The sequence below is a fragment of the Grus americana genome, chromosome 1 (genome assembly GCF_028858705.1).
Source record: "Grus americana isolate bGruAme1 chromosome 1, bGruAme1.mat, whole genome shotgun sequence".
NCBI lineage: Eukaryota > Metazoa > Chordata > Aves > Gruiformes > Gruidae > Grus > Grus americana.
The window spans coordinates 188,208,631-188,269,578 of NC_072852.1; the positions used below are offsets into that span (position 1 = coordinate 188,208,631).

Consider the following 60,948-nt stretch of genomic DNA (forward strand, 5'->3'; position numbering starts at 1 on the left):
AACTGATTTTACAGCCATGAGTTCAGTACACCTCCAATGTCAACAGTTCTTTAATCTTGTGAAAAACACAATCCAACCTCTTAAGCAGTGTACTTGACAAGCACAATTTACAAGAAAACTTCAGTACCCACTTTATTATGGAATTTTCTGTAGTGAAGAAATGTTTTGTTTAGTAATTGTAGAGAACACGTGTAGCAGCCCTTCTAAATACGTGCCTGTATTACAAGTAATAGAAGTTTTATGAAATTCCTTTTTTTTTTTTAATATGGAAGAGGTATAACAAAGTGATAAAAGACACTTTAAAAAAAACACCAAGAAAATACCTCCCAACACACAAAAATGTTGGCTTAGCTTGGTAAGTGCCACAGAGTAGCAGGAATGGCTTCAAATACAAACCTGTATCACCAGCTAGTCAGTCTTTCAAATACAATGTTGTTTTACAATATCCATGAACACAAACATTCTCTCCCTTTCCTCAGTCGACCTACTGAGGCAATTTGCCTTTGGTGAGCTGCTTAGGTAATCAGATATAGAATTATCCGAGTAAGAAGAGTGTTGAAACACTTGAATTTAAGTTTTAATATTTGGATATGTTTGCCGTAATTCATTCCTGCCTTTATTCTGAGGAAACGGTTATAAGTTCATAATGAAAGGGAAATTTGTGTACACATAAAGCATCCAAAATCCATGATGGCAGAATTAAAAAAAAATAAATAACCCTAACTTGAGCTCATTAGCAACTTCTTTACAACTGCATTTACGTACAGTCATGGATACTCACCTTTTCTTGCCTTTTCAATTGATTTCAGCTTTTCCTTTGCTTGATAAACAGCTGTTGCCTAGTTGTAAAAAACAACAAACAAACTAAACCAAACCTTCAATACATCTTTAATTTGTAAACTTCTACATAAAGTTGGCTCAGTGAATAAACCCTTGACTTTAATTGCATTTTAAGAAACTATTCAGTGAACATTTTCAAAATATACAGAGGTAAAGTAGGTTTGGAAGAAAATTAGCATTATAAAACAAAACTGAATACCATAACTAAACAGTATTCAATGACTGGAAAAAAACAAAAACAAACCACTAAGCTTTTATGAAGTTTTAAATATTTAAATCTTCTCAAACTAACACAACATCACTTTCTCCAGAACAACCTTTTCCACAAGTAGATGCTCAAAAGTATTATAAACTTACCAGTATGTGTTCTGCTTCTTTAAGCTGTTTCTGCAGCTGCTGAATATCATTATCCCGCTTCTCTACTACCTTTTCTAAAAGCTGCATTTCATGATGAATTTTCCCCTGATCAACTGCCAACTTCATTAGCTCTTGAAACTCTCCATCCCTCTGAATCAGCAGTTCCAGGATCTATTGAACAAGAGTTTTGTAGAACTTTTAATTTAGCAAGAGTAACAACACACCCTCAATCCTGCTGCAAAGAGCAGCAACTGACATCCATAGGAGTATTTCTGTTTGCATGAAAAATGAAACAAAATTTCTTCCTCTGTTTGCACAAACAGCCTATGAAACATTCAACAAACCAACAAACAAACAGCAACATGAGGACCAAGAATGCCTTTGTAGTGGGGCCAAAACCTCATGATCACCACTAGCCTGAGTATAGGCAAGGACAAAGGGAAAAAGAAAGAAAAAAAGAGGAAAAAAAAAAAGGAAAAAATTAGAAGCAAAGCATTGTGCTTACCCAGAGAAATACAGTTTAGAAAGTCAGCTTACCTGACTCTCCTCTCCAGGTTGTGGAAGCTTCTGGTTTCTTGAAATTGCCAAAATTTCAATTAGTTCCCTGAAAGAAAAACTCTTTGTTTGTGCAATTTTCTAGGGTGTTATTTGTAAATCACATCAAGTCATCCCAAAATTGTCAGAGTACTGATATCATTACAAAAGTATTCATGGACTTGAGTATTTTATAGTTTTATAGTACAGTGTTGGCAGGGATTTCTCAGCTAAGAGTAATTCTGTGAATAGTCTTGTGATTGGATCGTGTTTTCTCTTTGTTCTTTGAGCATTTGTAGTCATGAAATGTGCTAAGATCCTGCCAAACTACATAAGACATAAGCAGAAGCTGAGAGAGGAAACAGCACAATGAAACACATTCATATCCTATTTCTACTGCCTTTGTTTGTTGCAAGAGGGCATGAAAGTTGTCTTCTCTATTTTATTTCTCTACTTCTCCTTCCTTTTTTTCCTCAACAGAGGAAATTTCACACTTGGATTTAGAACAACTAAGCCTACACTTTCAAACACCTAAAAAGTTTGTTGTGAAACTACTGTTTACAACAAGTATTTCCACAATGGTATGTTAGTTGTATATCAAACACACACAAATACAAAAAACCTAATAATATTCTGGTGCTAGGTTAGAAGTGCTTCTCAAACAAACCTCTTGATCACGCTTCCAGGTACCCACCTACTTTGCCACCATTCTGAAAAGCCATCAAGAACCTCAGGGGGGACTTGCTAAACAAGACCACAATGCAAAAAGGCATTTTCTATAAATTCAGTAAACTTATTTGACTTCTAAGGCTATGGATTCAACGCTATGCATGAGTAGCTGTCTATTTGGAGATACTGCCCTTAGAACAGAACTGATTCTTTGCTTGGACCAGTGAAAGCAGCTCAAATGGGACGTATGACCAATGCAGGAGCGGGGCCAGAATCTTAAAATGAAAACAGGTACTTTTCAAAATGTCTGAAAAAGCCCCTCACCAGTAAAGCTCTAAATAGCATCTCGGTCTATGTCTCTTGGTTACTCCTGAGCACTGCAATAATTTAAACCAAATAGAGAATAAAGATACTTGTCATTATTGCTAAAGCTTTATTATACCTGACCAATACTGAGCAGCAGCAAATAAAATCTGTTGTAAGTAGGTCAACTACCACTGTCAAGGTTGATGTCATGGAGGGTTGCGTTAGCCAGACGATGCACAGATGCAGATTCAAAACTATACAAGGGCTACAGATCAGACATGCTGCTTAATTTTTGCCCCTACCACCAAACCAGCATCATGACTATGAAAGGCCTAGCTCCACGGTGCTGCAACACTTGCTGATCAACAGGAAGGTTCACTAAACACTGTTGAGGGTTGCTCTGCATTAATTACAGTAGAATACTAGTGCCAGGATTTAAAAAAAAAAAAGTTTAGATAAAGAGCAAGTTTTTTTTCCCAAAAAACACATGTTCTCCAGCAACCTATATGTCACAATAAAATCTATAACTGAAAATAAAACCTAACCATAAACAACAAGAGCAACTGACCAATGTATTTTCCTTGTCCTATCAGTGATAATCATACAGTGAGCCAGCCACATAGATAGTATGGGTCTGAAAAAGTTTTCCTAAGCTTCTGTTTTCCTCGAGAGGAGGAAAATAATTAGGAACCAGTTTAACTGCACTGCCAGTTGTGCCTCCACAACATGGGGGACAACTTGGACGAGGGTCATCAGTCCAGCCTCAAAAATATGGCCTGAGTATTTGCATCGCTCCACAGATGAGCTCTGCAGCCTACTCTGAGTAAGTTTAGCACTAATAAAGGCAATGACCAGAACGGCTTAAGTCACACCATACCATCTACAAATTGCTGACTTAAGCATGATTTTTAGTGATTAATAAAAAGCTTACAATCTGGGGGGTGGGTGGGGTGCATCTCACAGGAAATGCAGGTGCAAACCCAGAAAGAAAAGCAAGCGGAAAGAATAAGGAAGCTCTCCTTCTGCTCTGAAAATGGGAAATAAAGCACCGCCAGTGCTTTCCTACCCGGGTGCGAGCTGTGGAGCAGAGCGCAGGACCGGACCGAGGCACCCGGCGCAGCACCAACCCCTCTCCGGCACAGCCGGCCCGGGCACGGCAAGAGAGCCGGAAAACGCCTGTAACCCGGGCCGGGCGCTGCTCCCGCCTCGCAGCCCAGTGAGGGGTCAGCGTGGCCCAACCCCGGGGACACCCGCTCCTCTCGCCGCCCCCGCCGGAGGCTCCGCGCACGTACAGCGCCGAGCCCTCCACCCCCGGCGCCCCGCCGCCGCCTGGGGCTGTCCCATTCGGTCACCGGGAAGGGGGGAACAGAGCGCGGTACCTGGCCAAGAGCTCGAGATCCTCCAGCGCCGCCAGGAGCCGGTCCCGGGTGCTGCTCCGCTCCCCACCTCCCCCGATCGCCGCCGCCATCACGATTTCGGGCGCGGACCCGAACGAGAACCACCTCCCGGAGGCGGTGTCAGGTCCACGCGCCCGGCCGGCAGCGCCCCCGGCGGCGGAAGCGCGACTTGCAGGCGCCCCGCGGCGAGCGCATGCGCAGGGCGGCCTGGCAGGAGGGAAGACCGTTGCTGCCCCTCCCCCGTGCGGTGCGCGCGGGGGGCGGGAAAGGGCTGAGGGGTAACGGCTCCCGTGAGGCGCGGCGGGAGGGGGCAGGCAGGGCCAGGGGAGTAGGGGCTGGGCGGCAGAGCTCCTCGCGGAGAGCCGTGGGTGTGAGGGGAAAGGAGGTCACATCTGCCTCGGCGAGGCCAGAAGCATGTTTGTAAACGCCCTCTCCTGGAGCTGGGTCGTTACACAAGGATATGCGCTTGTGGTTTTTCTGAACGCATTTCCAGTCCCCGGATTTCCACAGAAGAGCCTCTAAATGAGATTCAGATGTACGCTAAGGATACAGAAAACAAACTGCAAAGAAAGGGCTTGTGGCTGAATTACGTCTTAACTTTTGAAACAGTGTATGAGGGTCCTGATGTCAAAAAATCCCTTAGGTGATTTTTATCAGATGGAGGAAGAAATGTTGTTTTATTAATGGCAGAAGAAAGTGGCTGATACTGATGTAACAAAAACCCGAGCTTTAAATCAGAGCCAAGAGCTCCGTTTACCATGGCTGGCTGTCCTGTAAATGACAGGGCCTGGTAGTGACCTGCCTGACCTGCCGGTGCTGCTTGTGCAGAACTATCTACCCGTGGAAGCTAAAGGCAGCTCTGCATCCATTACAGAGATCTGTCTGCACACGATGATCGGGGCAGGTAACAAATGCAAATCCAGCCCCCGATCCTGCCAGCAGTTAAGCTATAATTAAAAAAGACTGTTGGGTTTTTTTAAATGTTGCTGTATATGGGCTGGTGCTGTAAACAGGCCTCTGGGTGGGGTCACAGCGAAGCCAGTGGAATTTTTTATATTCATGAAACTTTCAGCAATATGAATGTGAGAGAAGCCAGAGTGGAGGGCAGATGAGGGAGCACGGAGTGAAAGCTAATCTGGGGCCAGGGTTTATAACTGGGGCAAGCGCTTCCACAGGAGATCAGGGCATCCCCAGACCCCGCGTCCTTCTGTCAGTGGGCAGCTGCAAAACCTGCCAGCAAACAGCAATTCTCTTCTCTCCTGATTAGAGAAAGCACTAGATGAATGATAACATCCCTGATTCTTCTGGTATTTACTCGTTTTACCTTCCACAATAAGTATGTCCCTGAGAAATTTACACTTATTTAAAAAAAAATAAAAGGCGTGAAATTCATTGATCAATGATTCTTTAAGTTGTGGTTTAAGTAACCAATTCAGCATTATGAGATTTGTGATAAAGCAATGAGATTTGGCAACCCTAATAAGAAGATAACTCTGCCAATGGGAGTTATTTAAAATTCATTTACAATATACAACAATCCTCAACATTCTCATTGTAGATAGTTTGGGAATTCTCTTTGAACTACATAGCAGATAAAATCTCATCAAATAGTTCTGCCCTTTAAATAACTTCTACTTGCTCCTCCCCCCCCCCCCAGTATTTCCCTGATTTTATTCAGGGAAAAATGTAATCAGTGATGCTGTCTAGTTGTGCATCCAGTTCACTGATTTGTTAGAGTGTCTGTATGGGTACATAAACAGAAAGAAATAGCATCTTCGAAAACAAAGCAATCCTTCTGCTAAATCATTTTCTCCTCGCATTCATTTTGACATCTGAATTATTTAGACCTGAAGTACTTGTGATGTATTTCAAGGCCATAATACTAGTTTCACTAGAGCTAAAAGCTTGTGGCATTAATAGGACACCCAAACCTGACAGGCCAAGGAGTGAATTTCGGTTCCAGGAGGTTCCCGTAGGCTGATCTTTTCCTTTCCTTGCGTCCAGGAGCCTGTTCCCCACCTTCCTTTTGACAGCAGTACTTCTCCCACCCAAGCAGGCCAACACCACCAGTCTTTCACTGGAGCAGCCGCCTTTCTCTCCCTGCTTCTCAAACTGCTGCCCCTCTTCCAAGCAACATGGACATCCAGCTGCTTTCTACTGCCCAATTCTTCCTCTCTGCTTGCCTTGGGGATGCAGCAGTGGCTGGGAAGTGCAGGTCCGCAGGCAGACTCACGCTCCTGCCTCTATGTGGGAGGACAGGGTGAGACCAGAGGCATCAAGGAATGCCTGCCTGTGCCAGGACACAGAAAGTCATTCAGACTATGTCAGAGGGGTCGTCTCCTGCAGGACAAAGGGAAAGGCTGGGTGAAATGGGCTCATGCCCCAAACTTGCCCCATGGGCCCACTGCTTTAAGACTAAGTGGATAATTTGCTGAATAGACTTCTGAAACACTTGTCCATACAAAACAACAGAGCCTCTGTTTCCCCAGTATTGGTTCCTCAGTTCTTCAGTGCTTTTGGCTTTCTTTCCCCTGAGTAAACTTTTGTCATAGTTGCGTTGGTTTTGAGCCAGATCTGCTTCTTTAAAGCTCATGCCCCTCCTGAATAACTAAGCGTTGTTCCCGATTTTTTCAGTAGTCTGAGAACATTTTAGTTTGCGTGGCCATGAGTGTATCTTTCCATCCACAGTGAGACTATTAGACATTTCAGAGCTCGTTCATTTCAGATTGTCTTTTCAGTGGCATACTGAATGTACTATTAAGAACCTATTAACACAAGTAAAAATAGCTTATTTTATCCTGTTCAGTTGAGTCTTCTCTCTTCCAGAATGGGCCTTTAAGTGATGATCCCTAGAGCAAATGGATTCCTGATCCATGTGCAGCTGAGCTGATCTAACAGAATCACAGAATCACAGAATAGTTTGGGTTGGAGGGGACCTCAAAGATCATCTAGTTCCATGCCCCCTGCCATGGGCAGGGACACCCTCCACTAGACCAGGTTGCCCAAAGCCTCATCCAACCTGGCCTTGAACACTTCCAGGGATGGGGCCTCCACAACCTCTCTGGGTAACCTGTGCCAGTGCCTCACCACCCTCACACTGAAAAATTTCTTCCTAATATCTCATCTAAATCTACCCTCTCTCAGTTTAAAGCCATTACCCCTTGTCCTATCACTCCATGCCCTTGGTCAACAGTCCCTCTCCAGCTTTCCTGTAGGCCCCTTCAGGTACTGGAAGGCTGCTATAAGGTCTTCCTGGAGCCTTCTCTTCTCCAGGCTGAACAACCCCAACTCTCTCAGCCTGTCCTCATAGGAGAGGTGCTCCAGCCCTCTGATCATCTTCGTGGCCCTCCTCTGGACTTGCTCCAACAGCTCCATCTCTCTCTTGTACTGAGGTCCCCAGAGCTGGACGCAGTACTGCAGGTGGGGTCTCACAAGAGCAGAGTAGAGGGGCAGGATCACCTTCCCTGACCTGCTGGTCACACTGCTTTTGATGCAGCCCAGGACATGGTTGGCTTTCTGGGCTGCAAGTGCTCATTGCTGGCTCATGTTGAGCTTAATAGTTCACCAGTGCTGAAAAGCTGAGATGTTTCTGACTTCTGTTCTCCCAACTGCAGATTATCACCCTCCCATGGGTCCTCCGTGGTGTTTGCGATATGCTTCCATGAGCCACTTCAACTCAATAACAAAACTGAGGAATATTTAATTTGGAAAGAGGTGTTCATTTTCTTCTGGGTTAGTGAGTGAAACCTAACCTCAACGTATGGAACCATGCCTTCAGAGTGCAGTTTTGTTGCAACTAATTTAGCATGACCATGGGCTAATGATGAAAAGTGCAGTCTTCTGCATCTCTTTCCAGCCATGTATTCCATCTCACTCCCCCTTCCGTGAGATCCAGTGACTGTGAGACTGCAGAATGAACCAGGTGAGCAAATGAGTTCCATGGAAAACCATCATTTTTCTGGTGGATTTGTTTTCTGTCAGATGAGCTCATTGAAGCAATTAACTTCAGGGCTAGCCATTGCTAGGTCACTAGACACAAGGGATTATGTGGCCAGGGGAGGGAAAGAGGGATGCTACTCTTGTTCCTAGTTAAGTGAAATTTAGGCCTAGGATTCCTCTGATGCAAAGCCTTTTCTTCCAAGATACTATTGTGATTTCTTAACTCCTGGTGTTAATACCTTACTATTCATGAACTAGAGGATCACTTTGGAACTTGGAAGTTGAGTTGTAGAGAACCTCACGTGAAGAGCCCAAAGCAGATACTTGTTTCATTTTCCATCTGTATGTTTTCCAGGCTACAGTGCTCTTCAGCTGTCTTCTTATTTATATGTTCCAGACACTAAACATCAAGTGTTCAGTTGGTCAGTGTTCAGCATACCACACCTTAAAATAATAATGGAATATACTGACTTCATAAGATATGTAACTCCTGAAGGCTCTCAGGTGTCTGACCATGTGTAATAAAGCATTGCAAACAGTACAAATAAAAAGGCAGGAGGATAAGCAAGGAGAGCAAGTAGGGAAGAGGACAGAACAAATACTCATTTCCACTTCCCCTAGATAATGCAAAAATAAAATCCTTTCTGTCAAATATCAACTAAAATGGAAATCAAACATCTTGAGCACTGCTTGGAAGGATGCCACAGCTGTACTTTGGCCCGTGGAGATGAGAATAATCATCCCTTATTTGTCAAGCTGTCTTTACACCATTAATATTTTTAAATGCCTCTGATAAATTCTCCATTTCTTATTGCTATTTAAAAAGAAATCTTTATTTCCTTGCTCGCTTATGTTGGATAGCAATTTTAGACTGATCAGAAAGAAAAAAAAGGTCGTTTTGCTTAGCCAGTGTAATTCTAGAATAGGTTAAAGATGAGGTAAAAATAGATAACTCTATGAGCCAAAGCTTATTTTTTTGTGGAAGGAGTGTGAAACACTGGTACATATGGCCAAAACCAGAGTTGGGTATGCCATTCCAGACTGTTCCAGTACAAAATTATCTCTGCTTTGAGCTATATTAAACCTGAGTTACACTGATTTCTGCTGGTGTAAATTTGAGCACAGAGCCCTCAAGACAGGAAGTCACCCAGGCAGAAAGCAGTTGCGGCTTTCAGTCGGCTGGAGGGCTTGTTGGGACCAGTGCTGCCTATGAAGTAGGAGGTGTTGAGTGGGAGAGAGAATCAAAACTGGCCCTGGATAGTGAGAGGAGGGGAAAAAAAAAGAAAAAAAAAAAAAGGGAAAAAAAAAAAGAATGTCCTTTGAAAAGGGAAAGCTTGTTTGACAGCTTGGCCACTAGAGATATTCACAATCCTGCCAAGTGTTCCCAGGAATAAAGGAAAATTTGGGGGCAATTAAATATGAGATCTTTTCCTGCACCAAGCTAAAAGTTAACGCTGACTACTTCATGAAATAAAACATCCAATTAGGGATAATGAGACTCCTGGGGTAGCCCCCCAACACATATTAATTTTGAGTCTTCATTAAGTTAAACTTGTTTATTTGGAAAAAAATGTTATTTTCCTTGCGGCTCCTACTGGAACCTGTTTACCAAACACTACTGGGACACCCACACAAGCCTCTATAGAAGCCAGGCTGAAATTTAGAGTTGTTTACTTCCCCTCACAAAAAAATCCAAGGGCAGCGATGACAGCAGCAGTCCCTGCTCTCCCACATGCTGAATTCCAGCTAGGCTGATAGGAGTTGTAATTTACTTAGGAAGAATCTCTTCCCACACATCCCTCATCCTTTCATTGTGCCCCACTGCCTGCTAAAGATAAAGCTGTCTTCTCTTCCCATTTAGACTAGGTCACCTGTCTTTTAACTGGCTGAGTTCATCTTTTGATCACCAAGTTGCTACTAAAATTTTCACCTGCTTCACAGTAATGCAACTTCCAGACAGGTTTTCAAATACCTGCACCAGCTTCTGTCCATGAGATTCAGCAAGAACACCAGCCAGAAATAGAGGTCACTGGCTTAAATTAGCTGTGAGGACTGAGTTCTAGGGTGAAGATAAAAAGGAATATTTATTTAGAAACCTACAAGAGCAAAAATGCAAAAAAGTGGTCTCTCTTCCAGCAGTTGGAGATGGATAGAGGTAAAACTTCTTATGAAGGATAAGTCTTGGGAGAAGTGAGGCAAGCTTTTATTGGCAGCTGAGAAAACAGTATGATAAACTATTCCAAAAGCAATTACACAATGACTTGTACTCAGCAGCCAAGTAGGGTCCCATGGGAGATTCTGAAATCTAACAAACTACTAACAATGCTGGTTCCATGTGAAATGAGGGGAGAGTTCATAGCTATTAAGCCTGAGAAAGACTGTTATGATCAGTAGCAGTCTGTCCTATGTGAAGCAGGCTGTACAGTTATGTGCATGGATCTCTACTTCAGGACTGTGCCATTTATTTGGACATCAACATACCATGCAGAAAGGAACCCTGCTCTTCATTTAAGTGCTGGCAGATTTATTATGTCTGTAGATGAGTTGTTCAAGGGTTAGTGGTCAGGTCAGGTGAGGAGTTATTTCCGTAGTTTTGATCATTCACAAACATAGATACTGAAAGCACATTGAACAGTCATTCTTCATTAATGACTTATGTGGATGCCATCAGGTAGCCAAGAGAGGCCTTCAGAGTATCACCTCATCTGTTTCCAAAACAGATGAAGACATTCAGCAGCATTGTCAATGCAGAATCTGAGACCACATCTCAAATTCACACCAAACCTCCCTCCAGTAGACAAATCCAAACTGCAGTTCATGCTTACAGGTATCATGTCTCCTTTTTAGCTCAAACTGCAGTGTAGTACTGACATGAGGTCATTAAAAGCCATATAGTCTTATCATGCCACCTTGTGCTAGATAGGTGGCAGTCAATGAAAATCTGCCAAGAGTTCATACATAATTAAAATAAATGTATCACTGATATCCAGGGCATTTTGAAATCATCCTGGGTGTTTTGCCTGTTTAATCTAAGCTTCTTGTGCCAGGAATTGTCTCTTGTGCCTTGTAAGGACACAGAATCTTGCTCAGATCCAAGCTGGTTGTGAGAATTTCATACATTATATATATGGCAACGCTGGCATTGGAAAATGCTTCGTTAAGAGCCATTTTGTAGGCATGAACTTGGGCACATAAAGCATATATGCAAAATGCACTGTGGAATACAGAATATGAAAAGCAACCAGCACAATCTGTCATGTTTTTACAGACCCTGAAAAGTGTCATGACAGGAGAGTAATTTACATGTTCTTGTTTCTCTTAACCTCACCAAATTCCTTTCATAATCCCTCACCTACCCTGCCCTCGCCCTAGTAAGAGACACGGTCGTTACAGTAGAAGGGAAGGTGGCCAGGCCGGGATTGCATGTAATTCTTGTCCCCAGGTGCTTCATAAATCACACTTAGATTATCTGGTAATAAAGTTGGCAGTGAAGAGGATGGCGTAGCAGTGAGTGCAGGCATTTGCAGGTAGTGTGGCAAGGAGTTCACCCCAGGGAACCCTCTTACTCAGTTGTCTGCTTCTTCCCCCACAGTATCCCTTGTGCTTCTAATTCTTCCTTCTGTCTGATTTTGTTCTGGTTACTCAGGGCCTGAGTCATATACCTCGAAATAACAGTCATCCTCGTTTTCAAATTCAAGCCTCAAAGACACAGGAATGATTATGGTACTTCAAGAAATTAAGGTTCAATTTTGCCAGGGGTTGACCTTGTGAAGTGCTGAGGTTTTTTGCCCTCAGTTCAATGCCTCTCCCTGTGTTTAGCTTTAAGCTTTGGACTCATTGCTTACAATTAAGCACATATTTAAGGTGTTTGGTAGATTGTGGCCTGAGTATACAGTATCTGGCAGATTCCAGTCTTGCACGACAGCGTACTCAGGGACACATTTGTGCTAGGGCTGCACAAGTACATTTATTCTAGATGCTGATAACTCTGCCAGCTGGTTCTATATACCCTGCCTTCCAAGCCGTGACATTTTGTCCCGTAAAATACAGTATAGTTCTACTGTTCCTGGAGCATTTCCACAAGCATGGAATTGCATCCAGCATGGATGCAGGGAGGATGCTTACAGAATTGTGGGCATTTGTGTGGACTGACTGGGTTGTTTCTGATACGACCACTCCACTGTCACAGGAGAGTATCCTTCCACATTCACCCAACAGCTCCACCTCCCTACATGACCAGTATAGATTAGATGTCACTATACTGTACTCCCCCTGCCAGCACTGACTATATCTTTCTGTTACGTAGAGCTGCAAGCAAAATCAAAGACTCTCGTGGGCTATGTCTAAACTCCAGAACCCAGAAGTGCCTCCACAGTAGTCCCAAGTCCAGACACATGTCTCTGGTATGTCAGGGTGAGCCTTGGGTGTACACCAACCTATCCTTTTGCCTCACCCACTTCTTCACACTGTCGTTTCATGGGAAATAAACTCAGGCCAAAAGACAGCCATGACACATTCCTCCAGACCCCCAAGCAAAGAACATGCTGTCAGATATTCCAGACCTGCATTCTGCATGTAGCCGCATGCCCTGTGTTGGTTTAGGCACTTAAGGCCTTCTCTGTAAACTCACACCACCTGCCTTGGAATACAGTTTTTAAATTTATTTTTCATGAAACATAGCTATTTCATAAACAAGCCTGCTTTTGTCTCTGTGAAAAGCCTATCCTACCCCTTCTGCTCACAGGCTATCAGTGCCCCTTGCTTGTTAGGGACCCACATAAAACTCCTGTCTTGTGAATTCACACGTGCTTTTGTTCTGTCATCTTCCTAGACAAACAGTTGCATCTCCCTCACCAAAACACACAATCCAGGTACCAAGGTGCAGCCTCACGAGAAAGGACCATGCCAGACTCTGTAGAGATCAAATCCTAAATCCATAACCCTCCTTCTCACCCAGCTCCTCTTTCTGGCCTGAACACAGATGTCAAGAAAATGAGAAATGCAGAATTTGCAGGAGGGAATAGTGCTTTTATAAATAGTAGCCTAATGCTACAGAGTTTTGCAAACAAGAGAAGGACTCAGTACAGGTTTTTAAGATTATTTATGCAAGGAAATAATACAGAAATTCCGTTCTGACATAAGTAGTTAGAAAAAGGTTTCAGAGTGATAAATTCTGCCCTTAAAACTTAAAAATCTTTAAACCTTAAAACTATTGCAGAGAGACTTTAGTTTTGCCTTTTTTACATGATTTTAGTGTCTGTTTGTTGCAGTCCTCATACAAGTATTTGCTGTCAATCCCACATGCCCGATTACCTCAAAGCTTGTTTTTATCAAAACAAAATGCTGTGGTTTGTTTCAACATATGAACATCAGAGGTAGGTTAGCTGGAGAAGCCATACGATGTCCCTAGTTTCAGACTGACCTCTGGCAATCCTACCTCCTGGTGGAGTAACAACATCATGTGTTCACTCCCAAATACTCGACACGCACTAATTTTCCAGAAGTAACAGTATGTAGGAAGGGAATCTAACCCTCAGTCAGACCCCATTGCCTCTATCTTTTGGAGAGATGACGAACTTCTATTAACAGAAGGAGAATTGAAAGAAGTCCTTGCCAATTTGAAGTTTCACACATTTGCAGGAATTTGCTAACCAAAGTTTGCTGAAAATAAAATGGAAAGTGATGCGGCAGCTAAAGTAACTTCACGTGCTATATTCAAAGCCAGAGTGTGAATGGATTTTTTGAAATACCAAATTTTAACTGCAAAAAAACCTCAGAATGCATCACATATGAACACAGAAAGACATTACAGACTGCAGGGAGATGAATGTCTGTGATGAGGAAAACAACCCAACTGGCATGTAGAGGAATGCTTGAAGCCTCCTTTGTTATGACTACAGTAAAAATACACATCTATTTTCCTAGAATAACAAAGTGTTCATTCTCTCTCCTGCTTGGAGCTGTTGGGCATTTACAGCGTGTTATTAGCAACTGTACAAATGTCCTGTGTTTTGAAAAATCAAAGGAATTAATGAGTAAGGAGAATTAATACCTTCCCTATAGTCCTGCCCCTGGATTTGCTTATGCATTTTGCTTTAAGGAATCACTGGATAAAAAAATGTAATCTATGCTGGAATCAAGGACTGGCGCCCAAGACCTCCATCTCTCAGGGTAGCACCTCTATAATCAAGGTACAGAGTCAAGCTTCCTATTATTGCTTATCCTTTTCCTGGCTTTGTGATTCTCCGGTGCCTTTTTGTCCAGTGGTCTCTACTGTGGGAGGGAAGGCTCATGCAGCTTAGCCTCCTGACTCCGGCATAAGAAGCTCTCCTTTGAGAAGGGAGCTGCAGGTTTGAACACCATCCCTCTAAGGAGAACCCAATCTCTTTTTTCTTTGAGTGGATATTCAAACTATTACGCATTTCTCCTTGGAGGCCATTTTTCATCAAGACACATTTGTTCCCCAGGGCAAGAGCTAGTTACCTAAATCTAGAAGAGAATGAAAGGAAGGAGAGCTCAAAATATCTTCCGGTCTCACACACAGAAAAGTCTAAATCTGAGAAGAGGAAGAATCTCAACTCTACTCTGCCTTCTCATTTCCCACTGGCTGGTTTCAACAGATGCTGCTCTCCGTTATTCAGAAGTTTTGTTGCTAGGAAAAGGATGCACCGCTGCCTAACTCTCTCTGTTCCTGGAAGGGAGAGAGATGCCTAAATCAAGCTCATGAATTACAGTCCTTGAGTACCTACCTAGAGATAAAATACTCAGCCTGAGTCCCTTGTGAATCTTCCCCTTTTGTTCTTAGTGCCTAAGCTTGAAAACATCTACTATGCGTATTCAAAAACTAAAAGGTTGTTAAAAAGGCAAAGTATCTTTCTCTCCTTTGTTTATGTCAGCCAAATGATTGCACCCCTTCCCTTGCATGAGATGGGTTTGTGCAGTGGTCTGATTCAGAAAACAGATTCCTGGGGGAAAAAAAACAAAGACTTTCTGACAGGTTAGATTCTAGCTAGATCAGCTGCCTGAACTTGGTTTATCTTCTGGTTCCACTGGCATCAATGCCATGCAAGACATGAGACCAAACGTGCAGGAAAGGAAGAAACGTGAGTGAGGAGGGAGGGGAATCAGGCAGCAGCAGCTCAAATTTAGAGCAGTTTATGCTGCGTTGGAGTCATACTCCAAGGTACGGTTTGGACTGTTATCTGCCCAGTGGGTTGCCATCATCCATACCTCCTGTAAAACAAATCTGTTTGAACTGCACACTGAGTCCCAAAATAGATTAGATATCACCCACTGTAGGGTTTTGTGATTAAAAAAAAAAAAAAAGAAAAAAAGACTTGGCAATGAGCAAGGCCCAAGGGTGGGGTTTCATGTGATGCTGAATGCAATTTAACAGCTTGCTGCTGCTAAAAGGGGGCTGCTCATCTTTTTTTCTCCTGCGTTTCCTCCCCAACAGGCACATGCCATTAATGCTTACCTTGCACCAACTCCAGCAATCATCTTGCACTTAGTTTAAGAGCGGGTCAGTTTATCTTGCTAACTGCATCAGAAAACAAAGCCAGCAAAAAAGTGAGTGGTCTACTGGGCTTAGGAGCTGAATCAGCTTTCTCGGTCACCTGGCTCGGTTGGATGAGCACCACACCGCGCGATTCCAGGGAAGGGGCAGGAGGCCCAGCTGGGAGCCAGAGAGTGTGGGGGGAGGTGGGAGTAGGATCACAGCCTGTTGGCAACACCAAGCTGCTAGGTTGGCTCAGTTTCCTGCCAAATTGCAGCCCAGCTCTTCTTGGACTTTGCTATCCAAAGCACAATATTAAATGCATGCAACTCATGTGTCAGAGCCCTGCCAAACTTTTACTGCTACGCATTATGGGCCAAATGAATTTGCAGATCCTTGTAGATTCAAGAACCAGCTTTGTTCTCAGCTCTTGCTGGCAGCTTGGGCAAGTTGTGGAACAGTGGTGCAATGGGCTTCCCCTCTGGGAAATTTTGCTTACTTAGGGAGCAATCTAATTACGTGCTTGAAGGTTTTGGAGAATCTGTATCGCCAGCCCCCTGGAGGGGAGCTGCAGTAATCCAGATGCTAGGCAACAATAGTAGGAAATGCTGTGATGAAGCCTGCATTCAGTAGGGAAGAATGTCACTTAAATGACAAAATACCTACTTGAGAACTTCCTCTCTTTGAGCAGCAGTCTAGCGATTCCTTTGTTAAGAGGAGTTGACATTTTGTTTACTGTCAGGTCACAGTTTTTACAGGCAGCTGTCATAATGGGCCCAGCCTCTCTCTGCTGGCTTTTATAAGCCAAGAGATTCCCAGATCTGTTTCATAGGTCACAGCTTTGGCCCTTCCCTGTTCCCCAAACAAAAGTGATTTCCGTTGGCCAATAGTCAAGCAGAAAGGAGTGCTCTTTCATCCCTGAGGAGCAGCAGGATCCAGTTTGAGTGATTACAATCTACAAAGTCATCCACATTCCTCAGACAGAAAAATAATTCCCAGACACCTGGGCAATAGGATCCACTCAGAGCAGTTGAGACCCACGATGATTTGGTAGAAGTTGTGGTGGAGACATGGGAACCTTTCTTCCCCTCCCACACAATGAACAACATGAGCTTTCCAGCATCCTTCACACTGAAGTCAATTTGCTTCAGTGAAAATTCCTCTGTGCGATACATACGCTGAGTTTCTACCAACAGCATCTGTTGCTGAGCTATTGTTGAATATGTAACGGAGCCACAGGAACCCCGGACCCCAGATTATTTCTCACAGAATCATTCAATTTCTGTGTTTTTATGCTCCCAAGATCTGGAAAGAGGATGTGTGCACTTTCTGACAGAAACACAGTGCATGTGTTTCAATAACATGGGCAGGGATTTCTGAAGAAAAGGTGTCCTGAATTTCTTGGCAGGGGTGAAAGCAGCAGGTCTGAGTCACTGGTGGCGCAGCACAGCTTTTGCATTTTCATTCGGGGTGGTGGTTGCATTTTTTGCTTTTCCACACTTCTGCCACAGTGGGCATGGTCCTTGCACCCCATTTCAGGATCTAGTTGTGCAAAAGAAGATGATTTGTTGTGTCTGCATGCAGTGCCTGGTGTGGAGCCTACTTTCTGAGAACACACTTGCCTTAGGCTTGCAGCATGAGTCTTCAGATATGCTTAGCATTAAGATGTGGTTAACTCGGTTTCTAGCCCAGCTGAACTTTTACAATTAAGGAAGACATTGTGCAGTGAAATCAGATTGTTGTGTTTATTTATTTTTAGCTTCTATGGAAATTACAATGATGCAGTCATGCTCCAAGCGTATGTGTGGTTTTGTGTGTCTGTCTGTCCTCCCTTTGCAAATACCTCCTGGCCATTCTGAGCCCGGTTTCACTTAAAGCAAGCAGTTTCAAACATACTGGGTCCCTACGTATTTCATGAAAATAGACAGTTGAATATAGCAGAGGGAAAGCCTACAGCCTTATATGGAAGCAAATGTATACCATCAACCCAAGCCATGTTAGGCATAAAAGAATCCACACAGGAGAGCAATATTATATTTCCCAACCTCATGAAAAGTGTTTAATCAGAGGTGGCACCATCAGAGGATCCCACCATCAGATGAAAATGAGTTGGAAAGCAAGTTTCATTTGCTGTGCAGCATATGGAAATACTTGATTACTTAGGAGAGTAAAAAATCAATGCTAATTTTGTCTCCCATTCTTGCCTGCTTTCTTGCTTTGCTTCCTTTGCTGCAGGTCTGTAATATAGAACCAGATCCTGTGCGACCAGGAAGTGAGGGCTGATAACTACGCATAGAAGGCTTAATTTTAAGAGAATGTTCATGAAACTTACCCTCTGAATTTGAACAAGAAACATTTTACTTCCCATAGTATTGTATGTCTTTTCTGTAATCCCGCATTGGTTAGGTCTTACCAGGTCACTGCATGTTTGGTATGTCCATCACTGAAACTATAAAATATACTAACCCCACAGGTGAATTAAAAGGCTTTGTTGGAGAAAACCACAATAAAACTGTACTAGCTTTAAAATTCTGGTAGACTTCTAGCTACTTTCAACAATCCACATGTCTCCTATCTTGTGATGAGGGCCTTACCTTCCCAAAACCAAATGATTCATACCACCAATTTTTTGAATCAGGACACAGTGAAGTGCTAACAGAAATATAAATTTCAGTTGCCAAAAGAAATAAACTAAATGTTTTCATGTGCATTCCTGGTGGCTTTTACTGTCTCTCTTTGTCTCGGTCACAGTATGTCAAACCTTAAGTATGCAAGAAAATCTACGCATATAAATAGCCACCAGATCTTCTCAAGTATTTGGAGGTCTGTGGCTTCACAGAACAAATACATGTGAGTATGCAGAGACTGATGTTGTAATAATTACTAATCATATTGTAGTTTTACATATATAGTACAACGTACTAGTGCTATACCTTCATTATTATGAGTTATTCTGTTGACTTCAGCACATTTATTCATGTTAGTAGACAAATGCCCTGTCCTCCTCATACTGATGAAGTAAATGGTGAATGTCCCCTGGAACTAGAATTTGAGCATCCAGACTATTAAACTGGAAGAAGGATCTTCTGAACTTGCCCTAGGGTGTGCAGCTCCCCCCCCCCCCAGTTCTAGGTGCTGTGTGGTAATCATTCAGGGACCATTTGCAATAAGCAGCTTGGAAGCAGCCACCCTGTTTTAGGAGATAAGAGAGTTTAACAAAACGAGTAGTCACAGTGGGCTTCAGTGGGATCATAAGTACCTTTCATTTACTAGCATAGGCACACCCTTACTATCTTGCAATTGCTAATGTGGATACAGCTAACGTATGTTTGTGAATATAGAAAGAATACTCTTTAATGTCTGACTAATTATTTGCTACTCTTGCTTGTCCATTTTGTTCTTTTAAAGATGGTTTTAGCATCAGTTCCTCCTTCACCTTTGAGGCCCAGCTGTCAGCATTTCCCATTTCCACAGCTCTACCCTTAAACTAAGGTAGACTATGCTCCCCTAAGTAGCAGTGATGTCAGCACATATTGCAGAAGCAATGCAGAGCCAGAAAGAAAGGCCTGAACTCATCTCTGGCAGATTTAAAAGCCTGTCATCTCTCAATGCAAGAACAAGCCTGTGTAAGAGAGGATTAGCTCAGAATGCATTTTACATTAAAATTCAAACACTGTCATAGGAGAAAGATACTTTTCTTCTTTTTCCTTTTTAATTTTTTTTTCCAAAGGAAAACATTCCAGTGCATATTTTGATCATTGTTTATTCTGCTTCTAATAAAAATCTGTGGAGGAAGAATCAAAATAATAAAATACTGTTTAAATAGGGCAAAACTTGAGTAATTGAGAAGTCAATATATTCTTTTTGTTAGTCATAGATGTATATTAGTCAACAGTTTTAAACAGGTTAAAACCTGCTATTTAGTCCTCAATTACTTTTCCTTCCCTTTCCTTATTGCTATTTTTTTATATTGCCAAAGCATCTCGAGGCCCAGTCCTGACTGAGGACTAGGTTCCTCATTTTGCTTACACAAAGAACTTACGTTTGATGGGTTTATCTTTCTTTCAAAATGTTTGTTCAACTATGGTTATTACTCAAATGATATGATTACCATGGACAGATGGTCTTGTATCAGTTCACTGTGTTTCGTTGTTTTAATAAATTACATGTTTTAATTAACAGAAATCCCAGCCAGACATTTACTTATCAATTTTCCATAGGCTTGCTTTGCCCTTTTAATTGGAACAGCAGCCATTTCACATTTAGGTGTGCAGAATATCTATATTAACACAACCTTTCACTGATAATTTTGAAGCCACCTGTGAATCAAGTGCTTACAGACAAATAATTATTCTCTCCATGCACTCGTCTGATCATGAAAAGAGCTGAAATTGTCAGCATTCCTTGCTTTGCTGTAAAGAATTATTCCTGTTTTACAGAGGAGGGCAGGAAGAAACACAGCTTAATCCCTGATTTTTGAAAGCCATTATCAGGCAACTTGTATCCTGCAGGTGTGCCTAAAATTGTGGGACCAGAAACATTTCAGTTCCCAAAATGTACCCTGGCCACATTGTAACTGCATATGGGGATAAGGTTCTGATGTACAGTTTTTTCCCCCTTCCCGCATCCCGATTTCCACTGGAAGGAAATTCAAGTGTATGGGAAAAGAAGGATCTACAGTCTGCTCCAACTGGTCTCCATCGTGACAGGCAGAGGATCACAACAGGAGTGAGGACAGGAAGGGAAAGACAGAGGGACGACACACCCTGAAACCTATAGTACCCCACATATTGCCTGTTACCAATGACAGTAGATATGTAGGGTGAAAAACTTCCATTAGCATTGGGGTCCAGATAAAGGAACTTCTTGGCAAATATGGGACTAGGGCACATTTTTTTGATTCAGGGTTTTGATCTTACTCCAGGATCATTCTTTCCCTCATTTCTATTTGTTTGCTGCTACAGAACCACTCTGGTTACAATGATATTGCATATTCATATTACAGTTGCAAAATAATACCCTGTGCAATTTAAACTCTCCTTCTTAGAAAGCAATTTGTGATAGTAACTCTGAGAAACCAACAAATTTCCTTCCTATGATCAGTTCATCTATAACCTCTCTCTATAGCCACATTTTTCCTGTGCCTGATACCTATAGATCACAGTTTCTTTTCACTTTGTATTTCCATTATTACTTTTCATCTCTGAGAAGTATTTCAGTTTCCCTGCAGCAGACTGGCATTTTTTCTGGGATGTTTCAAGGGGAGCTAATTTACATCAGGAAATTACTTCAAGGTGATCCATCTGGGACAGTCAAAAAGTTCACATAGTCTGTATGTGCTATGTAGACATGTTTTGTTATTTCTTCTGTACTTCACACATCACCTCTGGCCCAAAAGCGTCTCCCCACCATGACCAGTCTTTGCCCTTTTCATAGTAAGTGGACAATAAACATGTGGTTGGCAGTCATGGGATCTCAAGAAAATTGACAGGGAAGAGTCCATCCAAGCTTAATCAACAGCTGGAGACTAAATGGGGCTCCCATGGGCCAAGGCTGGCTTCCAGCTCTGAGGGGAGAAGTGCTAAGGGACAAAAATGGGTCCCTTCTTTGCCTGGAGGTATTGTGAAAGGCCTGCTCAGAATGTCCTTCCTTCCTGCACAAGGTTAAATTGTTTTCAAGTAGAAAACCTGTTTATTTTTTGCCATGTCCCAAGTTGGAAATGCAAAACACTTCATTTACCACAGAGCCACTCAGCATCAAGTCAATGGGTGTCATGCAAGAACTTGAGGTGGATTGAATAAAAGCAGTTCCAGCAGGGAATTTACTGACACATCCTACTTTGTTGACTGACACTACTCAGATTCAGAGCTACGTATATGCCTGGTCACAAGACAGGCAAAACACTGCATTTCTGCAAAGGTCCATTTCCCTCTCCCCATCCAGCCTTGATATCAGCCAGAGAGGAAAAAAATGGGATTGCTTCAAAGTGGGGAGTAGTGTGTACTCGCAATACACTGCAGCATTTCCAACCAGCCCGTGGCATGGCTCTCATTACACAGCAGATGTGGCTTTTCCTCTTTCTCTTTCCTCCCTCTTCCCTCCACCCAACCACTTTCTTGATCAGTTGAACTGATTAGGCCAAAAAAAGCTAGTTCAGGTGTCCTTCAAAGAGGCTACACAGCCATAACAAATGTATGCACTGAATCTGCTAACGCCATGGCTCAGTTAGACAGGGATCACGCTTTCTGCCCCCCACGTCTTTCTCCTGGGAAGGCTTTCTCCACAAACATCAGTAAGCTTGTCATCTTACACTGTCCCTCAAGTACTTCATCGCACTCCTCAAAACTCTGCTTTTTGAGAAGAGCTGACAAGAGTGTATAGACTCTCATGCAGGTCTGTCATGATGCCTGAGTTGTTGTCCTATCTGGTTAGTCTGTTCCAGTCTGTTGTCTCCAGTTTTAAGCTTAACTGCTCAGTCCTGAGAGGTTAGGACCTTCTGTCTTGTATCTGTACAGCACAGAGCACTACGGTGTCCTGTGTCCATTGCTTCAGGTTTCTAAAAATGTATGCAATCTCATTGATCCTAATTGCTCTTCTCCATTTGTAATGTTTAATCATATTTTGTGTAATCCTACTCCCCCTGCCTAAATGAGTATGAAATTATACTCAGCGCAGCAAAATTTTCAGGGATGGGGAACAAAAACTATTTCCTTGACTTCTCATTAATTTTGGGGACTATAGTGTGTCTCCCCAAGGGCTCCTACACAGGACTTTTGTGGCCTAGGTCTATGAAAGTGCTATAGCCACACTGTAACAAGCCGCTCAAACCTACCTATCACCCCTAAGGATTTCTACTGCTTCACCTCCAAACAGGCAGCCTCTGTCTGTAGCACATACAGGTAGTGAAAGTTCCTAGCCAGATCTGCCTTTTCCTAAATCTCTCCCCAAGCACAAAACAGCCAGATCAAGATGGTACTGAGAGCATAGTCTTGCCCCTGTGCTGGTGCTTCCTGAGGCAGATATGAATCTGGTAGATGAAGTCAGCAATTATAACCACAGTGTTAAAAAAAGGTCCTGCAACGCTGAGTATTTGGTGGTTGCTCTGTGATGGACAGAAAGTTGTCTGAAGCTGTGCAGTTCAGGATGTGCTTTAGTAACAGTGCAAGTATACACCCAAATTGAAAGTGTTAGATTAGAAAAATAAACAAATTGTTGTGTGACAATAATGCAAAAGAATCTGGAAAAGATACTAATGCCTCTACATTGTCAGAGAGAGAAAAATGGGACATACTGGATGGACAGGCCATTAGTGCAGGGTTGCTGGTTTGGTGGAGTACTGAGAAATTGCTCCCTGTAAACTGTCTTTTTAGCATATGTTCATTCTGTTGTCATGTAAATGCACTCCCAAAGTGCTGGACAGACTGAACACAACTTGTCACCACCCATAAAAAATTGCTGTTAGGCCATGAGGATGTGCAGAGCACATCCTCACTCACCCTTCTCCAAAGCGACACATGGCTCCCCAGAGCAGATGGACAGCCAGGAGGCAAGTTCATGTTTGTGGTGGCAGTGGAAGTGGCTAGAGTTGACTGTCCTACGTGAGGGTCTGCCTGAAAACTGTTCCCACCTCAGTGACTGAAGAGCCATTTGAGGACAGCAGGTTCCTGTCCCCAGTCACCTTGAGGCAGTGGGGGGGGTTACGACAAAGCACAGGCACCTCGGAGGAGCTGGTTCCTGGAAACACCCAGCTCGACTGGAATCCCTGTCTTGCCTCCCTCTATGAATCTGTAAGATTTGTTCTTTTTAAAGCCACCTTTCATACTGTACACAAAACCCCTCACATTTTAGTTTCAGGGTTCCCTCAGGCCCATGTTTCATACCTAAGACATCATGCGATCATTATTTTACTACCTTGCTGGTGGCTCAGTGTCCCTCTTCACTTGCTCCCCACTTAAGTACCATAATCACTCCCACCTCACATCCTCCACAGACACACACATGCCAGTGTACCATGATTTTTCTGCTAGGACCTCAATTTTCTTCCCACACCAAAGGCTCTCTGTCCATACCATTCTCCCTTGCCATCTACCCTCCTACACACTGCAATGATTTTGTCTTCCTCTCATTTTTCCTACTCGTGGCTCAGTTGACCCTAATTTCCTTATGCTAAGGACTTTATGCTCTTTCTTTCTGTGCTGAGAACTTTATGTTCTATTTTTTCTTTTCAATTCAGGCTTCCCCCACCTCCTTCCCTCCCTACCTCCAGGGCAGGGTTCATACCCATTCCCTCACTGTTATGGGGTGTTTTTTCTCTCTGGGAGAGAGATTATTCAGTGTGGGCGTGCCCCAGCTGTATTGAAAGGACAAACAGACAGGATGGATGGGCACTGTTATCTTGGAAGGTGCTAATGGATTTTCCTGTTCACTATACACTTAGAAAAGTGCCTGAGACTGTAGTTCTGATAAACGTAGGGAAAAGGCTCTGTACCCTCTACTAAAATCAGTAGAGTTCTGCCCACTCATGCCCAGAATACTCCCTGAAACTCAAGAAATAAATGGAAACTGTGTTCAGAAGTTACTGCTTTAGAGAAGACAGAGGTATCGTGAGGCTGAGTGTGGGGCTCTCAAACTCCACCCATAAGTTGTACAAAACAGAGGAGAAAACAGTCTAGCAAATATGATAATGTGATTTATTCAAAGATGTTTTCACATTGAAGAACATCTCTTTAGGCCTCCTAAGCCAAAACAAGGCAATACCCTCGTGCGTACTGAGAAAAGCAAAACGTCTACCCATTTTTTTCATAAAATACTTATCACTTTCTTCTTAATTTGGGTTTAAAGCTAGCATGAAAATTGCCTTAATCTCCACGCTCCCAGTCGCATTAAACTGTCTATTTCTCTTGCTCTTTTTCCTCTGGTTTATTTATTTTTGGCTCCTTCTCCGTCATTCCTGGTTCACATTTATTTGTGTTTTTTCTTGTTTTTCAAATATGGAACCTGCTTCTATTGTCTTTATTCAGACGAATCTTTATTGAAAGCAAATGGCAGTCTTAGAGGAGAAAAGGCAAGAGAAATGATCCATGGTTTTCATATTAGGATCTTGCTTCTGTGGCAAGCTGCATGCTCATAGAGATATTCACCAATATACAAGTAGCCTCAGATTTGATTGCAGATGACCGGTTAAATATTATGTTTCCATTTAAAAATCTATATAAGGAATTTATTGTTCATAAAGTTTTCTATTTTTAACCTATTTTTAAAATGGTTTCCACTCAGAAGGACCAGTATTATTTAGGAATCTAATTCTTGTGCTATGAATTATTGAAGACTGAAGGAAAACTAACTGTTTTGCTGTCAAGGTACGTATGTAAAAACATTGATCCATGCCTTTGACTGATGATGGTTTCTTGTCAAATCATTTGAGTGATGCAATTTGTGCAAAAACCTTTGTATTCTTCTCTGTTGCTTCCAGAAATGGCCAGCTGTTTCTTGGTACCTAAATTGTATTAATCTTGAAAGGGGATTGTAAGCTCCTTTTTTAGCAGAGTGAAGATGGATGATTTATCTCTAAGACAGTCAAGACTCGTAATTGCACATCTTCAGTCAATGGGAATATTGCTCTTGACTTCAGTAACTACAAAACAAACTCATAGGCAGGAAGAAAGATTTTTTTTTTTTGTGTCTAACCCTCCCCAGAGGAGATAGTTGAGCATTTTTCTTAGACTGAGACTATGGTTTTCTCTCGGGGTCTTGGCATTTTCTTACAAATTACCATTACCTTTATTCTTCCTGCATAATTTATCTCCCTAGTACAGAGTCTGAGCCATCCTGAACAAGTAGATAGTCACCTTGCTACAGCTTGTTTTACCCTGTGCTGGTGCACTTAATGCTGTATTATGCTGGATACAGGGAAGTTCAGAACAACAGACCACAGGGATTTCCTGAGAAACTAGGAAATATTTCTTACATTTCTTTCAGCTTCTTCAGTGTTTCATCCTTGTAATCATATCACTATCATGCTAGCCAGCCTCAAGAATATAAAGGAAACTCAATTTGTTAGCTCTATAGCTTTAAATAATCCTGAAGAGAAAAATGTTGGGGAGAGATTGCATGTTATTGATTTTTTTTGTCTCTATAATCAGGCAAAGGAAGAGGCTTTCTGGGGAGTAAACATCTTTCTACAAATCCATTCAGGATTTGAGAAGGTGGTCTTTTAGTAAATTTTCCTGAAAGAAGTTTTACAACACGTTTAAATTATTGCCAGACACCTATCCCTCTTTGGCCCAGGGCCAATATTTAACAAACAGTATGAGCAGCCCACTCCAAATTTTCCTCTCTCCTCTCCTCTCCTCTCCCCTCCTCTCCCCTCCTCTCCCCTCCTCTCCTCTCCTCTCCTCTCCTCTCCTCTCCTCTCCTCTCCTCTCCTCTCCTCTCCTCTCCTCTCCTCTCCTTTTCCTTTCTGTACTTTTCTTGAAGTTGTGAGCAATACTGGAAAGTCTGGGCTGTATGATGCAAACCAGTCACAGGCTGGGAACGCATGTTTATGCTCTGCTTTACTAGAATTACCATATCATGAAGGAAACTTCCCTCATGCTGAGCATTCCTGAGGAAATCTTTCCTTGTTCTTATTAAGCCAGATGATCTTCTTGAACTTACAGATGTTTTTAAAAATATATAAAATGGAGCGGGCTATTTCACAAGTCTGTAAATAGAGTAGAAAGGCAACTAAATGTCCAAGCATCTTAAAAACATATCTTATCTCAAATGCAAAAGTAGGGATACCTCTGACTACTGCCATGGGACAACTGGTGGATCCTGTCGTCTGTTACCAGTATTCTCCTGCAGCCCTTCTTAATTTATGTTGCTGCTGCTTCTGTCTTTCCAGGATGCCCTGCCTGTCAGGAAAAGAAGGCAGAAAAAGAACTGATGAACACAGAGATCTCAGCATCTGGGCCATTTTACACGCCCCCCCTCAACATCTTCGTTACCAGGCTGCCAAGGTCAGTTTTTCCGACATGAAGAGTGAGGCTTTGTATTACATCTAAAGCAAAGTGACTGTGGGCTGCTGCCAACAAGGAGCCCTTTCACTGCTTTTTACTCTCAGATCCAGTTTACCTACGACCACACCAAGGCCTGACTCATAGGAAGCAATGGGGGTGCCACTGTAGCAGATACATGCAGTTGTCCAAAATTTGATGTAACATGAAACTTCTCCAGAAGATGCCAGGTGATGCTTTAAACAGGCACGTCTGGGTGCAACCTCTGACTCCTGCTGTTTGGGAAGAAGGTTTGTCTTAGGTGTGGCAGAGCAGCTAGCAGAGAAATTAACCCCTTGAACACAAGACATCAAGGTTGCTTTCCTCTGAGCAGGGTTGTGAGCCAACCACATTGAAACCTGTTTAAACAGGATAACGCCTTGCATGCATTCTATTGTGTAACCCAAGCAGCTTTGCAGAAGTTTATCCTAAAAACCAACAGTTGCTATGTAGAATTAATCTTACAACATCAGACTGGAAAGGTCAGTTCCTTACTTTTTTTGCCAAATGCTGGTAGGCATAGAAGAGATCTGAAAACCAATAAAAACAACAAAAGCTTTAGGAAAGAAAACAAAACCAATATACCTTGACTAATAGAAATTTTGACAAATTTGGTAAATGAGAATTTTGTTCCAATCCCACACTGCTGAAATTCCACGCCCTGCTTGCTTCGAACCCCCAAATGAACAGCAAGGATGTTATCTGAATGGTTTGTAGCGCAAGAGTGCCTAGGGGCACTGGGCTAGTTAGCTTGTTGCAGAAAGCACTGTGTGCATGCTCACACTTACACAGGGTCTATGAAAAGGCAATCTCATGTTCAGAAGAGCCATGGAAACATAGCAATATACAGCAAATGTGGGGAAAGGGGGTGAAAATAAGGGTGCAGAGCAATGGTAAGATGATTTGGAACAGTGAGTAGCCTAACACTTCACCTAGGCAGAGCTCTCATCTTATCTGCACCTTGGTGCATGGGAGGCCGTATCCAGGTCCCAGGACTGCAGAAGAACAGTAGTAGTAGGGCCTCAGAGAGTGTGGGTCCATCCAGCAGGACCAGTCCTTCTGGCCTGGCTTAATCTTCTCCTCTGTATAGACGCTGTTTGCTGCAAGGAAGACAGAAACTATAGTGTTAAGTGCAAATGTGCAAGATCTTAGTGATCTGGCTGGGAAGTGTGAGATAAGAGCAAACTTTTGTGGTGACCCAGCAGCCACAGATGTGATCCTTCGGTTGGGTATGAACACGTGTAACTTTAGTAACGTGTATTTTGATGGGCAGGACAGCTCCTTCTACATGTGGTGACCCAAGGCCAAAGCAAAGAAAGTTTGCACCCGTAATGATCTGCAGGACCAGCCATGAGCTCTAACGACCACTATGGACAGGGCCACGCACCGGCCAGGGAAGGTCTGGAAGGCCAAGTGAGGAAGTTTGCATTTGATGCAGCAGAAAAGGAGACAAAAGGGCAGGTACAAAAAACTCCTGAGGCCCAAACAGAAATTTGAGACTATGACACTCTATGCTAGGGTGTATTGTAATGAAGTAAACTGAATTCATCCTTAACCTCCTAGAGCAGGTATCCTGTGGTAAATTAACCACCTGCACCTGACAGTTCTGGCAGTCTTGGGTGCTAATGGACAAAGCAAAAAGGAGTGATAAAGCTCAATAAAGCCTAAAAGACAAAAGATATTTGCAGTGTGTATTTAATGTATAAAAAGGGGGGAAATGGCATTTGCTGGGCTGGTAAGGAGAAGGTAGCAGCTGCTAGGATACTAGAGGACAAGGGCTTGCACACAATTTTTATTTCTGCAAACGGAAATGAGAAGGAAAAGAGCTTAAGGGAAAAGAGAGTGAGCCTTCAAAGTTACTCTGTGTCCTTAGCTTCCCTGAGAATTTTTTCTTTCTGTATCTGATTTAGATTATAAAATCCCTGGGGCAGCAATAGTCTTTAATTTGAGTCTTCTTTAGTACTGGCCAAATCATTGATGCTTAATGAGCAAATAAAATGTTGATAAATTAATATAAAGGTTGCTTTCCTGCAGTCTGGCACTTAATAGATGACACCCAGTTAGAATTAAAGTAAAAACATTTATATTGAAGCTGAGCACAGGATCAGCTTTAAAAGAAGAGCATGAGAGTCCTTCCACTGCCTTCAAACGAGGGAGGATCTGGCTCATGTTGCAAACAATTCTTTGAAATTAAAAGCATGCAACTGGGTACTGTACACACAGGTACGTTTCTGCATATTGCATATGGTAATTTCCCACCAGGCAAACTACAGACCCAGTCAGACAAGCTGCTGTGTCTTGGTGGACCCCGGGATTCCATGTGGGTGCAGAAGCCGGGCGTGCAAAGCATCTTGCTGGATTATGGCATAACTCATTGCTGTGGTGCCACTTACACACTCTAATGGGCTTTATTCACAGCAGGGATGACTGAGGTGCTGGGAGGCGCAAGCCAAGTTGAAATAGATTTGTCAAGCTTATTTCATGCTTTGTTGTAGTGGCTACACATTTAGTCAGATTGTGAAAATTATGTTATTTTTTAAGATTTAGATTACAATACTGCCTAGAGACTAATAAAAATTGGGAATTCTGCTGTAATGGTTGGGTCCCAAAATATGTGAGAACACCAACAGTCTGCAATCCCAACCATCTGCAAGCTAAAGAATGGCAAAGATTCATGTACCATTTGGTTTGCCAATTTCAGCAGGGTCTGGGATATTAAGAATATAGAGGCTGTTAAACAGACTCATGCCTTTTGATATGTTTTCTTTCCTATCCTATTCTATTTACAATAGTAAGTGTCATCTTTTCCCTTCTGCGTTAGCCATCAGGAATTCATGCTGGTCTTTTTGTTTTGAGCTGTTCCAGGAAAGGTAGATTTGGAGGTGGTAGCAGATTAAACTCAGGACAAAGCAAAAAAAAGATGCTGCCATAGCCATATTCCCCCATCTAACCAAAACAAACAATCTGGAAAAAATTTCCCAGATCAACACATCAAGCAAAGGCAAAAAAATTACCTTTTGCTGATAAAGTGGCATTCCAGCACAGGGTTTTGTCACTGAAATTGTATAAGTAAAACTACTAGTCTTAGCTGTGTACTAACATACCTAAGATGAAGTCTACTCTTAGTACTAAGTCCTTGAGAATGAATTCAGGGATCATGCAAAAGGGACAGTGTGACAGCAAGTTTTTTGCGGGCCATTTGGACAAGAATCTGGCAGATGAGACTTCTCTCAGGTGGAGCTGAGGGGGGTGTGCAGAGAAGAAGGGGAGCGAAAGGCAGAACAGGGCAGAGGGGAAAAGCCATGGTGTGAAGAGCCTTGAAACAGCATAGATGGATTTCAGCTTCTGGCTAAGAAAACAAGCTGAAAAAATGTCTGTCACAGAAACAACTTTTGCATGTCTCCTCCCCGCCCCTGCCCCAAGAAATGAGAATGTTATACATAGAGATAGATAGATAGATAGATAGATAGATAGATAGAGACATAAAACTGGGAAGAGTGGTTGAGGGAAAAGTAAGGAATATTATATCAAAATGTCATGCAGTTAATGAGAAACAAGGAGTAGAAGAAACAATTAAAAAAGATACCGTAACACCATATGGAACATTCCACATTCAGTTGCATTTAAAAGCTTTATAAAAGAAACTTTAAAACTAGCTACATTCTCCTCATCTCAAAATAGTGCCCTTTGTTGGAAGACAATATCATTATTTAAAACCCCCACAGTTTTATGTGTTTGAATTCACAGATTGTCTAGTATAGGCATTAGAAACTTATGATCCCGGTGTAAGAGATAGCACGTAGGCTGATTTTAAATTGGAGATGGGCAAGCAGAGGTACACCTTGGAACATCAAGGCATTTTAAGAGAGGCATCAGAAAAAGAAAGCAACTCCCAGTCCTGATGGATGTAATAGCCATTTTCTGCTCAGGGTAAACAAGGAATCAATGAAATGCCCCCTTTTTAGTGTCAGCTGAAACAACGGAAAACCTCTGCCCAAGGACACAAACACACAGATCTAAACAGCGTAGGTCATCTGTTCCTAGAGGGGTTCCTAAGATCCGATAAATGATGGGGCAGGGGACTGAAGGAAAGGTAGCCTTGTATGTGAGAGAGAAGGGGCAGAAATGTGAGAGAGAATGAGAAAGTCATCCGGATAGAAACTGAGATGCACCTACTTGCCTGAGAAAAAACAAGGCTGTGGTTTTGAAAGATGTGATGGGCTGATTTAATACTTGTATCTATGCAGAGGCCTTCCTCCCCACTTCCCCTCTCCTCCCTGTTCTTGGCCTCACAGGCCCACTGTTTACGCTGGTACTGGTCCTTATATCTCTCTGAACTAACATCACCAACCCAGCAGAAAATTAACCCACAAAAACTTAGATGTGCACAAGTCAAACATGTACAATAGGCACTGGGTGGGATTGCTGGTGGAAGGAGGGGAGTATGAAGAGTGAGACGAGGGGGAAGACGAGGGGGAAGATGAAGGGCAAGAGGAGGAAGAAGATGAGGCAAGATTTCCTTTCGGAGGAACGGAGCCATCCAGTTGACTCAGCTGCCTGTGAAACCACAGCCTTTGAAAGCAAACACAGAGAAGCAAAGCACAGTCTGGAAGTAAGCCAGGGGGTTCTCCTGGTGCCTTATTCTTACTTTGTTCTCTAATAGAAAGAACCCCAAATATTCTAAATGCTAGCTAATCAAAAGGTCAGAAGTGGCAATGCCGTAAGGGTGCTGCTCTAATCCAGCTGTGGTAAGCCGCCATGATTTGTAAACATGATTCATGAAGCAGACAGCGTATATTTGATCTGGAAAGATAAGAGTGTATGCCGCCTGGGGAAAGAGTTAGATATACTTTGACATAGACAATAAAATGTCATGCCTTAGCCTTGACTGTCTTTTGCATATCCGTCTTTCTGTGAGGAATATCTGAAGATGTCATTAAGGAGAACAAAGCAAAGCAAACTCTTGCAGCCTTTGCATGCTAAATATTGTTCTGAATACACAATGCACCTCCACAGATTCCCATTGAAATGGGAGCAGAGGTGTCACCTGGTGCTTTTCTCAATCTGGGAATGGGACATTAAAGTCCCACTTATAAAAAAGAAAAAAAGAAAAAATCCATAGTAATAGCCTGGGAAACTGTAGCTTATGAGAGGTTTATTAAAGTACTTTATGGTTTTCATGTAGAATGCTCAAATACTTTTTATGAAAGTTCCTACTAAAGCAAAACCTCCAGGATCATACCAAGTTGGAAAGTGCCTAGAGAAATCTCTGTATTCTGTCTTCCTTGGCACCCTTGACTTTTTATACTTTAGTGAAATATCTGCAAATTATTCAGTTAATTGCTGTTGAAATTTAAGGTAGTTAAACTGAATTTTGGAATACCTGAGGCAATTTGCAGTCTTGGGTACAAGCTGTACCATCAGCAGTTTTATTTTGAGATCACGTAAAATTATCATGGTTTGCTTTGTGGATTTTATATCTTTATCAGAAAAAAGATCCTTAAATTATCCATAGACCTTCGGGTGAAACTACTTTAGGATGATAGCATGAACCAGGTTAAGTTAGCTTTTCTGTCAGCCATTTTAGGTCAAAAATTTTAAAGGACACAGGCACATAGCATAAGGACAATTCAGTTGTGGTGCCGTCTAATGCCCTAGGGGAAAAGACCAGATTTCACCAAAGTCAGCAGGAGAGTGCTTCCTGAGCTCAAGGACTGCATTTTGCTTGCCAGGTATCTTACTGAGAGCGACAGAAACATTACTCTGCCAAGCTCTTGCTAGGAAATCAAGTCTACCCAGGTGAGTCACCAGAATGAAATCCTCCTTAGAGCAGACTACAACCATACCCGCAACACGACTGCGTGCATTGCGTAGATTTACTGAAGAGCACCCTACGGGGATGGTTGGGTTTGCTTGACTCCTTACACCCACCGTGTGGGAGAGGAAGGTCACACCTCCACTTCCCAATACTCCTTGTATCCTTCCAGAGGGGTTTAACACCTGGTGGACTTCACCTTCATGCCACCTGTATAGCATTTTTGGGGATTTTCTTCCCAACCACAACACTCGTAATTTTTTTTAATAAAAATCTAATTAAAATGGCAACCTGAGAAATGCAGACGCTGCACCGGGTGAACCAAACCGCTTGTGTCACCCCTGGCCCCCCGGGGAATGTGGCACCCCCATGCCAACAGCAAGGCCAGCAGCATGCCAGGGTGCCACCAGGCCGCCGCCGAGCCCGAGGCAAGGCGCGGGCCAGCCCCGAAGGCCATGCAGAGAAGGCAGGCCCGGGGCTAAGAGGGACGGGCTCCCGCGGGGCTCCCCGCCGAGGCCAGGCTGGGGGCACCAGGCCGCTGCAGGCGGTGCCACCCGGGGGCACAGCCAGGCACCGGCAAAGAGGTGGACCCACGGAGCACGCAGCCCCCGCCGCCGAGAGGTGAGCTGCGGAGGACACCAGCCCAACCCCGCCGCCCTCTCACCACACCGCGCCGGGGCGGACGGAGGGCGAGACCCCGCCGTCCCCCACCTCCTCCCTTCCCTGTCAGGCACCGCCTCCTTCTCTCCCCGCCCCGCCGTAGGCCGCGGCCCGCCTCTCCTCCTCCTCCGCTGCCTGACAAGGGACGGGGGTGGCAGTCGCGGCGGCAGCGAGGGGCGGGGGGGTGACAAGGCAGGAGACAGCCCTCTAAGCTCCGCCGGCCCAGGTTCCTTCTTGTCCTCCGTCTCCTGCGTGCGGGGTGTTGAGGAGCAGCCATGGTGAAGGTGTCGTTTAACTCCGCGTTGGCGCAGAAGGAGGCGGCGAAGAAGGAGGAGGACAACAGCCAGGTGCTGATCCTGCCGCCGGACGCCAAGGTGGGGATCGGGGGACCGAGCCGCTGGGTCAGCCCGGCTGCGCGGCGGCGGGGGGCTCCGCTTGGCTCGGCTCGGCTCGGCTCGGTGGCGAGCTGCTGCGAAGGGAAGGAGAAACTCGCTGGGGACGATTTTATTCTTTATATGCTCTTCCCCCCCCGCGGCGATAAACTGCGGGCGGGCCAGCAGGGAAAGCTGCGCAGCGGTGTGCCCCGCCGCCCTCCTCAGCTCACGCTTCTAAAATGGCTGACAGGAGAACGAGCTTTAAAGCTCCGCTTCTCCCTACTTTGGGGATTTTTGCAGTGGTTTGGTTTTTATTATTTTTCTTTTAGCCCGACAGCGCTTGGACCGCGTCCAACTCGGCTTTTAAGTCGCTTTCGTCTTCTTTCTGGCGTCCCGTCCGGATCCGCGAGTCGCGGCGAGCTGAGGGACCGGCCCGGCAAGGGGCTGCCCTCGCCGGTCCACCGCGGTTAGGCGGGGACGGGCCGGCGGTGCCGAGCCGGGCTGCTCGCCCGGCTGCCCTCCCAGGCTCCCGCAGCCCGTCCCCAGCCGCTGCCCCCGGTGGGGAGGTCGGAGCGTCCCTTCGTGTGTTTGGGTCGGTCGTGGAAATAGGCTTGTGTGGAGAAAGCTGGATCGCGTCTGGGCTTCGCACCGCGTTTAATCCCCTCCGGCCGCGCGGCTAAGTCCGGCAAGCTGCTAGCCAGCTCGCAAACCTAAAATGCTTCAGGGCAAGGAGCGCTTGGCGAGGGTGAAGTTGGAGGTTTGGCCGTGTTTGTGCCGCAGCGTGTTTGCAGAGCCTGGTAATTGTGTGTTACAGCGAACTTCGCCTTGAAACTTGGACTGGTTTAAATAAAGGAACAAAGAGCTGCTTCCCCCCCGCCCCAAAACAGCACCCAAACTCCAGTCACTGTCGCCTTCGCTCCGCGTCTCCAAACAGCAACAAAGAACAAAACAGCAACGGCTTTTAAAGTTTATGAAGTGCAAAATTGCCCAGAATATAAAAGTTTTTTGGTTGCAATTTCTGTGCTCCCATAATTAAACCCCGTTTTTAATTAGGAGTAGCGTAATTTGCTCTAAGCTCTTTGAAAAGAGAATGAAAACTTGAAAAATGGCCAGCTGCACTTAAACAGCATGCTTTGCTGTTTTCATTTGCTTTCACAATCTTTTGTCCATCAGGCCTCTGGATTACCAGATTGGATCTGCAAAAGAGATAGTGTTCATTAATTTCCTAAACCTTTGTGATGAAATTCTACCTGGAAGACAGTATTTGTTGAATTCTTAGCTTGTAGTTGTGCCCCGGTGTCAGTTTTGCGGTGGTTTTGCTGGGGCCAAGTTCTTCACCAGCAGAATCCACTGTCATTTCAAAGCCAAGGGGGACCGCAAGATGTTTTCTAGTGACATCTTTCTGATACAGCAAGTGGTTAAATTTCACACGTCTGCTGAACGTACTGCATTTATAAAACTTGGACCAAAGTATTTAAGTCCTTAGAACAGTGTGCCACAACAAATGAGACAGAATCATTACTCAAATTGCCTGCAATTACAGGAAATCCGTTAGGTGATCCGTGTGCCTAGTTGTTCCTAGCAGGAGTGCTGTTCTCCAGAAGGTAATGGATTCCCCGAGCCCAACCTGAACTGTGGAGTTCCTTCCTCACCCCAGGTTTGGTGATGAGTTTTACACCGAGCACATACACAGGTCACAAACTACAAGTTCCAGAAAACGGGTTTTTCAGACTACCTTAGAATCCAGATCTGCCCTGGATGATGTTTGTTTCCAGATAGCCTACCAATTTGGGCTTGTCCTTCCTACTGCTAAACAAACAAAATACATCTGGCTAATTGTACACTGGGGAGCAAATCCTCCTGACCCTGTCCAGATACTGACGGAAGCATGTTATTTGACTATGATTTCCTTAACGCAGAGCTGTAAATTCTTGCCGCTGAGGATGAGATACAGGATCTGCCTTAACTTTGCCCAGGTCTTAATATCGCTTTTCTTGCCTAGAAATGAGACTTTATTAACCGGGTCAAAAGGTGGTCTGGTCTCACAGTAGCGACTTACAAGTTCTTGCAGTGTTATTAGGGGATAACAAGGCTTAAAACAGTCCTAAAATAGCGTGCTAGGAGCGGATGCTCTGTACAGATGAAAATTCCAAAAGCAAATGAGCACTCTTAAGGGACATCGAGCCTTTGACATTCTCCTTGACACACTTTCATCTTTCCTCAGCAGAACTGCAGACCTACACCTACTAGTGTGCAAAATTCTCTTGAATAAGCTTTTTTTGAGCTTGTTTTAGAGCATAAATAAAAGAATATCTAAGTACAGTAGCATCATCTGTAGTTTTAGTAGAAAAGGCCATGCAATCCATGCAGTATTAACAATATGGAAACAAATTATGTCATGTAGCTGTAGAGGAGTTTGGATCTTTGAGTCTGGGAGTTTATTCTCAGATCTCAGACAAAAAATGGAACTGAGGGCCATTGTAAAACTTGATACCTTTGAGGTAAGTGCAAGATACAGTCTTAGAATTTTGCCTTCTCTAATATAAATGCATTAGAAACAAATCTTTTTTCCCCCTTCCACAAGGAACTTCTACTGCCTATGCAGTTCTTTGGAGGCAACAGGAAAAATAAATGACATCTGACAAATGTGTCATTCATATCACTCCATTGCTGGAAAAGTTGTAGCTTCAAGTGAGGTTTGAAGGCAATATGAGAATGTATATGGAAGAGTGAATTCTGGTAAAAGAGGTCACATCTCCAAAACAGCATATATGGGACATTTGTTTTCCCCTCTCCGCTATCCTTAGAGACATTGTAGGACAATAAATAGATCTGGATCACAAGTGTGAACATGAAAAATATTACAACATTTTATGAAGAAGGACCTGGGAGGCATTCTGGACTTGAAGTAAATGGAAACACTTAAGAATGGAAGAGAATCAGCAGAATTACACACTCAGAAGTTTATTATCAAGAACTTCCAAGATTCGAGCAAGAGATACTATTAGTAAACCAGTTGATATTAATGAATAAAGCCAAATACTCTGAAATGTCCAGAAAATAAAGATTCATGGAATGAGCTTTTGCGCTAGGTCTTTGACAGTCTTATTCTGCTTCTTTTCCTGGCATGGTGTCATGAAGACTGCTGCTCTTGTCTGCCATCGCAGGATTACTATTACTCTGAAGTAGACAATCTTCCTTTAATTAAAGAGCATTTGCGGCAAAACTATGCTGATGATGCAGCATAGACATACTCTCATCTCACCAAAATTTGCCCAGTAATCTCTGACGCAGACACTAATAAGAAATTAATTGGGGAAGGGAGGAGAGGAAGACGAGAGAAGAGTCGGGGATTTATCACGGGAACAACAGCTTAGAAAAGCTTTTGCAGAAGGCAACGGTCTTATGCATTGGAGTATGCTACTTAAATAGGAGTTTAAAAGTCAAGAGTGCTAATCCTGTTTCTGCAAAAATCACCTGTCAGTATTAGTGCATGTTGTGAAAGTGGCTCCATACTTACTGTAGGCAACCCTTAGAACTCTGCTACTGCTGTTGGGATGATACTTCTGCGCCGTAATTCTTGGCCAAAATACATAATACTCTGAGTGAAGGTTCTCAGGCCATTGAGAATTAATTTTCCACTTGGCTCATTGTCAGTACAATAGGGTATTTTATGACCCAGTTTCCCAACAAACAATGTGTGGTATTTTAACATTTCTCCCTACAATAGATCTTTGGAGAGCCAAGAATGGTTCTGAGCATAGTTGAAGACTTCAGACATGTTGCCGAGTCCGTTCAATAGATTAAGTCTTCCCCAAAGCTCTTTGGACCCTCAGTAACTCTCAGGCAATTGCTCCCTTCTGCCGGGTCAGGTGGCGACCTTTTATTTTTCTTTTTTTTTTACCTTGAGTGCTCAGCTAAGCCCATCTTTACCACATACAGCTTTTTGCGCGGAAGCTGTGGATTCACACATATGTATCATAGCTGACCTTTGGGTAGCTGTATCTGCAGAGTTCAATGTGAAAGTGTAAATGCTAAGAATTTGAAAACCAGCAAGCTTTCTACATTTATTCCTCATGAGAACATTATTACTCCACACTCTAAAATTAATCTTTTTTTTTTTTTCCCCCAGTTTAGCTTAATCTTTTCTAAAGCATACTAAAATAGGCACTTTTAACACAGAGTAAGAGGGTCCACCTGGGAAATACTGTTCAGCAACTAATGAGCACTATTTTTTCATGTAGAAAAACCCTTAGATTTTGTGTAATTGGTGTTAGATGTTTCTGAAATAAAGGTGTTAGCTTTTCAGTTGCTGTACTCTGTGTGTAAATATATATAAATACTATATAACACCTATTTATATGCTGTATATGTTAGTATACACACTAATGAATAGTCATTGGCTTATTGTTTTGCTGTCAGGAAAGCAGGTTTTCCTACTTTGTGGGACATGTCTGTAGATTGATGTTTTGGGGTTGTCTGGTTTGGTTTTGGTTTCTTTTTTCTTGGAGCAGCTTCCTTATTCCCTTTGTAGCCTTCCTCCAGGCAAATTTTCTATAGGCCTTTCACCAGTCACCATTGGGGAAAGAGCAGTCTTTGTATTTTCCTGTATTTTCTGTGATGCAACTAGGTCATTAAACCAACCAGCTTCTGCTGTCTGTCAGAGCATTCTGAATCGAGACATGATTATTTAAAAGAGGACCAGAAGTAAAAAATCCTAGCAAACTGAATTCTCTCCCCCTTCTTCTCCCTGACTTTGCTAAGATTTTAAAGAAAAGCCACCAAACCTCAGAAAAAAACCCTCCAGTTTCAGGCACAAAGGGTACCCAGGATTCTGTTACTTATTTGGCTTTATGGTTACCTGCAAGCATAAATTTGGGGAAATTGAGTTTATGTAAATAGAATTTGTGGCAGGAGTTGTTCGTGAGGAAATCTTCCTAAGAAAAGAAGCCTTGTGGGTGATGTCATCCTCTGCATCCTTTTACATGGTGAATCTGTGCTACTGGTTAAGTAGTGCAGCTTCCTGAAAATAAGATCGCTGTGGTCTTGAGACGTTTGGCTCCTAAAGCTGTTCCGTAGAGGTTGCCAGTAATTGAGAGAACAATACTAAAAAACAAGATCTTTAAAAATTTGTGGTGCTCCTCTGAAAATCTCTTGCTATTTTGAAGGAATTTGGAATTAGAGGTTAGAAGGGTCAAAAAGTGATCTGGAAGAGGTTGTGTCATCCTCATCCCCCCAGCGATGGAAACCTGTGGGACAGAGGAGTTATGTCAGTGGTCCGTACCTCACTTCCTTTTCTGTTTCTCATCATTTCCTGACCTGAATAACAAATACAAAGCTTTGGTTGGGAAATGCAGCCATTTCCCAGAAGAATGATATTTAGTATTTCAAACAGGATGTATTCTACCAGACCTTTGTGATAACTGCTTTGTCAGTTGTTGGTATCATTTATGTTTTTGGCTGGCTGAGCAAGAGCTCATGTCCGTACATTACAGCTTATATGAATTCAGTGCAGGGATAAGCATAGAGACAGTGCAAATACTTGATATAGTTCTAAATAGTTTCTCTTTTCAGATTAACAAATTTATGAGGCCCCTTGCCCTAAAAATGTATTTGGATAACTTTTTTTTTTTTTGCTTAACATTGTCTTGTGGAAAAGTCTGTAATTAGATGAAGCTTTATGTAGTGCAATATCTAGAAAAACTACCCTGTGCTGTAATGTATTCTTAGAGTTAATGCCATAAATACTTCTCTTATGTTCACTCCTGTCTTTCTGTGCTGCAATACTCTTTTCTTTCTGCTAAGCTTCAAGAAGCTAGTTTGGATGTTAACATTGCATAGTGGTATGAAAAATACCACTTAAACAGAGGCTGTTGGAAGCAAAAGTTCTGTTCAGTGGGAAAAGCTGAAGTTAAATTAGTTCATTTCTGAAGATGTAGATCAAGATGAAATGCTGAACTTTCCTGTAAAAACAAACACTTGTAAGAAAATGTACTTGGAATCAACAGTATTGTCAAAGGAAATGGTTTAGACTCCTTCCATTATTTATTTAATCCAACATACAAATGTCTATTTCAAGAAAAATTTAATTTCAAATTATAATGTGTATTTTTTTCCTATTAACTATTTTAATGAAATGTTTACAGTTGCAAATGTAATCTAACAGTTATGGTTTTTTTAGACTCAAATAAATTTTCTTTGTTATTTGCATGGGTTTTTTCCATTTTTCTTATCAACAATTTTGATGCTAATGGTCATTTGAGGGGGGTTATAAGAATGGTAAGCGTACTTACCTCCAGTAATGTTTTCAGTTAACTCTTCTGCAGTTGCAATTTTAGAATATTTGTCAGCATTATACATATTTTCTATCCAGTATCCACTACAGGCACCAAACAGCTTACATAGAAAGAAAATAGTTCTCTCTTTGACTCTCAGGAAATATCTTTGAAAGCAAATATTGCATTTTTCAGTCCTAGTAATTTTAAATATTCTTTATTCTGTGCTTCCAAAAACATTATGACGTATTTAAAATATAAGAACTACAGCTGGGATAAGTAATTGTGTGTTCTGTTAGCTATTGCATAGATTCTTTTATTTTCCTTTTTTTTTCCTCCCCCCCCCATGCTATGATTGACAAAGGTTGGCACATTATCTGTTCTTAGTCTCCTGATCCATATGAATAATACAACCTTAATTTTCTTACTATTTATGTACTGCTTTTTATCCTCAGTGGAGATTATTTTGAATCTACAGATGAAAAGCATGCTAATTTATAAAACTCGGATATCTGTCCTAATTTTACAGATGTGGTAAACCAAAGGAATAAGATAATTAATAAGATTGAGCTCTGCAATGAAGTCAGAAATGGTTTTGCAGCAGACATCACATGGCCTAGGGTTTGGACCACAACAGACATACAGAGAGACTCCAGCTCCTGAGTGATCCATGCAGCATCTACAAGCAAGGATCCTTTGTGCAACAGCCTTACAAAATTTACCATGAGAAAAACAGCAAAGAAATATTTGCCCAACAGTTACTCTAGAGGGCATGGAAAAAATAAGTTGATATTTTGTTTGCCCTTTCCAAATAGTGTCAGTGTATGTGTGTATACAAATATTTTTATAAAGTTTATTTATTATTAAGTATATAATATATATTATTTTATATATATATATGTATATATGCACACATAAAAATAAAACCCACAGGCATTTTAAGAGTAGAGTTCCTTGAATGCAAATCCTTGGATAATTTGTGGTTGTCTTCCTCCTAGGGTTCAGCAAACTCCTGCTTTTGATGGCAGCTTTTTGCTGTTCTGACAGTAGAATGAGACGGTGGAATGTGGAAAAAGAGTACGCTGGGGAGATCATATTGGGAGGGGGTGGTGATCTCTGGGGTGCATCTTACATGAGTGCTGAATCATGAGGGTCTATTTATTTATTTATTTTAAAAGATACAGTCTGCATAGAAAACCCTTGCATTTACACATTTGAAAATGCAGTACCCTTTGCAGGATGGGAGGCTGAATGTGACTTTTTGAGGCTGCTGCACAGTGCGGTGAGTTGTCTTGCCTAAAGTTTGCAGTTTTGGGAAGTTCTCTTGCTGCCTGGTGAGGTGTTTGAACACTGGCCAGCGTCTGTGCTTCTGCAGGGTGTGATGCAGCCAGGTGCTGGGTACTGGAGTGTATGCTCCACTTCAGGCTTTGAATAGTCTAATTGCAGTGAAGCCCTTCAGATTGTTACAACAGTTTCTTCTAGAAAGAGAGCATAATTAAATGTAAGCCTTTCAAGGTCAGCTCTTCTGTGCTCATACTCCTAAGTACTACAATTAAATGCTATTCTGTATTTGCATATAGAATGGCTTCCACTCAGAGAACTCTGCTTGCTGTACAGGTACTACGCATCTTAATTCACTAATACAGGTATTAGCGAGGTACTTTTTTTTGAGGGCAGGGCTGCCATTCCAAGGGACCGCAACAGGCTACAGTAATGGGCTGAATGGAACCTCCTGATTTTCAGAAATAGCAAGTGCAAAGTCCTGTACCTGGACAGACTCACCCCTCCATCAGGGCAGGCTGGGGACCACCTAGCTGGGAGCCGCTCTCCTTGAGAAAGACCCAGGGCTCCTGGTGGACAGTCAGCTGGACATGAGTCACTGGCATCACTGAAGGCCGAGAGCTTTCCAATCCAAAAAAAAAAGACATTGACAGGCTGGTGCAAGGTCCTCCCTACGATGGTTGGGGGCTGGAGCACATGCCATGTGAGGAGTGGCCAGGAAATGGGGCTTGTTCAGCCTGGAGATGAGGTGGCTGCAGGGGGACTTCACAGCAGCCTCCCAGGACCTTACCAGTTTCTGAAGGGGGCCTACAGGAAAGCTGGAGAGGGACTGTTTATGAGGGAGTGTAGTGACAGGACAAGGGGTAATGGGTTTAAGCTGAAGGAGGCTTGATTTAGATCAGATGTTAGAAAGAAATTCTTTACTGTGAGGGTGGTGAGGCACTGGCACAGGCTGCCCAGAGGGGTTGTGGAGGCCCCCTCCCTGGAAGTGTTTAAGACCAGGCTGGATGAGGCTTTGGGCAATGTGGTCTAGTGGAGGGTGTCCCTGCCCATGGCAGGGGGTTTGGAACTAAATGATCTTTGAGGTCCCTTCCAACTCTAACCATTCTATGATTCTTTGAAAAGACAGTGGCCATAAATTTAAAAAGGAGAGCTTCCAACTGGGTATAAGCAAAATATTTTTCAGTCTGAGGAGAACCGAATGCTGAGCAGGTTGCCCAGAGAAGCTTTGAAGTGTCAGTTCTTGGAGGTTTTCAAGACCTGACTGGACAAGAGCCCTGAGCAACCTGGTCAGGCTTCAGACTCCATCTTCCTTTTGAGAAAGAAGTTGGACTAGAGACTTCCTGAGTGGTTTGTACTTTTGAGAGAAACTGAGACACGGTTTTTGTAACTTGCTTGAGATGACATACCATCTGTGGCTGAACCGGGAATAGAGTTATTAAATTCTGAGGCTCAGTGGTGCATATGTGCATGCTAATGAGATCTCTTGGGTGAAGAAGCCATCACCGCTTGGGAAAATAGCCTTGAGAGAAATCTAGGTTAAATTCACATAGCATTCCATCATACTGATGTCTGAGATTCAGGCAGTTGTAGGGAAAAAAGCAGAGAAATTTCAGACACAAGAAGTGAGCAGGATAAGGAAGAGACAGGAACTGGAACATTCAAGGTCAAAAAGGTAATTTAGTATTGATCCATTTTAAGTGGAATAGGAACCTTCTGAGTTCCTGTTTTCAAACATTGATCTAATTCAGGATAAAGTCGAGAGAAATACTTCATTTAAAGTTAGAGATTTATTTAGTGTAGTTTTTATAAGTATAGGAAATACAAGTCAATTATAAGTCAAAGAATGCAGGTGAGAAAAAGGGTTTATTTTGTCAATATGTAAAAATGAAGTCTTTTTCAAAATTGGACAGTTTAATGAAATGCCATGTCTGACATGCTGTAACCATAAAGGGTGTAGTGATTTTGTTTTCTGAAAGCAAAATGTATTCTGAAAAATGTCCCATATAACCTCTTAGGTTTAGGGTTTCTTGTTTTAAAAAAATAAACATCCCTCAGGCACCTCTTGCCAGATATCTGTGCAAGCTTTCATCTGCGTGTTTTGGTGTATGACTTGTAAACTATTGCACCAGAACACTTCTCTTTTCTTAAAATACTTGAGAAAAATAGGCGTGGAATGCAGAACAAATTTCTGTCATTTTAATTTATGAAAATGTACAGGTAAATTCATCAACATTTATATAAATATTAAAAAAAATGCTTCTACCACCTCTTCACTAGCCAAGCTTATGAAAACTTTTCATATTCAGTACAGTGGCAGTTGTAGATCTCTCTGGCTGTCAGCGGCACAAGAACTTTTGAATTCAGTGTCTAGACAGTTAAAGACAACACATTTTCCACATGTTGTAGATTTTGTTGCAGTTTCATGCTGGGGGCAAGGGTTGGGGGGGGAGAAGGCAGAAGAATCATGAAGCCCCAAAGCAAATAAAGGATGTGTGGAGCTTTGTTACTTGTCTAGCACAGACCCAGCGCTCCTGGATTTATTTTTTTTAAAATGATTCATTAATCTTCTCCATGCATGGTATTAATGTTACTTAAAAACAGTAGATGTGTGTCACAGAATGGTTCAGGTTGGAAGGGACCTTTGGAGGTCATCTGGTCCAACCCTCTGCTCAAGCAGGTTCACCTAGAGCTGGTTGCCTAGGACCATGGCTTTTGAGTATCTCCAAGGATGGAGACTCCACAACCTCCCTGCGCAACTTGTGCCAGCGCTTGGTCACCCTCACAGTAAAAAAGTATTTCCTGGTGTTCAGAAGGAATAGAAGATGGTATTAAGATCCTGTTGTGCTAATTGCTGTACAGAAAAAGAAAGGAGGGCATCCAGTGATGGGGTGAATGGTTTATCTTGTAGCGATAAGGAAGCGAGGAAATGGAAATAAGGTGTATCCAGTGCTCTGCATGTGGCAGAGACCAGAGAACTCTGCTTTGGGATGGGGAAGGATATGGGGGGCATAGACACAGGCTAAGAAGGAAATTATAGGAAGATGTGAAACCACTGGGTTTGGTGGTGAGAGAAGGGAGTTGTGGGGGATCTTGGAACTGGGCGGGGGAAAGAGGAACAATTTGGGGAACACAGTTTGAAGGAAACAGAGTAAAATACAATGTGTGGTTAGTTGTACTGTTGCTGTAGACAGCCTGGGATGAGGATAGAGCCAAAAGCTGTGCATGTGAATCACCTGAATAAAGTCCTTGCCTGGTCTACAAAGACAGAACTGTCAAGCCATTTAAATAAATGTGCTTGGTGCTTTTTTTTTTTTTTTTCTTTTTTCCACTTTCTAGTCCATGTAAGACCAAAGCTAACAATAAGAAATAATCACTCTTAACAATGCTGCTCCCAAATTTAATCAAAGCAGCAGACTAAATAGTTACAGGCTTCTTCCTTCTTTTCCCTGTCCCCTTTAATCGTTGGCTGCTATCAAGTTTTGTAATCTCTTATCTGAGAAGTTGAAGGCAGTGTTTAGGTAAATCAGGATTACTCACATCAGTTAAGAATTGCAGGATTACTTTTCCAAGACAGCTTTTTTTATTGTCCCTCTATCATGTAGCTGTGGGTGAACTGCTGATTCACATCCTTTACGTGCACTTTACAGTTGTAATTTTCCTTGACTTCCTGCAGAGAAATTGAACTCTTCGTGTTCTACCGTGTTTCTCTAGTTTGATTTCCTGCTCCCCTTTTCTTGCCTGTTTTCTCCTTTTTTGTTCTCCCTTCACCTCCATCTTTCCCAATACATGAAACTTCCTTCCTATCCACCAGCACCGATTCCCTTTTTAAGATGATCTTGAGCTGGCTGTTTATATTAATGTTTTTATTCCATCATGGTTATGAGGTTTGAACCATGAAATGAGTCATTTAACAGATACCTTATCTTTTAATAAAATACTCCCATTATTTGGTGAAAGGTAGCATTCAACTAATACAGAAATGACCTTGGACTGTGGAAATGTCTTGGAATGTATTTTCTTCTTGCTACTGGATTTTCTAGTGCTGTATAATAGATTTTGTATGTACAGTATTATTTTATAGAACATATACAGATAATTAGAAATATAAGAAGAGGTTAATAGTACCAACTGCCTCATAGATAATTCTAATTAATTAATCTCCTTGGTTATCCAAACTACGTGACTGCAGCAAGCAACACCAGAACTAAGGTCTGGTTTTTATGCTGTTCTTTAGGCAGAGAGCCTTTGGCCAGATGGACAAGTCCCCGTCCATCTTGACAGAAGAGGAACTGGCAGTGCTGCCACAGAGGGGTTGCAGTGTTCAGATATCAACTGCACATAAACAACCGTAGCTTGTTTTCAGGCTTCATCGTCTGCGTAGAAAGAATACGTCACTCCTTGTGATAAGCGAGAGATCTGTGAAGCATCTATTGTATATAGAGTCTGTTTTTCCAACTAGCAAGTTAAAAGATCATTGTACTTAAAATTTAAATTTAATTTCATTAGGAAGCATAAAATTGCTGCTTGAGAGGCAGATCAGTATGATGGCCTTCCAGATTCGCAGCATCTGCCAAGTGAGGAGTCTTGCAAAAGCCTGCCTTAATTTCCCATCTGCAATAAGTAATAAATAGAATATCAGGCTTGGAGCAGTCTTCAGGCAGGAATACCATGAGAGGAATGCAGAGCTCTTTCTAAATTGAGTTCTTTTTAAATTGACTATCTTTTGGGAGGATTTTCTACAGATGTCAGATTTACAAGTCAGAGCAGGTGAGCCTGACCAACAGAATTCAGTTTATACAGCCATTGGTCAGTATTTTATTTCAAGACTTTTTAGCCTCCCTCATTAAAAAACACTTTTAGGGAGTCGTCATTAACTTCTCTTCTTCCCATTCCACTGATTAAAGCTGCAGTTGGTCAATATTTGCCTTTAGGAAGCTCAGTCTGCCCCACTGCATTCTGTCCATCCATGTGAGCTAACTGGCACGCAAAGGAACTCAGAGGAAAACTGTTCTGAGCAGCTTCCAAACAGTTCTACCTACATTAATTGTAAGCTTTTATATGTGTGTGTGTGTACATATATATATACACACACACATACATATATTACATGTTATTCTCAGATGCATAATTACGGATGGTTTGTGTATTACGCTGCAGACTTTTTTAGTAATATTTGTAATATTCAGTAATACTCTGCATCTGGTTTCTCTGTGGATCAAAGACTGCGTGTCAGTTCTGAAAGATATTTCCCCCTCTCAAAATTATTTTTATTGCTAGCGTATCTATTTTTAAATTTGGGCCATATCTTTTGCATAGGTGTACAACAGTCATACAGTATTCTGGACGCTCCACAGCATATACAAGCACATCCATTGTATCTGGTTTAAGTAGATTCTTACCTAATTGATTCATATGATTTTTTTTAAATCATATGCTGGATATATATTTAATTTCTGCAAAGGAACAGGGTCTGATAATCTCACTCATTTTAACATGAACTAGACATACGCCTTGGAAGTTTTTAGACTGCTTTACTTTCATAATGTTAAAGCAATTATATTCCACTATGTACAAAAAGCCACAAGGGGAAAATCTAAGTAATTGCCAAGTCTAATTAGACACATTTGTGGCTCAGTATTGAAGTTTCTTAGAAGAATTTTGTGATGTTAACCCAAACATGAATTTGGTGCTTCTGAAATTCTGCATTTATTTAAAGAAAAAAAAAAGTAGCATTAAAATCAAACTGAAAATAGCAAGAGAATATATGGCTAGTAGCCATTAATAACTGGTAATGTTTGCAGATTTTGAGGTTATTAGCTTTTTTTTCTTTCAATCCACTCCAGAACAGTTAATGCTAATTGTCATAAATATGTTCTTTTGAAGATCTCTCTGTAATTGAGAGGTGCTTTAGTAAATAGTTTGTGGTATCATTTGTCCGTCTCCAAAGTGTTTCATGGTTCCAGTCACAAGGCAGAGTGCAGCTTTATGTTAGCTGCTGCGGTCACTGATGAAGGGATCTTTACTAAAAACTGCAATCATCTTGCAGCTTCTTTGTGAGAAGAAGACAGATTTGAATCTTGCCAATCTCAAATAATAGAGACTTTAATGCTTCTCATTTTCTATCTACAGGAAAATTGTTCCTGCAGAGCTTGAAGCTATTCAGGTTGGGAATTTCTGAACCGTTTAATTTTAACACTGGAGGATTTAGTGTACAAGTGGCAGAGAGATGCTTCTGTTTCATGTCTTGTCCATGGGAAATAGGCTAATCAAATGTTTTCCAATTAGAACAATCAGCTCATCAAGGGAAACAAGCCAGTATCGGGCTTGCATCCAGTTCCTCCTAAGGCATTTTGCATCAGAGAAGATTAGTTCTGTGGCATCATCATAAGGTTGAGGATTCACCAGGGAGTTGAAAGTACACGGGGCAGGGATGAAGCAGAAGAGGGGAAAGGAAAGGACCATAACAGCAATGATTAATCATTGCTGCTCGCAAAAGTAGAGAGGCATATTTTTAGAGGTCAATCTTCACCTCACATATATGCTGCTTTCTTTTGTCAGATACCTCTGGCAGTGGAAAGCTGACCTAGAGAAAAATCAGTCAGTGAGGCTGCAATCTCATGTGCTCTGGCTTCAGAAGCCAGCGCTGCTGTCTGGGAACAAAGTGCAGTCCTAACTATGTGGGGAGAGGTGCTAATTCAGCACTGTTCCTCTTCGTGGGGATTCGCTTTCACTTCATGTTTTTTCTTTCAGGACATCAGTCACCTGAAAGGAGGGTGAGCATCCATCACACTTTCTTCTCTTGCAGTGCCGAGGGTCAGATTTATATAGCGAAGGATGAATTATTCTTTTGGGTCAATTCACCCCAAACTAAGCTGTCATAGAAACAATACAAAAGCTTAGCCAGCTTAGCTTCGGGACAGCTACTAATATGAGTATAATTTAGCTTCAGTAGGTTATTTAAAATATTTTAATTTAAGGTGGTTTAAACTGCTAGATGGTGTACTTCGTTTTCATATTCAGAAGAGAAAATAAATTCTGTGTTCTCCTTCAGCAACATCAACTGTTTTCAGTGTTAGCCAATGCTTGTGGTTCCTCTGTACTGAAATGCAATACTTCCATGCACTGTCCTAAGCAAGATGCTAAACTGAGCTTGAACTCTTGCTCTAAATTCGATGTGCCATTTTTACTAGGCTATGGACAAATCGATGCAATAGGCATCTACAAATACAGAATATGTTACTGTGCCACCATTAGGGATGCCTTCAGAAATAATAATGGTCACATTTAGCTGCTGGTAGAGGATTAAAGAGTTGCATTAAATGTATTGTTTACATCTGTCATCTTGTATATCAAAACAAAATTATTTTGGGTGGAATACTGATAAACTTGTCCTTCAGGTTCCTCCTAGTGTAAAAGTTAGTAAAAGTTACTTTCTTTTTTTCTATTTTTGTAGCCTGCGCAAAATTTATTTGACATTAATCCCCATTTGCAGGTAGGTGCTCACACTGTGTATGCCTTCCACACCGTTTCCCAGATGCATATTTTGTGAATCTTTCTGAACTTACAGAAAGATGTAAGAATGGAAGAGGCAGTCATTCCACTAATTCTGCTTGGAGTTAAAAAAGGAGGGGAAGTGGAATAAAAGCAGCAATGGGAAAGAATAAAGACACTCTTTATATTCTTCACTAGGGAATATTTTGGCATTGTGTCCCAGAGCCAGCTTGCCAGCTGTTTTTCTGACATTAACTTACAACAGTTGAAATGACAGCTGTTTTAAAAAGTTTCAATTGTGTGTCCTTTATACTTTGAAATATCTAGGGAGATAGTTACCTAATGATATGGGGCAACATAAAAATAAAAATCCTTGGTTTACCTGGTTTAGATTTATAATTGGGATGATTTATAGAAGAATCCACAGTGAATCTTAACCTGACCTGAAAGTTAATTAGATTACCATGGGTATTATGTTCTATTCACAGTCTTTGCAAACAACCAGGTTAAAAACTACACAGTTAGTAATCCTGTAATTCTTTACACTGGACTCCTTAAATAATTAGTAATGTAAAAACTTTAAAAAGATGTTACTGGTCTTTCCATTCTGCTTTTTCAGTCCATGGCAACTGTTTTCTAGCCACTCTCACTTTGCCTTGTAATGTATCCCAGAAACATTGGTTGGAAGGGGCCTCTGGAAGTCATCTGGTCCAGCCTCCCTTTAGAAACAGGATGGTTGCCAAAGCAAGATCAGCCATGGCTTTGCCTAGCTGAGTCTTGAAATCCTCCAAAGGTGGAGATTGCACAATGTGATTTACTGTGGTAGTTTGCAAGGTAACGTAAAACAAAATCCATGAAATATCTTCGGTTTGACTCTAAATATTTCCTAATCAGATTTTGGCAGCCGTTGCCTGGCAGAGAAGCTGCATTGCCACTTCTATATGAAAGATAATTGCAGCGTACTGTAAAGGTGGGTTTCACATCACCTAATTTTAGCTACATATTGAAGTAGGTACCTAGTTTGTTAACCACGGAATTTCCTTCTATAATCAGTGAAAGGGAGTAAGTCCCTCCAAAAGACTACTTCTGCCTCTCAGGGAAGATTGGGTGAGTCATTCTCAGGAAGCGCCTCTTTCTCCCCACCATCTGCAGGGTGGGTCCCCTCTCCATTTGGTGTCAGAGTTGCTTAGGTGGCTTCAGCCAGATGAGAGGAATTCCTTCCCAAGCGGGCCAAGGCAGCATGGGGACTACAGCCACAACTTTGTTCAAGTGAGAAATCATCCTAATTAGCAAATACTGCAAAAAACCCATATGAGGCAGAACGTTGACTGACAACCATAGCTGTCAGTGCCTTCTCAAGCACTTCCCTCATGCTCTTTCTCCATTTTCTGATTTGGGGGTTTTTGTTTATTTGACTGTCATGATTTTGCCCTGGTCATCATTCTACCCTATTGTTTTTTTGGTTGCAAAGGGGTAATGAATTGCTTTGTATTTATTTGAATTCTGATATTTTCCCAGGATTATCATGGCTTGGAAGAGGGTGACTCAAAGATTTTTATTTTTTTTTCTTCATGTGAGTTATGCAAACACTTGGGGGAGGAAAGAACATTGTGATGTGGCTGATAGAGGAAAGATTTTGCAAGCAGCAGTTTATTGCTTAGGATGCCTGCAGGGACTGCATGGCTATGCAAACTAATGCCCCAAAGGGGAAACATCTTGTCATTCCTTTAGTGTAACATGCACAGCAGATAGGGTGAGGCACGGCCAGCACTGTCTTAGAGCAGAAAGCTTCCTTAGCTACAACTTCCATCTTTTTTTCATTCCCACTCTTATTATTCTGCCAGCAAAGGGGTGGAAAAGTCTCTTTCTTCCTGATGGAACAGTATAGGAAAGCATATATTTTGCTCTTCTTACTACCTTTGATCTTTTGTTGGTTCTTCAGGTTCGCTTAAATTGCATGTACCAAGATAAAAAAGAATCTACCTTTGTGAATTTACTTCCTCAGTGTGCTGTTGTTGCATGGAGGTGGCCTGAGAACAGATGTTTTTCTGTCTGCAATCTGTTAAGTGGCTCACTGTGTGTTATTATGTGTATCGGGAGATTTTGTTATATTTTTCTCTTACTTAAGTCTACTGATTTAGTCAGTCACGATGGCATTCAAAGTGACTGTTAGTACAAGTTTTCCTAAACCTCAACTGAAATAGGTCTGGTTTAAATATGTTTCCAAACAATTGTGCTATAGTGCGTATAGCCTTTTCTGATGGATGCAATGTTTGTACTTGCTGGGCCTGAAGGATCTGCTGTCATACGTGCCTTGGGAACACTGTGTTGAAGGTCTCTCTCTGATGCATTGCAGGACCCCGAGGATGCTGTGCCTGTTGGGCAGAGGAGAGCCTGGTGCTGGTGCATGTGCTTCGGATTGGCCTTTATGCTGGCTGGTGTGATCCTGGGTGGTGCCTATCTGTACAAATATTTTGCATTCCAGGTAAGTCAAATACATTTTGTTATGGGAGGGTTGCGTTTTTCTCCATTATGTTTTATGTTTAGAAGAGGGAAGAGGAGCAACAGACTAAACCAAATAGCCTTGCTGCTCCCATTTTTATCTTTCTAAACCTTCAGCTTTTCTAAAGGCAAAGTGTATGGCTTGCTCTGAAGTTACCTATCAGCAGAGGAGGGCAGGAGCGAAACTGGCAAATAAAAGGGAGCAGCACTTTTGAGAACCTTACTTTGCAGAGAAAGGATTATATCTAAATAGGACTTGGGTTTAGGAACCCCAGTGGTGTCCCAGATTTTCAACTGCTCACTCTCCTGTTCCGCAGTGCTAAATACTGGAAGTAGATTAACCCCTTGAAAGCCTCCTTGTTTGACCCCAGATTTCCTAGAGGCATGCAGTACTGCTAAGGCACAGGAAAGGGACTGCTTGTCAAAGCAGTGCAGTGCCTCTCCTCCTTCCTAGCTTCCACAGGGATAAGAAAAACAGGCCCTTCAGGGGACTTGGAAGAAGCACAGTCAACGTGGTTAAACATGCGCTGTCAAGTCTAATCCATACTGACAAGATTAGACCTCTGACAAAATGTATTTTCAGTCTTTAACAAATGGCACCGCTGCAGGAGGAGCCCTGTGAAGACAGTGGTGCCAGGGAAGCGGAGCATTTACCTGAAACACAGGAGATCCAAGCTAAATGTCTTCCTTGGGGGGAGTTGTCGCTGAGCAGTGGTGGATGTGCTGGGTTGTTGCCCAAGTGGTGCAAGCACACCCTTCATCCTTCAGAAACTGCTGGGGTTGCAAGATTCACAGGATTGGAAAGGGAGAGTATAAGCAAAACGTGAATCCCTGTAGCCCAACGGTTACTGCACATAATTATAAGGTAGAAATTCTGTGTTCTTGTCCCTGCTACCAGGATTATTTCCCCCCCCCCGCCCTTATTTTGGTAGCTGGTAATGTGGAAGGCAAAGTGATTAAATATGAGAAATTCTAGCTGAACTTGCAATTTATAGTCTCTGGCTATCACGTTAGCCTCATTTATAGGGGAGCAGTAGTGTTGCAAATGATGCTTAAGCAGCATAGTGTGACTTGGTGGATTAGAAGCTCAGAGCAGCTGAAGGCCTGCTATATTGCTAACGCGTGTTTCATCCGTGCTTAGCACCGCAGCGCTCCACCTTTGACATGCCAGCTAGCCAAAATTTAAAGTGCCGTTTAATTCAAACCTGTGACTTGTTCATCAGTGAGATCTGGGTTGAAGGAAGCTAACATTGCACTGAAGACATTTTCAATGTAAAACTTTAAATTGATGGCACGTGCATATGCATAAGTTTTATGTTTCTAAAACTGTTTGGCCTATAAATTTGGTATATGACTTCCTCTGATTCAGGAGTTTATTGTACACTTCACTTAGGTAACTGCCATGCGTACTGTGACAGAAGGACACAAATTGATTGTTTTAATTTCTTTTTATTACCTTTTTGTCTTTTGAAACTCTTCAAAACAAAAAATAATTTATTTTAGAAACTGACTTTCAAAACTCCTGAAGCCCTGCAAATAATTGAGGTTGGAAGGAAGCTCTTGAAGTCATCTGGTCCAACCCCCTGCTGCAAGCAGCACCAAATTCAGAATTAAACTTGCTTTTTAAAAGTGATTTGGATGATCAGTTTCAATGTCTTAAATTGAAATTACTGACTGCAGTTAAATCATAATTTTATAATAATATGCATGCATATAGGCATAGGAACTTCATTGTCCTTCTAAAAATAAGATGCAATGTGCCACAGATAGTGGATGCAAAATAGATTAGATTTTAAGAACGTGCTTTTGGGATCCTGTTTTCCTTGAATTCAAGGGAAGGACTCCCTCTGGGTTCAGTACAATCAAGGTTTTATCCATGGTCCTGTTGTAGATAGCGACTGTCTCCTACTTTGGTGTATGAATCAAATTAAAGGGAAAACATTTCATCTAGTTTGACAAGTTTTTCTTCTCCGCAGTGCTTTGAGAATATTAGTTTTAAACTTCTAACAAAACTACTGATGTTTTGTTCACTATTTTTAGCAGGGTGGTGTGTATTTCTGTGGAATAAAGTACATTGAAGATGGCTTGAGTTTACCTGAGCCTGGGGCAGAGGCTCAGAGCGCTCGCTACCACACGATTGAGCAAAATATTCAGATCCTGGAGGAGGAAGACGTTGAGTTTATAAGCGTGCCAGTCCCTGAGTTTGCTGATAGCGATCCTGCTGATATCGTCCATGACTTCCACCGGGTAAGAAATATTTCTGAAGAAGCTGAAAGCATTTAAAACTTGAAAAATGTTCCCCCTCAGTCATCCTGATAAATGTACTCCCTAATTATTGTGGTGGGGGAAAGCGGAGGGTGGAGGAGGCAGCAGAAACGTTTTCATCAGCAGCAGGCTGCAAGCAATTATTAACCGGGCATACAAAGTACAGCGTTATACAATCATTATGAGGTAGTATGTAAACCACAATTTGCAAATACAGTTCTGTTTTTAGAAAGGGAAAAATCTTAGAGCTATTTCCTTTCTGTAGTATGAGGAAGTAAAGAGAATATAGTTCTGGCTGTACTAAGTCCACCAAGCCAGAATTTGACCAACTGCAGTGGTGCCAAGGGAAGTTTGGCTGCCATAGCTTTGACCTCAACTTGCAGGGGCCGGTTGCATCTGACGTCACTAGGTGTGTTCAAGCACCCCCAGAGGTGCTCTCCTAGCGTGGCTCAAAAGCCCTGATGCAGCAGCAGGAAGGGAGTGAAGCGACCAGCTGACCGACTGTGGAAGAGAGCTCGTTTTCCAGATGCCACAGGAAGCCTAAAGGCACTGGATTAGGGTATCAAAGCGCTTTTAGCCATTTCTTCCTTTTTTGTAGAAACAACTTTGATTGATAGGAATCACTGTAATAAATTTTTGCTAAGGCAGTTGACAGGCCTACAGCTCGTGGTATTAACAACAGCTGTAAAACAATTAGAAGCCCTTCTTTTCTGTGTCAGCCTGATGGAAGCTGTCTGATAGTGATGAAATGTTCTACAGCTGGTTTTCAGGAAGCTAAATTTCTTTGAACATTTGAAGACTTCACTGAACAGCTTTTTTTAAGCAAGGCTGAAAAAGAAGAATAGGGAAGCGTCCTATTTTTTTTGTGCAAACTTCAGAATTTAAAGTTTTCCAGGCAAAATGACTGCTATCTATCAAATATTCATAACCAGATTTGGAGGAAAACATTGCTTGCTCAAACTATATAATTTAAAAATATTCCTGAATGTATTTAGGGAGCTTCTGGTGAGAGTTAGAGCAAAGTCTCTAAAGAGGGAAAACCAGGAAAAAAAAAAAAGGCAGTATGTAAGAAGTGAATAGGAACAATATAATACTAGAAATTTACTTTTGATTTAATGGGTTAAAGGCTTTGCTCTAAAGGTCAGTGCAAGGATCATTTGCCATAGGCACAGCATTTACTCCCATGTAATGAGATTAGTTGCACTGATGATTGCTGTCCTGGTACTATTTTGACTGTTGGACTCTCGGTGCTTGGTATTTTATATACGTCTGCAGCCGTAGAGCTTTCAGCAGCTTGAGATGATGTCTTCTTTAGCAAGAACAGATGGAGTAAAACACAGCTCAGTGAACAGAGCCATAGGATTCATCAGGATAATTCCCTGGGGTTTTATGTCTCTGGTTTTATCAAATAATGGCAAATATTGCAGTTCAGGTGCTATAAAGATACGTCAGCTATGAATAATCATTAACACTTCAAGTGAATAGTATTTTTGAAAATAAAAGGATTTTTGTTGTATTATCTGTAACAGTATTTATTTCCTTCTGTATTTTGTGCTTACCAGCAGCATTTCCCCTTTACACTATAAAAATACAGAAGTGTGGAGATTAGAGCAGGGTTTTTCCCCTGTTGTTTCAAAATACAGGCATGAGGAATAAGTGAATACTGTACTTGATCCCATAACAGCTCAGATACACCTTTGTAATTTCATTACTGTAGTGCCTTTCAGCTGCTTATTGCCTGCTGCCTTGCACAAATCCCTGTCACAGATTTAAACTCTCATCAAGACTGGCTTGTATTTCTGCATTTACTACCTTCAAATTGGAGTTTTTTGGACATACTTCATAGTGAACAAAACAATAATTTGAAGAACAACATGAAGCAATAGCAGTTTAGCAAAGTCTGTATGTGAATTTTCCGATGTTCTCGTTATTTTGATTAAAATAATTATTTCCTCAACAGAGACTCACTGCCTATCTTGACCTTAGCTTGGATAAGTGCTATGTGATTCCTCTGAACACTTCAGTTGTTATGCCACCAAAAAATTTCCTGGAGCTGCTCATCAACATCAAGGTATGGTTAAATCGTAAGTAATTTGTTCTTAGGACAGAAAAAAAGGAGAATTTATTTCCCCCTTTTTTTTTCCCCCAGAACTTTGACATCCACATAAGGTGCATGTGTTAGGAAGTTAACTGATCACTAGAGATCTTTGCAAAGAGAGAAGAAAATGTACAACCTTCTTAGTTAATTAACTACAGTCATGAAGAAATTATTAATTCAGAGGAAGACAAACCTGATTTCACTCTTCGATGCTACAAATTTGATTGACAAAATTGTGTAGATGTGGCGTACCTACACTCTTTGATAGTAGTCTATGTGTTTTTTAATTTGTAATCCATTGTGACTAAAGTTGCCATAAAACATTTACTGGGAAATCCTTTTAACGTGGGCATTGTTTAAAGCATAGGTCCCTGGTACTTTGAACTGATCCAGTGGCTTGAGGGTGATACACGTGAGGTGTGTTGGATCCCCTGTGCATGCTCAGGGAAATTAGATGTGGCTCTAGGTGTGATGGATGCGAGTTCATGAGGCTTCCAGCAGCCTTAAGATGGATCTTCCTATTTCCATGGACGTTTCGAAAGAGTGATCAGGCTTTGGGCTGTATGATTAGCAAAGCCTGCTTGAGCAAGAGGGGTTTTAGTGTAGCCAGATTCCTGGTTCTGTGAGCACCAGACCTTCAGAACAAGATTCAGCGTCCTTAAAACCAAGAACCCTGGAAAGGACAGATACCACAATCGCTGAACAACTGAACATGAGTTTTCAGTATAATGTTATGGCAACTCCTAATCGCTTCCCACCAGGTCTGATAATTGAACACTGCTGCCTGGCCACTGGTGCTGTTGCTGGCTGGCTTGTCACCACCACAGGGACACACAGTTCTGTTCGTAGCAGTAACTGAGTGAACGTAATGGCCTGTGAAATTGAGGAGGCCAAAGTAGATAATCAATGGGGTCTCTAACTAATTTAATATGAATTGTCTTTATCTGTTTTTTCCCCCTAACTCTTATATATGTATGCTTTTACTGCAGATTTAAATAGTATTTACCCTGGTTTTCAGCCTTGTGGTTTCTTTACAGAACAGTAAAACGCTTAGGGTGGGGAAGAGAGCTGATAAGCTAACTTGTGTCTAAGATTTGGGGAGGGTGTTTTAAGTGTTATTTTAGTGGACTTTTATAACTTCAGAATTGTTAATATCATCTTTGGGTTTGCATCTTTCAAACAAGGCTTTGGAATTAGGACTCCAGGAACCATTTTAGCCATTTCTGAGTGTATATAGATAAATTTAACGTGAAAAATGACTTCACAAGTAAATCCTCTGTTGCTTTTTAGCTGCCTATTTTGAGACTGGCTATTTAACCACACTTTCATTTCCTGTACATAAAGATGAGGTGGTGTCTGTAAAGCCCAGTGACACCATATTTTTTTACTTTGTGCATACCATTCTGTTTCTATTTTTAGTTCACACAAATTCCACTATTAAAATCTGTTAATTTCCTAGTTTGTCATTGGTACTAAATCAAACGCACTTGGTTTACAAGTAAGAGGGTAACCAGGCATCACGCACTTAATTGAAAATCTGTGCAAAAGCAAACTGTTTCGAGCATTGTCCCCAACAGTGAGTGCCCTAATTTTATGAGACATCTGTTTAATTCTCATTGTATTAACAAAAAGCTGTGGGCATTTGATGTCTCAGAAAATCAGGCTAAATGTTTTGTAACAGAAATTTGAGAAACTATTCTGCAGATGCACAAAGTGAGTAAATTTCTGTTCACTGTCCTGCAGTCAGACTGGTTGCACAAGGAAAAAAATGTATTTCTTTAAAATGAGCTCTGAATGCATGCAGAGGGCATTTTATGAAAATGGCGGTGGTCTGGGCTGTTTTGTTTTTTAAATAAAGCCGTAATTTTAGCCTAAAGAACCACATTTCTGTATATTGATACAGTTTGCTTAAATATGCAGACAGTGAAAGGCCTCCCTTCCTTGGGAAACAAGGCTGAAACTCAGGTCTATTTGTTCATCCACCTCGTTCCCATTATTGGGCCAATTTTAGCCGTATGTGATGCACAGGATGTCTCAAAGACGATGATGACATTTGTGGCTATGCTGAGTTCCGGTGCTGGGTAATTGCTCCTGCAGCAGCTGAGCAGAGGAGATTCCAGCACTGAGCTCCCCCTGCTCCTGTGCCCCCCTGGGAGGACCAAGAAGGCCGGGTCTGGGAGCAAGGGGAACTGGGAGGTCCAGGGAGGTCCCATGGTTTGGAGGACACGGCCCCAGGAGTGTCGTCGCAGGCTGCCCCAAATCCTCCACACTGCTGCCTACCACCCTGCCCATGCCCTGCGTTGCTGCTTTGCTCTGGGGCTCCCTCAGGGCTTTTTCCTGAAATTCGAGAGACCAGGGGTTAAGATACAGTAATTTACAGTGATTTAATTACCAAATAATGAGTGGGATAATTTGGGAGTGTGAAGTCTTCCACGCTATTACTTAAAGAAAAAAAAAACTGCTGTTGTTTTCCTCAACAGTGTGCTGAAGAAAATTTTCATAATTCGAAGTGAATTTAATACAGTCCTTTCTTTCTTTACTGAAAAGAATAGCATTTAATCAGGATCTCAACATGTCTCTTGGACTGAAAAGACAGTCTTGTTTTGCAATGGAAATTTCAAGTTGTTTATTGTCAATAAAAAATACAGTGATAGTTTGCCACAGAAACTGAATTTGTTTCCATAATAAGTTATCATTTTATTTTTAGAAAGCAAGCAACACCTTCTCTACTGCCATGAATAAGAATCACACTAACAGGATTTCTTAAATAAAGTAATATTTCAAAAAAGCTGATGATTATTTACCAGTGGCAGTATTAGGAAATCGGCTGATAGCTAAGCATGTGCATTTTCAGTTGTGTACAGCGAGGTGTGCACAGAACTGGATTCCTCTGTCATTTCAGGTGTGGCAAAATAACACTGCAGGGACTAGAAAAGGCTCAGGAAGCCTTTGCATGTCCTCATGGCTCTTCCTTTTTCAGTATATTGCCTTAAACCACCTGATAATACCACCATGGCTTTCTACTACCTCTCTGTATAACAAATTGTGGGAGTCGCCATAATAACTTAGGGGGCTGGACGGTCTCGTCTTGCGTTTGGCTTGAGAGTTGTGTCCCACGCTGTGAATCTGTTTAAGGCTTCCCAAACTCTGTGGACTGAAGCTGGAGTATACCACAGCTGGCGTGCCTCGTCAGCAGGAGCAGGTAGAGCATGCTCCGTGTAGAGCGTGCCTCTGCCAACCCGTTTGGGAGTGGTTCCCACTGAGGTCTGTTGGGCTGTTGTTAATTAAGTGAAAATTTTGGATGAGAAGTGCAGGACTGATCCGTGACAGTGAGTGCTTCTGGAAGGAAACATATCTTCTCTCTGACTGTAGCAGGAGAGCAGTGGACAGACGCACCAGTGGGAGTTCTGTGACCTTTTTGAATATAATCGTTAACATATTTCTGTAGTGCAGTGCAGTCATGTTTGCACATTTAGAATAAAATTCTGTGGGTAATACATATTTTGAAAGAACTCAAAGAAGATATGTCACAGCTGTGTTAAAGAAACACATTGCAAAGTGTTTCTTGTGTACTTAGACCACAAAGAGATGGCTTTTGACAGAGCTGTTATATTTTTGTTCAACAGGCTGGAACATATTTGCCTCAGTCCTATTTGATTCATGAACAGATGATTGTTACTGATCGCATTGAAAATGTGGATCAGCTGGGATTCTTTATTTACCGCCTCTGCCGTGGCAAGGAAACCTATAAACTACAGCGCAAAGAAGCCATGAAAGGTAAATGTTCCTCCTGCAATCTTTTGTGTTGGCAGAAAGTTCAGTGCCGCTTGAGTTCAATAAATAGGCTTGATTGTGTTTTGAAAGGAATGGCTTTTATTAAAGCAAGGGTTGCTTATTGCAGTAATAAGCAGAATTGTAGATATTTTCTGTGTAGGTATGGAAATAAGTAATTTTATTGTGCAAAAGTGCTCAAGGCCCCAGTGAGCCAGGAGCTGCTAAACTGTGTGTGTGTGCATGGGTATGTTTTCTGGGGTTCAGGCTTTCATCGATGCTTTTTGTCGATTTTGTTTCTTGACTCACTCCCTCAAAACCAAAAATCCTTTAATATATGAGAAGCCATAGCCGTCTCACATTTAGAACAACATTTAAAAATGAAAAGGTCTTAATAGCAAAATGCAATTCAAAATTCAGTATGTCGATCTTGTGGTAATAAATGATGAGCATAGGTTGGCAGCGAGCATTAGCTTGACTAAAATTTGGTTAAATTCTGTCTTTCCCTGATTCTTAGATGTTGTTTAAATACTACTAGTCCACTCTTTTTTGCCTATAGTGGTTTATTCCTTTGCTGTTACCTCTCTCACGTCCCCATCATTTTTACAGATGCACAGAGGGAGATTGAGAACTGATCTGGGTTAAAACTAGCCAGTGGGGGGGGAGTTGGCAGGTTGGTTTTAACTAAACCAGTACTGCGATTTGGTTCACCACCCCTTCAGGATCGTTGCCGGCTTAGTGATTTTCCAAGAATGAATGTGTGCCTATGTGTGTTTCCTCGGAGAGGGGGGTCGAGAAAAGATGGTTCCGACTTCTGTGACATATTATTATAGTAAATGTAAAAGTATTATGTCTGTGCTGTACCTCACCCCCTCTTCTGTTTACCATCCATTGTTCTTTCCTAACACAAACAGGAATTCAGAAGCGTGAAGCCGTCAATTGCCGAAAGATTCGACACTTTGAGAACAGGTTTGCTATGGAAACACTCATCTGTGAACAGTAATGAGGAGTATTGCTCTTACAGGAGACTTAAAAACTACAGTATGACCCCACCCTTTGTATTGTGTGCAGTGATTATTTTTTAAAATCTTCTTTTATGTAAGTAGTGCGCAGGGCTTTATTGCTGAACACCTTCCATACTTTTCATCTCATGATACACGTAAAATCAATATGGTTTAGTTTTTTCCTTATTTTCAGGTGTGGTGTTCTTCTTATATTTGAATAGCAATTGTATAAAGACTTAGTTGCTAGTGCATTTCATGTGATGAATCTTGAATACTACGAAGAAGAGAAAGTCTTCGAAATATCCACCGTTTTTAATTAAGTAAAATTGAAGAGAATTATTAATGTACAAATGGACTGCAAGAGCTACTTCTAACTGTAATATTACCTGCTATATAGTTTGTTACAGCATATAGACAAACCTGTATTTGACCCTCCCTAACAAAGTGCAATTTGTTTGTTTTTAAAATACTGTCATATTTACCTTTTTAGATTGATTTCTGACTTGATGTTTTAAAATGGCAAGTGTTTGCTGTAACAATCTTTTAGAAAATTAAGAAGTAACTTATGTTACTAACTTGTATATAATCCATGTATGTGCAATGGAAAATAAATCTTACAAACCTGTTTGTCTAAAAGTCTTGTGTTTTCTTTTGCTATTACTGGGGGTGTTTTTTACAGTTAAATTTAAAGTTAAAATTAATGCTTTTTACCTGCAGTGGTATTTTTAAAAGCGAGAAGATAAAATGGAATAGGTGATGGTTGAGAAATGAAATATGAACAGAGAAGCCCGCTTTTGTCTTCCTTTTTCATTTAAAGGCAATATTGTACTGCTTGC

General features: G+C 41.9%; 2 protein-coding genes and 1 long non-coding RNA gene across 5 annotated transcripts in view; 1 reads left to right on the forward strand and 2 right to left on the reverse strand.

The window, feature by feature from the left end:
* The window catches only part of MED4 (mediator complex subunit 4), a 9,003-nt gene extending 4,789 nt beyond the window's left edge, over nt 1-4,214 (reverse strand). For both annotated transcript variants that reach the window (XM_054812799.1, XM_054812798.1), the window contains exons 1-4: nt 4,086-4,214; nt 1,735-1,801; nt 1,198-1,368; nt 782-839 (exon numbers count right to left, since the gene is read on the reverse strand). In XM_054812799.1, the coding sequence (XP_054668774.1) occupies nt 782-839; nt 1,198-1,368; nt 1,735-1,801; nt 4,086-4,174 (385 nt within the window). In that variant the 5' untranslated portion in view covers nt 4,175-4,214. The remainder of the gene's footprint in view (nt 1-781; nt 840-1,197; nt 1,369-1,734; nt 1,802-4,085) is intronic.
* Nucleotides 4,215-26,382: 22,168 nt separating this feature from the next.
* Nucleotides 26,383-27,630, reverse strand: LOC129202239 (uncharacterized). Its single transcript, XR_008575659.1, has 3 exons — nt 27,534-27,630; nt 27,069-27,103; nt 26,383-26,432 (listed from the first exon to the last, which is right to left on the reverse strand). It is a non-coding gene; the product is annotated as an uncharacterized LOC129202239 (long non-coding RNA).
* Nucleotides 27,631-33,009: 5,379 nt separating this feature from the next.
* On the forward strand, nt 33,010-60,748 carry ITM2B (integral membrane protein 2B). 2 transcript variants are annotated; one of them, XM_054829139.1, is made up of 6 exons: nt 33,010-33,422; nt 50,829-50,957; nt 53,015-53,221; nt 55,200-55,310; nt 58,964-59,114; nt 60,023-60,748. In XM_054829139.1, exons 1-6 carry the CDS (start codon nt 33,324-33,326, stop codon nt 60,109-60,111), a joined length of 786 nt encoding a protein of 261 aa, XP_054685114.1. In that variant the 5' UTR covers nt 33,010-33,323; the 3' UTR covers nt 60,112-60,748. The 2 variants fall into 2 exon arrangements, with proteins under 2 accessions (XP_054685114.1, XP_054685121.1); XM_054829146.1 differs by having other exon boundaries at nt 33,162-33,422; nt 53,018-53,221.
* The last annotated feature ends 200 nt before the right edge of the window (nt 60,749-60,948 follow it).

Bases quoted from the DNA above. Each gene is read 5' to 3' on its own strand.
- ITM2B (XM_054829139.1), top strand. From the start codon at position 33,324: ATGGTGAAGGTGTCGTTTAACTCCGCGTTGGCGCAGAAGGAGGCGGCG. The intron at 33,423-50,828 runs GTGGGGATCGGG...GATGCATTGCAG, and splicing joins TCCTGCCGCCGGACGCCAAG to GACCCCGAGGATGCTGTGCC. The intron at 53,222-55,199 runs GTAAGAAATATT...TTTCCTCAACAG, and splicing joins TCGTCCATGACTTCCACCGG to AGACTCACTGCCTATCTTGA.